Genomic DNA, 72,089 nt, shown 5'->3' on the forward strand with positions numbered 1-72,089 from the left:
GCGTGTGTGATATGTTAGAGATTGAGGCAATGATAACAGATTCTTTGTGTCTATGTGTGTGGAGGATAGAGAGAGACATGTACATGGGGATTTGTGTTGTGTAACGTGGAGACACATATACATAATTAGAGAGTGAGTGTGTGAGATACACATGCGGACATGAGGAGAGATGAGGATCCAGGTAAATGGGTGTTTGTGCGTGTCTGTGTGTGTTTGTGCACGTGTTTGTGTGTGAGAGGCAGAGAGTGTATGTGGAGTAGAGAGACGACTGATGATGTAAACCTAGTATAAGGGAAGGGGGGTGGTGTGACATGTGTAGTAGCAAGATAGCACGGGTGCGGGCGGGGGGAGCAGACTATTTGGAAGAGACATCGAGTGTGTGTGTGGGAGAGGGGTGTGAGAGCGAGAGAAAGAGAGAGCTAGCGACGGAGAGAGAGAGTGAGAGGAAGAGAGGGGGCGAGAGGGGTCGTTTGTGTCCATAAATGGCGTATAGATAGGGAGACAATGTTGATGTTGTCTAAAATTGGCCTATGAACGGAGACGCAAGGGAAGTAAGTAATCGTGTGTGTGTGTGTGATAGGGACTTCATGAGAGATCTAGAATAGATGGTGTAGAGAACAATGTGCAAAATTGAGAATGATTATACATTAGGGAGCTATGCAAAGAGTCACGACATATATGTATACGGGGAAAGAGCTGGGGCGAGTCCGCATGTGGGAGAGATAGAAAGAGGAGAGTGGTGCACAAGGAGACAAAGTGTGCTTGTTTGCAGTGGGGGTGGTGTGTGAGGTGAGTGCGCGAGAACCACATAACTAGGGAGATAGACGTTTGGGGGTGACATTTTGTGTGTATGGGAAATATACACTCTACATAGTGCGTGTGCTTGGGTAAGAGAGATAGCGGGAGACCTAGAGAGTGAGGGAAGAGATGTGTGCATGCCCGAGAGACAAAGTGATAGAGACCTATGTTGGGGTCCGGACTTTACAAGAGAGAGGGGTGTTAATGTGCTCGTGTGTTGGTGTTTGGGGGAGAGAACGACTTCTCTCTCTCTCTCTGTGTGTGTGTGTATGTGTGTGTGTGTGTCTGTGGTGGGGGGGTGACTTCAGATAAAGAGTAAGGTGTCTATATTTGAGGGACTTTAGCGTAATTGAGATATTGTGCACTCATGGTTGGTCAATTTGTTTCACAGTTTTTACTATGAGATAACGATACTTTTGAACATGCGTGATATACCTTGATGTACCAGAATTACAAACCTAAGATTGGAATTTTGGAATTCAACTCCATCATTAGCTTTTGTAATTCATTTAAACGGAGGTACATTTTTTAAACCGGGATTTCGTGATTTCAAATTCATATATCAAACCTAGAGATATACACATACGGGCATGTTTGAACTTTATAATCATCCACTTTATTCATACACATACACATTTTTGCTTTTGTCATCATATTTAGGATAAACACATTTGGAATTTCATTTGAATTGGACCGTATGATGGTATTTGCTTGTAGTAGCTCAATGATCCATATTTGAATTGAATGGACAATCTAAGTTTCGAGTTGGAGACATTGATTTTCAAAACTTGCACATTTTTTTGCGTGCAAAACAAACAAATTGTCGGCCATGATATCATAGTCGGCCGTACGAGAGCAGAATACTTATAATTTTAGGCGCCAAAAGCTTTCAAACTTCCTGCTCACATCGAAATATCACGCGCCCGAAAGTTTAGCCCTGTGATATTCCTGTTTTACCCCTGCCACATGAACGGAAAAAGGCTGCTTTGGTAACTCCATTGTTTTCCCCTCTTTGCCCCCAACATTCTTCCCCAGAGCCCCCCCCCCTCCCCCCCCCCCCCCCCCCCCCACCTTGGCAAGCCGCCGAATCTAGTCCTCCGCCGCAGCGGTGGACCTCACACCCCGCCGGATCTACCTTCTGCACCTTGGAACCCCCAACTGCCAACTCACCACTTCACAGGAGCCGCTTCAGCGACTGGCTTGTCCACCGCTCGAGATCTCCTTGACCGCCATCATGGTCCACCGCACCGGATCTGCTTAACCGGTGCCCTCGTCCACCACAGCGTAGGCCCTTCACTGACTCCCTCGTCCGCCCCTTCGCTGGCCCTTCATACAAGCCCTCGTCCGCCGCAACAGATTCGCCTCACCGAAAGCACTGTACAACGCGCCCGCCGAAGCCTTCGTCCACTGCACCGGACCCGCTCCACAGACGCCATATTCAACTCCACCGGCCCTGCTTTACCGACGCTGCAGCCTCATCATGTTATTTCGATTTGTACTCCTTTTGGTTTTTCTCTTTATCGTGCAACTGTTCACTTACCACAGATGAGATTTCTTGTATGTCGACAGGCGCCGCAACCGTAGCACCGGAGCCGCTTCAGCGACGGCGACAGCCGGCCCAAACTCAACCGCAACACGAGCACCATCGACGATCCTTAGCTATTAAGTATGACAACGATACCCATACGCCGCCGAGAATCAGGTACTATTATCCAATGGCCGGCGCCTACGTTCACTTTTCTAGCATAAGTAGCGCACCTTTGAATTTCTTTAGGGCATCATTTAGTTTTTCATGAGACGCGTTATTCTGCTTGCACCTGTAGGGCCATACTTCTGGCAGTGAACATGTTACATGTGCTAAATTACATACCAGTGCACATATAGTTAATATGCTTTAGTTTTGTTCTGATGCCACCTGTTGGTTGTATCAGACTGCTTAATGTTCTCTATGCTTAATTACACATCAGCAAACTAGCATGTGGTTCCACTGCTTTTTGTTTGTTTTACCCTACATTTTCTGATGCTAGCTATTACATCACTGCTCCGAGCCTCTGTTCATTACTTGTTTGTGTGTTCTTGATCTTCCCAAGTTGCATGACTAATTTGATGCTTCTATTAATTATGGAGCTGCCAACCCCATCAAGCAAAATATTTGTTCTTTTGGGGCTGGCACCTCGAACAAGTATAAAAATATAGGGAAGCAGATATACTCCCTCCGATTCTATTTACTCTGCGCATAACTCTTGACCCACATACCAAGGAGGGCACTGGTTTAATTTTTCTGGACTAATTTGCCAAGTAATTAGGGCAGAGGCGGATGGGGCGGGACACAAAAGGAAACCAACGCTAGGAATCGGCAATGCGCAGACTAATACGAGAAAACTGAGAAAAAGTTATACGCAAAGTAAAAAGAATCGGAGGGAGTACTGTCGTGTATGCACACACCCTTCTTTCATTAGTTTAGATGAACCATTGATGATCAATTCGAACCAGTGCATGCGATTAAAATTAATTTTACCTAAATAGATGGTGCAGAATAAACTACAACAACTAGATTTGCAACCACGGGATGCTGACGATATCTTCAAAGAACATTGCAACAGCAGCTAGGCTTCACAGCAACATATGGTAAGCCAGTGTGTTTTAGTACATGTGAAATGTAATGCGAGTGGGCTGCTTTCTTGGCTTGTGCCCTCAACGTGTAATCCTACCGAATTACAAATAGTTCAGTTGTCTGCTTTGCTGTATTGCTTGATTCGAATGCTTATTTCTTGTTACGCTATACCTGAGTTGGCCAATATGTCAGCAGTGCCTGTTGTACTATCGTAAAGAAATGCATGCCTATTTCATTTGAGTCCTTAACTTTTCCTCTCAACTTCATCACAAGACTGTCTTCGTAGTTTATATGAGGCCACACTGTTAAGTGCTTTCTCAGATTATTTCAACTGCTTAGATGCCTTGGCAACTTAAATATAGCGGATGTACACTCCCTTTCAACTAGGGATGTCAACTGGGACCGGTTTGATCCCGATTAAAGTCCACTAGTGGTATGATAGTTCAAAAGAGTTTTTGTTTTTTGAGGAAAATGAACTAGGGAGGTAGAAAAAACTAACTAGATGGGACTGGCGGATTTCATTTATTTGCCACTTACATCCCTAGTTTCATCTTACCGTTTTCTAATTTCTTTTCGGCTGATGCTGCTTCGAACCATTTAAATATAGTTTGCCATGCTCGGCAATAATTCGTCCGTCGTTTACCATGTAAGCTTACTGCCTGGATCATACGATAACTATCTCTTACTGATGTCCAGCGGAAACCTTTCAGGATGTCGTTCACACTAGGACACAATGTACAACCCCAGAATCTATTTGTGGAAGCAGTGCGCCATCCATGTTACTAGATGGTAGCAGTTCAGAGGCAACACCGCCGGAGAGCAGTCTGAGCACAGATATTATAGTGCTTGAGGCTCTACTAGAGGCAGAAAGAGATGGTGTGGCTGCCATGAATGAGGTAATCTTTATCTTGAGGCTGGAAATTACGGAATTAGCGGCACGCATTATGCAAGCAACCCAAGAATTGGAGGAAGTAAGAATGTTGCATTTGATGACGGAGGAGGTCCTGCTGTTTCTGCTATCTGAAGCCCAAGATAATACCGGTTCTTCTTTAGATACCAGTTGAAATTTTCATTAGATTATTGTACTTGCATGTTGTGTCATGTCTCTAAATGGATTATGTTGCAAGACCCCCTATGTTTTCCATGTGTTGTAATGATCCGAATTTTTTAGGCGAGGTAATCCTCAGTACTTGTATGATTGACATAAGGTGAACTATTTTTCGTGTGAGCATATTGTATTGGATGAAATAACTGTTTGACTCGGAGTGTATCCAACCTACTGAATTCGAAGATCACGACATTTCTAAATCATAATCATATATAAAGGTGGAATAAATCTTTGTTGTGGTTTTGAAGAAATAAATAACAAAACGTATAATTATCTATGGATATTCGTAATCGAATACAAATTGGATTTGAATTTAGTTTGCCAGGTCCCAGGGCAAACGTGAATGCTAATTCTCCCAAGTTTTGAACGAAGCTGCTAAACACCCACTATAATTTGTGGGCTGCCCGAAGCAAGTGTTTGCGAGATGGAAATTACTGTCTACCCCTGACACTTGACATCCTTATCGACAGGATTTACACTGCTGTCGATAGGGGTAGACTAGTAACTTCAATCAGACGTGACACGACGGCCTCTGAGCCCATTCAGACACGGTGGGTGCCAAACGTGGGCGGCAAAACACATTTGATTCAAGCTCGTCCGAAAGACATGTGTCTCTTCCTCCATTTCCTCATTCATACACGGTGGACGGCAAAAAAAACTCTCCTCGTCCGAAATCGATGTAGGCTTATATTTTAAATAGGGGCAGATGTGTAACTTCCATCAGATGTGACACAACCGCCCTACCTGTCAGCCCCGTTCATACACCGTGGGAGCCAACCGTGTGCAGCAAAACACCCTCTCCTCGCCTGAAATAGTTACCGGCAAATATTTGGGAGATGCGAGATTATCGTCCTATCCCCAACCGACGCGATGTCCGAAATTTTAAACGGTGGATAAGTTCGTAACTTTCCCCCATTTCAGAGAAGCGCGTCCCAAAGTTTGAGATCCCCCCTCCCCTCCATTTCCCCATTCATACACCGTCGGCGGCACGACAACCTCCGCACTGCGGCCAGCCTCCTCCGTCCGCCACCCCATCCTCCACCTTGCCGGAGCCGCTACCCCTACCCCGTCGTCCACTGCAAGAGATGGACGTCTCTCATCCACGGCGCTGGACCAGGATCCTTTCATCGCCTCATCTCGCTTCATCAGCGCTGTCGTCCACCTTGCCGTTGCCGCTCCTACGGCCGCCTCATCCACGGCAACAGGATATATCCCCCGACCCGGCCGTCTGCCGTCTAAAGTCTTCTTCCCCGCCGCCGACAGCCATCGCACCCGCAGCACCCTCAACGTATCAGCATAGGCCTACACGGCGTCGCAAGAGAGCTGGTACTCTTCCATATGTGGTTAAGTTATTGATCTCACCCGGAAAATAGATCGTAATTTGTTTACTGTACTTTTCTTGTCCGTACCAAATCTAGTGGCTAGTTGAAAGCAAACATTGGTTGCGAAGTAGCTTTGTCCGGTTTGCACCTTCAGATCCGCCATGGCACAGGCACTATACTCGTAAAGCTTATGGTTTCCCCCCTTCATATTCACTACCATCATCGTAGGTGCTTCATGTCGTGCTAGCACTGCTCCTCAAGACCTCAACCCAAAGCTTACGTGTTGAAATACGAATCTGATATGATGCTAATATCACTAAAACAGAGAATGTTTAATTGATCACCTAATGTTCCTATATTCATTTCGAAAAGCATGTGCGCCACCCACTGGTCCAGCTAGTTCCACTTTCCTGATTTTTCTCTTGATGCTTAGGGTTTTCCCCTTTTATATACTCTACTATGATCTGCGTAGGTGCTTTCTGTCGTACTAGCATTACTCCACCCTTAAAGCTAAACAACACAACACTCAGAATTTGAAAGCTTAGTTGTTCAAATATGATTGTGATATGATACTGATATTAGTTAACCGACACATTTAATTGGTTAGCTAAAGGTCCCACTTGAGTTTCCAAATGCATGTCGTGACATATAGAGAGATAGCATAATTGCATTTCTTTGTCACTTGTTGACCGTACTTTCTTGTCCATACCAAATCTTAGTTGTTATTTCAAAGCAAACATCGGTTGCTAACTACCCTTTGCGCAGTTTGCAGCTTCAGATCTGCCATCCCACTGCCACGGTCAACACTGTACTCATCATGCTTATATTTTCCCCATTTTATGATGACCACAATCAGCCTACGTGGTTCGTGTTGTAATAGCACTGCTTCACCCATCGAGCTAAACAATCTTAGTTGTACAAATTCATATCTAATATTATTGCTGATATTAGTAAAACTGAGAGATGTTTAATTGGTTAGCTAAATGTTCCTACTTTAGTTTTGAAATGCATGTGAGCCACATATGGAGAGACCTGAAAGAATAGTATTTCTCTGCACGCTCTGGTTCATCATGGGTGGCCAACCGACATTGTATTAAAAGACTTGTAATATCTTCAATCTGCTTTCTCTTCTGCTCTTCTTTAAGATGATACTCTTCTCTTGCGGTCGACTGGTCAGGTCGAGTTGCTCTCCCTTAGTATATTTTAAATCTGTCAGGTCAGGTCGACTTGTTCTTCTTTACTATATGTTGAAGCTATCATCTACGAAGTGTCATCACTTCTGGAGCTCTCATATTTTGAGTAGTAGGCCACATTATATTAATGCACACAACAAATTACAGCATGCATGGCATCTTTTAAAAGAATTGCAGAGATAGCACAAAGGGTTTTACAGGGAGGCAGTATTGGATTAGAATCACTTCTGCATTACAAAGAAAATCTCACTTGTTTTTATGTTTTCATGCATGTCAGATATTGAACATTATCAAAATGAATATGAGAATGGGCGCACGAGAGGAATATTGCGGAACGATCCACTGGCTATCAAACTTGGCATGGTGGAGGATGGCCTATCTTATTCACCCATCAAGGTGCTTGCTCTAACTTTGCAAAGTTGTATTGGTCGCACATATTTTGCATCTGACCTCTTGCATTACTTCTACTTTGTTACACCATCTGCTTAGTTTAAGCATCATATATGAGTATATGCCATACCTATCCATTTTCTGTACCTATTCCATGTGTTGTCACACTATGTTTTTCTAGTCAGATGTTGTTCTTTCGTAATAGGTGTCCAAAAGGAAGAGGGTGAGTGCAGGTTGTCAAGGAGTACAAACTAGGTATTTGGAAAAGGTAGTGATACCTGTTAAATCAGATAGATCAGCAGCCACAGAAAACACAGGCCCAACTGTACCACACTTTACCCCTACTCCAGTGGCCAAACCCCTATTAGAACTGCTGGGAGCCCAGCGTCAGGTACTGTCTATGATATCAATTCAAAATTTAAACTCCTAAATTTCTGCTTGTGCCTTTCCTTCTCTCTTGTATGAAAACTAATTTCAGATGAATCTCCTTGCTCAAAGGATCATACGATCTCAAAACAATAATGGGCTCTGCATTGCTCTTGTCAGTACCTCTCTCCCTTTTGCCTTGTGACGTTGTACTTAATTAATTGCTATTTGATTATGTATCATCAGTCTGCACCTGAGCTTCATTATCCTCTGTTTCTTCCAATATTATTTGATCTATATTTACTCTTTGCAAAATGTAGAATAATGGCAACGCTTATAAAGAATTTTCTTTGCGGAATTTATTGAATTATCCTTCCATCAACATGAAGAAGGGCTTTGTCCAGCCCGTGTTAACATGTAATGTAAGTTCATCCTTCTCAAGCCTTTAAACTTTGTTCTAGTATAGATTAGGATAGGCATCATTTCCTCCACTGCTGTTTGCTTTGCTGTTTACATCTGATTGGATGTTTGCAATAACTACCAGTTTCAAATTGTAGTTGTAAAAACATGTTACTTATGCAGAACAGATCCATTTATTTGCTTATATAATTGTGAAACCTGTTACGTGTCTCCTTGTTTCTCTTTCAGACTCGTATCTCTTACGCCAGGCAGAACTTTAGGGAAGATAGTGAGCCAAACCATTTTGAGGACAGTAAGATGACCCCAAGGTCCTGTCTTGATGAAGACAGTGAGTTGAAGCTACTCACCAGCAGGTGTGAGACAACCTCTGTGCAGTCGCTGCCTCAATCAGTTCGACTTCTTCAGTCTCAACTTAAAGCGGAAAGGCTTGCTTCAGCTCAGCTCCGACTTGAAGTCAAAGATGCAATGAAGATGTCAGAGGACTGCCGTGTGCACCATCATGCCTTAAATCTAGTGTTGATGCATCTATCGTTGACACAACTGAGGTCTACTCAGCTTCTTCAGCTGTTTGGGGGGGGGGGGCGACCTGGCTAGGCCTAGTGCCTTCTGAAGTGCTCTCAGTTTTGTATATTCTTTTGTCGGCGCGTTTATTTGCACTGGTGGCAAACTTTAATGCCCAGTGGATGTAATATGTGTGTTAGCCGTGATAGCCTAGCGTAAGTTGCTTGCTTATTTATTTCCTTGTTGTTTTGTTTATTTGTTTGCTTCTAGTCATTGCAGTTCTTTTTCCGCGGTTTGCTAGTGGCTGCATTAACCTATTTTTTAAAACTAGGCCACAATAACCATGGGCTAATATTTACTGTAGTTGGGCCTCCTACGGGCCGTAGAAACAGTGAGCCTTCTACGGGCCGTAGAAACAATGGGCCTTCTACGGGCCCTATCATTAATGGGCCTTATACGGGCAGTATGATCGATGGCCAAACATGGGCCAATAACAGGCCGCATTATGGCCGTAAACGGGCTAGAGTTGGAATCATCCGTTCATGGGCCGACCATAACGGGCCATCGTTAATAGGCCGTATTTGATGACGCTATGAAAACGGCCCAACGTATTAACGGACCACAAACGGGCCGACTGTAACCACGGGCTGAATTTGACCCACAAGCAGAAAATGATAGTAATGGGCCGTAAGTAAACGAATGCTGGAAATGAGCCCAAGAATAAATGGGCTCTGAGAAGGCCGAAAGATAACATGGGCTGGAAACGGCCCAACGGAATAACGGGTCGTTAATGGGTATAAAGTGATACACTGTTCATCACGGGCCAGTTTCACCACGGGCTGTTAATGGGTGTAAAGTGATACATTGTTCATTACGGGCCAGTTTCACTATGGGCTGTTAGTAGGCCAAGAGTTACATAGGGCCTCATATGGGTCGAAAGACGTCATGGGCCATACATGGGCCAGAAGTGAAAACGGGCTGGAATCATATTGGATGGCCCAGATGACGCTACTAGGCCTAATTCGGATAGGGCGTAACGGGCCTTGGGTTAGCGGGCTGTAAATGGGCTATATTCGAACAGGCCATTAACAGGCTTTCCATGGGCCGGCCCGCCAGCTTTTGACCAAGTCAAACGGGCCGGCCTTTACACAGGAATGGGCCTCTGTTGGGTCGTGCCACGTGTCGACGTATCATAGGCGCCTATCTGACCCACTGACGAGCTGACACGTGTTTCGTCCGGCCAATAAGAATTTTACACGTGGAAATTTCCCATTGGTCGGGGCTGTTAACGGGTTATCGGATCCAAAACCCGACCCGATAGCTTAACGGCGTTCCGTTATGGTGGATGCCACGTGTCGGTCACCCTTGACGAAAGCACTTCTGTGACGCACGATTTATCATCATGGAAGTGGACACTTCCGTGATGATAATTTTGGTAATGTCATGGAACACTTCTACGACGGCACAAGTATGACTATCTTGATTCTATCATAAATTTTTCATGGATGTACATGCATGACAAAAAGGCGACCTACTGTGACAAACACGTATAATCACAGAAGTGTATTTTTTTGTAGTGCTAGGGCCCGCCCCCTCTCTCCCCCTCTTGGCCGCCCCCTCCATCCCATCTAGGGCTACCGCCCCCCTAGGGTGGGAACCCTAGAGAGGGCGCAGCCCCCTCCCCTCCTCCTATATATAGTGGGGGTTTTGGGGCTGCCATACACGAAAGTTTCTCTCTCTCGGCGCAGCCCTACCTCTCCACCTCCTCGTCTCTCGTAGTGCTTAGCGAAGCCCTGCTGGAGAACCACGCTGCTCCACCACCACCACGTCATCGTGTTGCTACTGGAGTTGTCTTCCCCAACCTCTCCCTCCTCCTTTCTGGATCAAGGCGCGGGAGACGTCACCGGGCTGCACGTGTGTTGAACGCGAAGGCGCCGTTGTTCGGCGCTTAGATCAGAATCGACCGCGATCTAAATTGCTGCGTGTACGACTCCACCAACCGCGTTCTTGTAACACTTCCGCTTAGCGACCTCAAGGGTATGAAGATTCACTCCCTCTCTATCGTTTCTAGTATCTCCTAGATTGATCTTGGTGACCCGTAGGAATTTTTTTTGAATGATTGCTACGTTCCCCAACACTGTCTGAATGGGCTTCTCGAAAAGAAGGAATTCCTTATTGATATGAGTAGTCTATCATCCCTATTAAGCTAGGCTATCACATACACCCCCACTTAGAGGAACTAACGTCCTTGTCGGGCCACAGGAACGTTCCCTCTTGGCACATACGTTTGTGCATCCAGTCCGGCACATGTGCCATGCCATGTGCCACGACGGGTCACAAACGTCATGCACAACATGACCACACACCTGTCCGCAAACATCCATGTAACCGCGAGAGTCGGCTCTGATACCAACTTATAACGCCCCGGACACGCCCGCCGATGGTCGTTACTCCTGGCGGGATCTAGACTGGCCCCATAGATCAATGCTAGTCTTTTCTGCATACTTTGTCCTCACTCATGCGCACCCGGGAGCAACTTCCCGGTCAGTCACCCATCCTAAAATTACTCCAAGCTGAGCACGCTTAACTTTGGAGTTTTGTTCGAATGGGCTTCCAGAAAAGAAGGAATTCCTTATTGATATGAGTAGTATATCATCCCTGTTGCGCCAGGCTATCACGGACCGACAATACCAACTCGATGAGACTGATGCACTAGGGTTAGGGCAAAACTTGATCTCGGTTTGACCGATTACTTCAACTTGGTGAGACCAATTTCAGTAATAAGCAAACAGAGAGTTGGTCAGGCAAACTCGATGGGACCGATCGCTCATTTCAGTGGGACCAAAACGTTACAAAAAGGAAACAGGGAGTTTGCATTGCCAACTCAGTGGGACCGATCGCTCATCTCGGTTACACTGAAACGTTACAAAGGGAAACAAAGAGTTTGCAATCCCATCTCAGTGAGACCGAGATCCCCATCGGTAAGACCGAACTGATTAGGGTTTCTGGCTATGGCTATGTCAAGTGAACTCGGTGGCGTCGGATAGATCAAATCGGTGGGGCCGAGTTTGACTTTAGGTTTAGGAAATATGTGGAAATGAGAAAATGGTTGAGGGCTTTGGAGCATATCACTAAGCATTTTGAGCAAGCAAGCCATTAAGCAACACCTCATCCCCTTTTAATAGTATTGGCTTTTCCTATGTACTCAATGTGATCTTGGATCACTAAAATGAAAATGTAGAGTCTTGAGCTTTTGTCAATATGTGTCCTTAGCATTTTGAGGGGTCCACATCTCTTAGTACATGCCATGCCAATCATTAAACTTTCTAGAATGATTATCTTGAGAGAATATTAGTTCAATGAGCTATATGTTGTTAAGAATTACCAAAACCACCCAAGAATTAGTTGCACTTTCAAATGTTGAAGGTCTAGTATCTTGACAAGGAAACAGAGTTGTGGTCGCATCTGTTTGCGGGGACGAAAATGGTGTTTACCCGGAATCCTTTGCTTTCGTCACCGGTGCTATTGAATCCTCATTTAGAAGAAAGAGCTCTGTGACTGAATTGCTTTGAGTGGGGCTTGCCCATTAATTAGATCACTTGAGTAAAATAGGTGAAAGTGCAACTATCCCTAGGTGGTTTTGGTAATTCATAACAACATATAGCTCATTGAGCTAATGCTATTCCAAGATGACTATTTCAGGAAAGCTCAATGATTGGCATGGCATGGATGTGAAAGTGGAACCCTCAAAATGCTAAGGACAAAGGATTGGCTCAAGCTCAAAAGCTCAAGACTCTTCATTTTATATTTTAGTGATCCAAGATCACATTGAGTCTTTAGGAAAAGCCAATACTATCAAGAGGGATGAGGTGTTGCTTAATGAGCCTCTTGCTTCATGTGCTTAGTGATATGCTCCAAAACCCTCAACTACTTTCCCATATCCACATATGACCTAAACCCTAAGCCAAACTCGGTCCTACCGATTCTTTCTATCCGGCGCCACCGAGTTTCACTTGTCATAAGCCACTGCCAAACCCTAGCAATTCGGTTCTACCGATAGGGATCTCGGTCTCACCGAGATGGGATTGCAAACTCTCTGTTTCCCTTTCGTAACTTTTCGGTCTCACCGAAAGAGCGAATCGGTCCCACCGAGATTGCAATGTAAACTCTGTGTTTCCCTTTTGTAACTTTCCGGTCTCACCGAAAGAGCAAATCGGTCCCACCGAGTTTGCCTGACCAACTCTCTGGTTAGCTTATTACCAAACTCGGTCTCACCGAGTTTGTGTAATCGGTCTCACCGAGATTACGTTATGCCCAAACCCTAACCATATCGGTCCTACCGAGTTGCATGTCAGTCCCACCGAAAATCTCTAACGGTCACTAGGTTTACCTTTTCGGTCCGACCGAGTTTGTTGATTCGGTCCCACCGAGATTGGAAAACTGTGTGTAACGGTTGGATTTTGTGTGGAGGCTATATATACCCCTCCACCTCCTCTTCATTCGTGGAGAGAGCCATCAGAACACATACACAATTCCAACTCATATGTTCTGAGAGAGAACCACCTACTCATGTGTTGAGACCAAGATATTCCATTCCTACCATATGAATCTTGATCTCTAGCCTTCCCCAAGTTGCTTTCCACTCAAATCTTCTTTCCACAAAATCCAAATCCTATGATAGAGAGTTGAGTGTTGGGGAGACTATCATTTGAAGCACAAGAGCAAGGAGTTCATCATCAACACACCATTTGTTACTTCTTGGAGAGTGGTGTCTCCTAGATTGGCTAGGTGTCACTTGGGAGCCTCCGACAAGATTGTGGAGTTGAACCAAGGAGTTTGTAAGGGCAAGGAGATCGCCTACTTCGTGAAGATCTACCGCTAGTGAGGCAAGTCCTTCATGGGCGATGGCCATGGTGGGATAGACAAGGTTGCTACTTCGTGGACCCTTCGTGGGTGGAGCCCTCCGTGGACTCGCGCGACCGTTACCCTTCGTGGGTTGAAGTCTCCATCAACGTGGATGTAGGATAGCACCACCTATCCGAATCACGGGAAAAACATCCGTGTCTCCAATTGCGTTTGAATTCTCCAAACCCTTCCCTTTACATTCTTGCAAGTTGCATGCTTTACTTTCCGCTGCCAATATACTCTTTGCATGCTTGCTTGAATTGTGTGATGATTGCTTGACTTGTCCTACAATAGATAAAATCTGCCAAGAACTAAAATTGGGAAAAGGTTAAGTTTTTATTTGGTCAAGTAGTCTAATCACCCCCCCTCTAGACATACTTTCAATCCTACAAGTGGTATCAGAGCTTTGGTCTCCATTTTCTTTGATCTCCATAGCTTTTGGTGGTCATAGCCTTGGTTTCACAACCTAGGAGAGTATGGCGTCTAGCGAGGAAAATTATCACCGTAGAGGTCCTTACTTTGATGGTACTAATTTTGCTAGTTGGAAGCATAAAATGAAAATGCATATTCTTGGACATAACCCCGCCGTTTGGGCTATTGTGTGTTTTGGTTTGCAAGGTGACTTCTTTGATGGGAAAGAACCAAACCGTGAAGCTACCGCGGATGAGTTGAAGATGTTGCAATACAATGCTCAAGCTTGTGATATTCTCTTCAACGGATTGTGCCCCGAAGAATTCAACAAAATCAGCCGTCTTGAGAATGCAAAGGAAATTTGGGACACTTTGATTGATATGCACGAAGGTACCGACTCCGTCAAGGAATCCAAGTTGGATGTGCTTCAAAGTCAACTTGACAAGTTCAAAATGAAGGATGGTGAAGGTATTGCTGAAATGTACTCTAGGCTTGCTCTCATCACAAATGAGATTGCCGGCTTAGGAAGTGAAGAGATGACCGATAGATTCATCATCAAGAAGATTCTAAGAGCCTTGGATGGAAAATATGATACCGTGTGCACATTGATCCAAATGATGGCCAATTACAAAGATCTCAAGCCAACGGAGGTGATCGGAAGAATTGTTGCTCATGAGATGTCACTTAAGGATAAAGAGGAACTTCACAAAAAATCAAGTGGTGCCTACAAAGCCTCATGTGAAGCCCCTACATCATCAAGTGAGAAACAAAACTTCAATGAAGAATTGAGCTTAATGGTGAAGAACTTCAACAAGTTCTACAAGAGTAGAAGCAAAGATAGAAGCTTCAAGTCAAGGTCCTACAATGACAAAAGATCTTCTAGTCGAGAGCGAAACTGCTACAGTTGTGCAAGACCCGGACACTATTACAATGAGTGTACGGCTCCCTACAAGAGAAGAGAAGATTCTCCAAAAAGAAGAAGCAAAGAATCACCACCAAGAGAGAGAAGGAGTAGAGATGATCGTTATGAACGAAGATACTCACGGAGAAGCAAGGATTCGGAAAGGAAGGAAAAATCATCAAGGAGCTACACAAAACGAAGACATCAAGCTCATGTTGGTGAATGGGTATCCGGCTCCGACTCCGTCAGCCACTCTGAGAGAAGTTATCACTCCGACTCCGAAGATACTCAAGATGAAGGTGTTGCCGGTCTAGCACTTGTGTCAACCAACTCCTACGACATATTTGACTCACCAAATGAAGGAATTGGAAGATGCTTCATGGCCAAAGGTCCTAAGGTAACACACCCCGAGTATGTTGATTTCAATAGTGATGAAGATGACTTGTTAGGTGATGATTTGCTTGTTGACAACTCTAGTGATGAATACTATGATGAAACGTCAATTAATCATGCTAGTCAAGATAAAACGAATGACAATGATAAGGAGAAGATTGAGGCTCTAACTAAAGAACTAAACACTCTTAAGTTAGCTCATGAAACTATCTTCGAAGATCATCGAGAACTTTTAAGAGCTCATGAGAAATTACGCTTTGAAAAGCTCAATCTTGAGCAAGAGCATGAGTTCTTAAAAGCAATCAATGATGATCTCCGCAAGAAAAGTTCTTCTTACATTGCCAAGCATTTACTCTTATCCACTTACATGCCTCAAGTCAAGTCTAGTAACAAGAACAAGAAAGATTCTTCCTCTAGCAGTAACAATGATCATGCTAAATCCAATATTGTTGCTTCTAGTAGTTCTCTTGATTCCACTAATGATTCTCTTAGCCAAGTTACACTTGAGCAAGAAAATAGCTTATTGAAGGGAATTATAGAGAAAGGAGTGTACAAAAGCCTTGCCGGGAGTAAGCAATTCGAGGAAATTGTGCGCAAGCAAGGAATGCACCGGAAGAATCAAGGTGTTGGTTTTGAACGAAAGTTCAATGCCAATGGAGTTGAGTGGGAAGAAGATCAATACCCCAAGACAAATTTGTTCCTCAACAAGAGAAGTATGATACTTCTTTCAAGGGGACACAAGCTCAAGATGATCTTCCACCACAAGACTACAAGCAAAAAGGCAAGGACAAGCTTCAAGAGGAAATTGATGCATTTGAAGAAGCTCCTAAGACCTTAGTCAAGTGGATTCCCAAGACTACTTCAAGTTCCACTTCATCAAGTACGACTACAACTCCAAGGATTCCCATCAAGATGGTGTGGATCCAAAAGAAGAAGAACTAGAGAGTTCTTGAGGGTGACTCCGCCAACATACTTCACTCTTATCATTTTGGCAAGAACAAGTGCAATCAACTTCCACATCTTGCACTAGTTCAAGGAGTCACAAACCCTCTTGTTGGTAAGACAAGGGACAAGGTAACCTAAAAGTTTTCATGGACATCATCTTGTGTGTGCATCACTCTATGTCTATGGATATCCTTGTTTGTTCCTTGTGGGACTAACCCATGTAGGTATTGAAAGTGCAATTCACTCAAATGGATAGCTCCAAGTGATCTACATCAACATTGAGCATCCACATCTTCAACATCTACATGAAGTCATCATCGACAAAACCCGAGGTTAGTTCATCCCTCTAAGGGGGGATATCACATCTAGGGGGAGCTTTACTCTAAGACTTGAGCTAAAGCAACTCTAAAGATGTGAACACAACAATGCTTTATGTAAAAGTGGTAACCCCACTTGAGCTTAAACGATGAGTATGACCTATGATCAAGTGTTCTCACTTGACTCCTAAGTCAATATACTCATATATAGATGACCTAGTCATCGCAAATTGCTTGATAGATGCTAGAATTGGTTGTGCATGCCTTGTCACATATTTCATTTGCCATCTTATTGTGTGAGCATGCTGGTTGCATATTTTACTCATTGAGGACATCCACTTGTTGTTTTGATTGTTGGTTTTATTTCCTTTTGCCAAGTGGATGGACAAGAATGCCTAAGAACCTCCTCTAGCTATCTATGCTTTTCTCGTCTCAAACTCTATTCATGCTACATCACAAAATTTGATCAAGTCAGATTCGAACCACTCTGTGTGAGGAGCGCTCGGAGTCCCCGATTCGTCATAGACTTAAACTTCCAAAACCTCTTTATGATTCTCGGTCTGACCGATACCCTACTTTCGGTCCTACCGAGATCATTAAGTTGATCTAGGTTTTCGATCTCGGTGCAACCGATTTGAACCATTCGGTCACACCGAGTTGCAACAACTGTATACAGTTTTGCATCTCGGTGCCACCGAGTTGTTCCACTCGGTCACACCGACAGGGTCGGGCTATATATAGTCACGGGCAAAAATTTGGAAATTTCTCCGAACCCCTTCGCCCGCGCGATAGCCTGCTCTGCCAACTTGGTCTCCGGATCGTCTCCTCGCCGCCAGCCGCCTCCAGTCGCTGGTCTCCGTCGCCGTCAACGGAAATTCAACCCCGCCGTTGCCGCCGTAGCGAGTCTCCGCCGAACTAGGGTATGGACTCGATCTTTGTGCTATTCCCCAATCCGATTCTTAGCACATTGTGATCATCATGATTCTTGCCACGTTTGTTAAACTTCTATCCAGTCAATGAACTCGTAGATTAGGTTTAATTCGAAAATTTTAGGGTTAGGTTTCCGCCGAAACCATCTCGGACCCACCGAGTTGAAAAACTCGGTCCCACCGATTTGGCTTATGCCATTGCACAAGTGAGACTCGGTCTGACCGAGAATTACTTATCGGTGTGACCGATTTTGGAACTCTGTGAAACCCTAGCAGTCTCGGTGCCACCGAACTGTGACTCGGTCTGACCGAGTTCACTAGTTTAGGTGCCAAAACTGCTTCGGTATCACCGAGTTTAGAAATCGGTAGATCCGAGATGCTTTCAGTGGGAAACTAAAACTAAGTTTTTGAATTATTCTTTTGCAAAAATCTCTGCATTTTGTGATGCTTATCCACTCTATCTCATCTATAACCTATTCACAGGGTCAGCAGTCAGAGTTTGCATCATGTCAGACCAAAGTGATAGCCAGAACTTGTCAGAGCAGCAAGTGCAGATGAGTGAGGGCACTAGTCCCTCAAGTTCCTCAGATGATGGCAGCAGGAGCACCCCTAGCAATCTGCCTAAAGCTGCCACAAGACAGAGAAAGAAGAGAACCTCAGACTCAGAAGATGAGGATTATGTGGCAGAAGAGGAAGCAACTTCCAAGAGAGTTGAGCCAGCACAGGGCATAAAACCAGGGATGAAGATCAAAAGGCCAGCAGGCAGGCAGCCTATGTCAAAGGCCAGAGCTTCAACTGAGAAGCCCACTCCCATTGAGCCAGTTGCTGCTGAAGGCAAGAAGAGGAAAGAAAGGGTGAAGAAAACTGTAGCCAGAGTGCTTGGCAAGGCTTCCATCATGGAAGATGAGGAGGAAGAAGAAGAGGTAGCTGCACCAGCACCTAAGGCACCCAAGCTGATGGGTGATGCCATAAGAACAGGGGCAGCTGCTTCCAAGGCCAAGCCAGCTCCAAAGCCAAAGCCAAAGAGGAACACAAGAAGCATCCCAGCTACTGAGAAGAACAAGGCCCCAGTGCCTGAAGCTGCAGAAGAAGAAGAGAATGTTCTTAGAAAGCTCAAGCCCAAGATCCCAGACCACAACGATGCTCATCCTGTGGCTGAGGATATGAAACTCAGGAGAGATTCAGGGCTCCGGAAGTGGAGAGAAGCAGACCCGTATGCTTCAAGGAGAAGGACTGCAGTTGACTACAGGTTTCACACCAAGGAGCAGCAAGACTTTTATGAGACAGTGCTGCTAGACAAGAAGCCAATTGTCTGTGATATGAGATGGGTTGATTGGCAATACATCAAGGACAACGAAGAGTACTACCCTGGAGTGCAGGACAGCTTCAAGGCATGTGGAGTAGAGGACTTTGTTGGGCAGAAGCTCACAAAGTGGAACGAGGAACTCATCATGCAGTTCTACTCCACAGCCCATTTCTATCCAGATGGCAGGATTGTATGGATGTCAGAGGGTACGAGGTACAGTCTACAGTTGCTGAATGGGCTCAGCTGATTAATGCCCCAGAAGAGCATGACGATGACTTGGACATTTATGCCAAGAAGAAGATGGACCACAACTCAATGTCAAACATGTACAAGGAGATTCCAAATGAAGCACTTGATACGTTCAAGTTTGGCTCAGTACACTATCTTCTGTCAGGGCTGCCAACCATCAACTGGATTCTTAGGCACACCCTATTGCCCAAGTCTGGAGATCACAAGATGATCAGGGGCCACGCGATCAACTTGCTTCATATCTTTGACGTGCCACAGAAATTCAAAGTCATGAGCCTTATGATTGAAACAATCAAGAGGACAGCAGCAGACCAGAAGAGGAGCTGTGGATATGCCCCACAGATTCAGGAGCTCATCAACTCTAAGATGGGCACGGGCATATACTTATTGGACAAGGAACACCTGCCCATCCGTCCAGATTTTGAAGATAATCAGGTTGTCATGCATGAGAATGAACCATCGTCCGTTCAAGAACAAGCCAAGAAGGAGAAGGCAAGGAAGGAGAAAGCTGCCAAGATGCCAACTCAAGAGGAGGCATCTGAATATTTCTTGAAAACCAAACAAGAGCAGCTTGGTTACCTGATTGCATCCACCCTGCGGATTGAGAAAGGACTAGCCACCCTAACTCAGAACCAGGCAAGCTTAGAGAGGATCATGGAACAAAAGTTCTATGACTTGGATGTCAAAGTGACAGAGATTCAGACTGCAGTGGAGCAGCTCCAGGATGACATGCAGGAGAGGAGAGGCAAGACTACAACTGATGCCTTTGCCAGAGTGCCACGAGGTCCGAGGTCGTCTGCAGTGCCAGTTGCTGACCCCAGAGCCACCACGTCTGCACCAGCTACAGCCTCAGTTCCACCAGCTCCAGCGTCCACTTCAGCCTCGACTCCGACCACGTCTACAGAAGGCTTCGTCCTTGGAGTGCTCCGGACTCCACCACCACCTGAAGATCAAGCCTGAGTGTCGACTTAGCACTATGCATTTTCTAGGAACTTTTTGGTAACTTGTTGCCAAAGGGGGAGAAAATGTATAGATCATAGGCTTCGAGAGAGAGTGTTGCTTTTATTCTCTCTTGTTTTATTTGGTGGTTTTTCGAACTTTGTTTGCTTTTGTGTGAGATACTATGTCATTGCTCGTGAGACATTGATGATCATGTGTTTGATCATAAGCTACACTTAATGTTTGCTTAATATTATCATCTTATCTATCTTATGTGATCATTCACTATTCTTGGTGATGAGTGCATGTATTTCGTTCTTATCATTTTAAGCGCTCCACCAAGATGTATGTGACATGGAAGAGTAACCCATGACTCTAACTCTTTGTGCATTTGCAGTCCAAAGCAAATTTTAAATATGCACAAATTTAGGGGGAGCTCTTACTTGTCACATACTTTTCAAAGTGACGATATATTTCATGCTTATTATCATTTGTCGAAGCTTTGATCTATATGTTGTCATCAATTACCAAAAAGGGGGAGATTGAAAGTGCAACTATCCCTAGGTGGTTTTGGTAATTCATAACAACATATAGCTCATTGAGCTAATGCTATTCCAAGATGACTATTTCAGAAAAGCTCAATGATTGGCATGGCATGGATGTGAAAGTGGAACCCTCAAAATGCTAAGGACAAAGGATTGGCTCAAGCTCAAAAGCTCAAGACTCTTCATTTTATATTTTAGTGATCCAAGATCACATTGAGTCTTCAGGAAAAGCCAATACTATCAAGGAGGGATGAGGTGTTGCTTAATGAGCCTTTTGCTTCATGTGCTTAGTGATATGCTCCAAAACCCTCAACTACTTTCCCATATCCACATATGACCTAAACCCTAAGCCAAACTCGGTCCTACGATTCTTTCTATCCGGCGCCACCGAGTTTCACTTGTCATAAGCCACTGCCAAACCCTAGCAATTCGGTTCTACCGATAGGGATCTTGGTCTCACCGAGATGGGATTGCAAACTCTCTGTTTCCCTTCGTAACTTTTCGGTCTCACCGAAAGAGCGAATCGGTCCCACCGAGATTGCAATGTAAACTCATGTGTTTCCCTTTTGTAACTTTTCGGTCTCACCGAAAGAGCAAATCGGTCCCACCGAGTTTGCCTGACCAACTCTCTGGTTAGCTTATTACCAAACTCGGTCTCACCGAGTTTGTGTAATCGGTCTCACCGAGATTACGTTATGCCCAAACCCTAACCATATCGGTCCTACCGAGTTGCATGTCAGTCCCACCGAAAATCTCTAACGGTCACTAGGTTTACCTTTTCGGTCCGACCGAGTTTGTTGATTCGGTCCCACCGAGATTGGAAAACTGTGTGTAACGGTTGGATTTTGTGTGGAGGCTATATATACCCCTCCACCTCCTCTTCATTCGTGGAGAGAGCCATCAGAACACATACACAATTCCAACTCATATGTTCTGAGAGAGAACCACCTACTCATGTGTTGAGACCAAGATATTCCATTCCTACCATATGAATCTTGATCTCTAGCCTTCCCCAAGTTGCTTTCCACTCAAATCTTCTTTCCACCAAATCCAAATCCTATGAGAGAGAGTTGAGTGTTGGGGAGACTATCATTTGAAGCACAAGAGCAAGGAGTTCATCATCAACACACCATTTGTTACTTCTTGGAGAGTGGTGTCTCCTAGATTGGCTAGGTGTCACTTGGGAGCCTCCGACAAGATTGTGGAGTTGAACCAAGGAGTTTGTAAGGGCAAGGAGATCGCCTACTTCGTGAAGATCTACCGCTAGTGAGGCAAGTCCTTCGTGGGCGATGGCCATGGTGGGATAGACAAGGTTGCTACTTCGTGGACCCTTCGTGGGTGGAGCCCTCCGTGGACTCGCGCGACCGTTACCCTTCGTGGGTTGAAGTCTCCATCAACGTGGATGTAGGATAGCACCACCTATCCGAACCACGGGAAAAACATCCGTGTCTCCAATTGCGTTTGAATTCTCCAAACCCTTCCCTTTACATTCTTGCAAGTTGCATGCTTTACTTTCCGCTGCCAATATACTCTTTGCATGCTTGCTTGAATTGTGTGATGATTGCTTGACTTGTCCTAAAATAGCTTAAAATCTGCCAAGAACTAAAATTGGGAAAAGGTTAAGTTTTTATTTGGTCAAGTAGTCTAATCACCCCCCCTCTAGACATACTTTCAATCCTACAATAGGGCGCTGGTGAAAAAAACAATCATTTGATTTAGTTTCTTGCTCTCCCTTAGCACCGGGAAAGGAGTCTATCTATCTGCCTAGCTTTGGTAGATTTCCCACAACGCAATTCAAAAACGGAAATTCCACAAATCCCTGGCTTCCCTGCCTAGAGAAGGAAATGTCGGGAGGAAATAGAGATGATAGGACCGCCTCAATGTTAGAGATGAGTGCTCGTCGTATTCCCTCGAGGAAAGCGGAGGCCCTCACGAAAAGATCAAAGAAAATGAAAAGCATGGCCGCCTCTACCTAGAGCAAAGAAGCTTTGCCAGTCTTATCACCGGATTCACCATAATCCAATTCTGAGTCTGAGCTCATCTGCACTCGGTCAAGAAACGATTCATAAAAATTCAAAAAAAAATCCAAAAATTTTATGGAAGGTAGATAGTTTGATGTGTGAGGTACGCTTTAAATTTTAGAGCATTTGGACATTTGAGTAGCTCTCAGCAAAAAAGACAAATTGGGTCAAGACAGTATATGAATAGTACACTACTTAACAGACCTCAAATTTGTCTTCTTTGCCGAGAACTACTCAGATGTCCAAATGAATTGAAATTTTGGGCGGACATCACACAGCAAATTATCTACCATCCCCCAAAAATTGGAATTTTTTGAATTTTGCTAGTATTTGTTTTGATTTTTTTACTCAGCGCAGGTGCAGATAATCCTGGGAGCCAAAACGCCTCACATGTACGTGCTCTAACTCTGGTCCCATCATGCATCTACATGTACGTGCTCTAACTCTGGTCCCACCATACATCTATCTCATGTACGTGGTCTAACTCTGGTCCCATAATGCATCTACATGTACGTGCTCTAACTCTGGTCCCACCATACATCTATCACATGTACGTGCTCTAACTGCAAACATCCGGTCGTACACTTCATTTACTACTCACGCGGTAACATTTCTTCCTCGACGCACTAAACTCAAGCCACAATCATTCATTAGCAGTTTAGTACTACATAGTTCTGTCACTAATAAACTAACACTGGATGCCCTATACACCCCATAAGAGATCAGAGTCATCTAAAAGAAGAACAATACTTGGATCAATATGCCTTAATAGATAACAGGGTTGAGAACTTACCGTGTTTGGTTTATCTGGAAGACAAATCCGCTCAAAGGAGCTTAACTCGTGTTTGTGTAAGCACCAGCTTCTCACTTAACGGGTTTTACTTTTAAAAGAAAATTATCTAACATAAATTATTCATCTCCATCTAACAACAATGTGGTATAAATTGCTATATTTATAACCGGCACCCGCACTTTTTTACATGCAAACGCTGGTGACATTTATTGAGAATATTGAATCTACATGTAGAGGACAGGAGTCACAGTGTATCATCGAGTATTTGATATGCATCTGTAACTAGTAAATTCATTGTGCCTTTAATGCAGCCATGCCATCGCAGGAACTCAATGACACAAATATTAGGGTGCAGCGTCGCCGAGAGCCATTTGTCCGCCGCCAGCTAAGTTCTCTTTATTATCTTTATTTAGATTAGATATTGGTAGACATGTTTGGCTTGTGGAGAAACAGTTTCTATGAACCTTCTTGAGCAATAAAAACTACTCCCTCCGTCCTACAATATAAAAACGTTTTTGACACTAGTACGTTGTTTCCTTAAAAAATTCTATTATAACTCTTTTATAAGATGGAAAAACGTTGTGGAAATTAAAATAAACTGAGGCCCACCTGCAGCCTCCAGAACCCGGGCAAACCAAAATGGCCACCTCTCCTCTTATCCTCCTCGGCGGTTCCCTCGCTCCCCGGAAATGAAGGCCACCACTATACTCACGCTCTCCTCGTCCCATGCCGCCGCGGCCCGCCGCTCGCCGGCGAGGGCGACCATCTCCGACCCCCACCTCCGGCAGTACCCCGTCCGCACTTCCCGCCTCCGCGTTGCCCAGAGCCTGGCCTCACGTCCCCTATCCTCGGTCCGCCCCGCTTTCTTGGTTCTTCTAACGGAATCGTAAATGGTCGCGTTATTGTTTGTTTCGCTCACCTTCTCTCTGTTGGGAATTCAGGGTTGGAGGCGGCGCCGGAGGGGGAGTGGGCTGGTGGTGCGGGCAGAGACGTTCGGGCAGCTCACCACCGGGCTCGATTCCGCGTGGAACAAGCTGCGTGGCGTCGGTGAGTGACCACTAGCTCTCTCCCAGCGTACTGCAGTGTACAGAAACAGATTTGATGGTTGCAATGCTCTTGTGATTTAAGATGTGCTGACGAAGGAAACCATTGCGGAGCCGATGCGGGACATCAGAAGAGCACTTCTGGAAGCAGATGTAGGTGTAGTTTTGCGTCAGTGTTCATTTCTGTCTTTGAACATGAGCACTTCGTGTAATGCTGTTACTTTTGCTCTCTGCACTCTGCAGGTTAGTTTGCCGGTCGTCAGACGGTTCGTGTCGTCTGTAAGCGAGAAGGCTTTAGGTTCAGATGTTATCCGAGGAATCCGACCAGAGCAGCAATTAGTCAAGGTATTTTGTGTGTTCGTCTGGCAAAGCATTATGTTGTCTACACTAGTAAACGCATGCTGGATACTTTGTAACTAAAAAACTGAAAAGGTATGTCACGCGATGCCGTTAAGGAATTAAATGAACCACCGGAGTTCGTTTGCAGTAATGATTTCATATATTTGACTTTGCTTCTATCTACAGTTAAGTAACTGCATAATTTCTCAACTGAAAGGTTCTTTCCTCTCCTGAGGGATAAAGGAACACACTAGCAAGTAAAATGCTGTAACACGCTTAAAGAATTTCACTATAATGAGAATGGGACGATAGTATCTTATGCTTCATTGATATGGTGAGTTCTTTTCAAACTAACTTATTAATCGGTTTGCTAGATTGTGCATGATGAACTTGTTCAACTGATGGGTGGAGAGGTATCAGACTTGGTGTTCGCAAAAACTGGCCCAACGGTCATCCTACTGGCAGGTCTGCAAGGTGTTGGGAAGACTACTGTTTGTGCAAAACTTGCATTCTATCTGAAGAAACTGGTGCTTTCCTTGGCCTTTATTTTTGACAATCTTAATAGGGCGTCAATACACGATAACCTGTAGATACTTATACCAGAGTTAGGTTACAGGGGAAGAGTTGTATGCTGGTCGCTGCAGATGTTTACAGGCCTGCTGCCATTGATCAACTCACTGTACTGGGTGAACAGGTACTTCTTTGATGAACTTACCTTTTATGTAAGATGTCTGTGTACAGCTGCAACACTTAACTGCTTATGAAATCAATGTACGTTTGGGTTGTTTCGAAACTGAAAGGTTAAAGCTACCAGGTTGCATTTGCTTTCTGAATGCAATACTACAGTTTGGGCCTGGCTAAAAAAGGGCATTCACAGGTGGGTGTGCCAGTTTACTCGGAAGGAACCACGGCCAAACCTGCAGAAATAACCAAGAATGCCGTGGAAGAGGCGAAAAGAAATAATATTGATGCGATCGTAGTGGATACTGCTGGCAGACTGCAGGTCAGACTTCTCTGTATTTCCTTTACATTTTCAGTTTACTTATCGTAAACTACTGCCTGATAGAACTGTCACCATTGGTGGTACCTGATCATCTTTCTGACATCAGATTGATAAAACAATGATGGTTGAATTGAAAGAAGTGAAGAAGGCAGTTAATCCTACAGAGATTTTGCTTGTTGTTGATGCCATGACTGGCCAGGAAGCTGCAGGTATCTGTCTGTTTCTTGTTGTTACTATTCCAGTGTCATTCATAAACATTTAGGAAATCAGCTACAGGTCTGAAATTTGACTATCTGACAAATTCTATAATACTGTTGTTGTTCCTAATGTGTTCATAGAGCCGGAAGTTTTCTGCTAATTCTATATAATTTTGGATGCTTTAAAGTGCACTTTCCTTCAAAGCATCTGGCTTTAAAGAGCACTTTCAACTCTAATGCTGCACAAAATAATGTTTTCATAGTTGTTACACTTTTTCCTTTTTTTTGTGCAGCATTAGAGTTGTAACAACTTACACTACTTCCTTTATTTTGTGCAGCATTGGTCACAACCTTTAATATTGAAATTGGTATATCCGGTGCTATATTGACTAAATTGGATGGTGATTCCAGGGGTGGAGCAGCACTTAGTGTTAAAGAGGTTATACTTGCCAGAAACTTTTCTCGCCATCATATACGCAAATGTTTAGGATCTCCCACATCATGCTTTTACTACAAGTTGATATTTGGAGCGGATCATTGTCTATATATATTGGCCCGAGCTGTGAATTCCTTTTGAAATAGACTTATTGGTTTAATGGATTTGCCTGCTCCTTTCACTAATTGTCCTAACTTTTGCTCTGTGTGCATTAGAGTTCCACTGTATATATTATGTTCTTCACTTGTATGTTGAGAAATATCTATATTTTATCACCAGACTGCCTATTTGCAAACATATTTCACCCAATCCGAAAACCTTAGTAATACCTGTGAGGTGCAAGTATGATAAAAAAAATTCCCCTTTCTTCTGCTGGTATATGTAACGCCATCACTACCTATCACTTAATCCTCTATGCAGGTGTCTGGAAAGCCCATCAAATTTGTAGGGCGAGGGGAGCGAATGGAGGACCTTGAGCTTTTCTATCCCGACCGCATGGCACAACGTGTTTTGGGAATGGGAGATGTCCTTTCATTTGTTGAAAAAGCACAAGAAGTCGTAAGTAGTTTCCTGTAAGACTGCTCTTCTGGTCTTGTCTGAAGCAATATTTTGATGGTTTCTATATGCTGCAAAATAGGTTCGCCAAGAGGATACCATGGAACTGCAGAAGAAGATCATGAGTGTGAAATTTGACTTCAATGACTTTTTAAAGCAGACACAAAATGTTGCCAAAATGGGATCCATGAGCCGTATAATCGGAATGATTCCAGGCATGAACAAGGTACATGAACCTGTGGGATTGATTCATTCCTTCAAACTGATGAAATAATTGCCAGAGCATGACAACACTTCTCGTTCTAAATAGGTTACTCCTGCACAAATCCGGGAAGCTGAGAAAAGACTTGCATTCGTAGAGTCGATGATCAATGCAATGACAGCCGGTACATTCCTCCTGAACTACCGCTAAACATATGAAGATTGTAGTAATGGTGATGGCTCCTTATGTCCTTGCATTTAACCCTTACACTTTGCAGAGGAAAGGGAAAAACCCGAGTTACTGGCCGAATCACGCGAGAGGAGGATTAGGGTAGCAGAGGAGTCTGATAAGACAGAACAAGAGGTTCGGTCCTACTGTTATCATCGTACCACAATGTTTCACTTATTCAGCATATTTGGCATTGCCCTACATGGAGCTAATCAGGCACTGCCATTTTCCACTATCAGGTGAGCCAACTGGTCGCGCAGCTCTTCCAAATGCGCGCGCAGATGAAGAAATTGATGGGTATGATGCAAGGGCAAGAAGCAATTGCAGGAATGGGAGATCTCATGGACTCGCTCAATGCTGACGAGAAGGTAAGGACGACACCTCTGGCAGTGTGAATGAGGTTTCCTCCTGTCAATTTTCTTCCCTGGAAAACTTACAGTTGCGTGGATTGTTATCGTTCAGGCACCTCCTGGCACCGCACGGCGGAGGAGACGGCGGAGCGAGCCGCCGCGGCAGAGGGAGCTGGATGCAGTGGGTGGCGCCAGTAGGCCTTGAGTTGATGTGCACTGGAGCTGGAATTTTTCACTGGAAGAGTTGTGGATTGGCATGTAGGTACGGGTCCTGCTGCATGGTGTAATATTTCCTGTACATTTTGGCATGCCGAGTTTAAGGTTAATGGGAAATGTGTTTAGTGGACGGAACATGCATTTTGAGAGTGGAGGGAATTAATTACATGTCTTAATATAAATACATGATTAGGTTTTAAAAACATATTCGAAATGAAAACATTAAGCCTGCCAAGACTTCTTTTTTGGAAAAGACACAACAGACGACGGCGACGATGACAACAACAATGACAAAGCTTTTAGAGTTGAAACTCGTAAGATGTCAAAACCAACTTACAGTTCTCAAAATCAACAAAGCCTTTAGACCTTCCATGTACCTTGAAAAGACGCAAACCTATTATAAAATTTCATCCAAAGTACAAAGCATTCCAAATACAATAATAATTACATTGAGATGCCCGAACCACCGAACAACCACTACCAGCAAAGACAATAAAAAAATGCATCGAGGTCCTCGGAACACCAAACAACCACTATCGGCAAACACAATAAAAATTACATCGATGTATCTGGACCACCGCACAATGACTACCACTGCCATAACGTCGTCGTCATTGAACTCTTGAATCAATTTGAAGTGCCTGACACCATATCTCGCCGTTGTGCACGTGCTGCGAGAAACTCTAACCTCGTAGCTCTAAGGAGACCACAGGAATCTACGCCGAGGCTCTGTCAACTCGGGAAAGAAGAAGAGAAAAATGTTCTACCGCCGCCCACGAAGATGTTGGCCACACAATAAAGGGTGTTTTTATTGACTCATAATATAGCATCAAGGGATAATTAGCAACACCCAGCCCCTGCATAGTCTGAATGCACACAGCCAACACAAGCATACACACACACACACATACAAACGGCCTCACCAGCAAAGAGCCAAGTCATACTAGACCAAAACTATGCCTAGGCGAAGAGAAAAAAAAAACACAGCGATTAAAGATGTACATCAACAACCATCAGCTCCAACTATCTCATGATAACACATGGATTATAAAAGCGGTTCTTCAAAAGGAACACCTCCAAGAAGGGACACACCAGTGGCATTGTCGCCGGATCCTACACCCAAAGGTCATACCATGGATTTTGACCCTGGAGATCAAGTCTAAGCAAACCCCGTTCAATGCCTTCACCAGGTAGGCCAGACCTAGGGTTTTCACCCAAAGCTCAAGACTGAGTACTCAAAATGCACCACCTGATCGAATTCATCTTGCATTATCTTGAAGAACTCTAGGTTTCATATAGCATCTCACAGGTGCCCAATTCCATGCATGCTATTGTTGTTTAATTAATTTCTGTATGCAAAAACCAGAACATGTCTTGTACTCTATCCATTACCACACGACAATGCGCAGATATTGTCTATTCCATCCGTTCCTAAATATAAATATAAGTCTTTTAGAGATTCCACTATAAAGACTATATTTGAATGTTTATAGACGTCTTTTAGAGTACAGATTCACTCATTTTGCTCCATATGTAGTCTATAGTGGAATCTCTAGAAAGACATATATTTAGAAACAGAGGGAGTAGTTACAAATCGTTTGGGCTACACAATAAAGCAACGACAGACAATACAGATGTGTAACAACAATGGACCTTCCGGTTAGCTATTCTGTTCTCAATGATAATCATCAAGACTGAAGGGGAAAAAAGCAAGCCATGCATTTTTTGAAGATCACAGAAATACTCACTCCCGGTTCATTGGAACTTACACAGCAAAGGCCGTATACACGTATGTTGTCACTATTTGCAAGCTGCGGCTAGAGATCTCAAATATGTCCGTACTGGGTTCAACTAGCAGTGACCCCCATGGCCAGCCATGTCTCACCGGCGGTAACCGCGCATCGAGTCTAGGTCCCGCTGCCTCAGGTTGCCGTACTTCCTCCTGCGCTTACCAGTAGCCATGGCAGCCTGAATGATCACAGTTGCGCAAAGTATTAAAACTCATATACAAGACACAATAACAACACATGTAATATGCCCCTGGTCTGTTGACCCGGGTGGTGCCTTGACCTGTTCTTCGGCTTTGATGGACTCCGCGAGATTTTCCATGTCGGGTGTATCTTTTCCTTGCATGCCAGCCATCATCTTCTGCATTCGAGTGCGCATTTGGAAAAGCTGCGATACTAGTTGGCTCACCTGATAGCAAGAAAATGTTCAGTTCAGCTCCATGAGGTTCCGTGGTTTATATGCTACTAGATCAAATGACGATGAAATGACAACGGAACCTGCTGTTCTGTCTTTCCAGCATCCTTGGCCACTCTTCTCCTCCTCTCGCGTGACTCAGCAAGTAACTCTGGTCTTTCCCTTTCATCTGAACATAGTCAGGATAATTAGTGCTGGGCAAATGTTCATGACAACACTCCGTCGAAATTATGCTACAAAAAATTAGGACTGGTACGTCTTTTGGTCGATGAACTTGGCACGCACAACTGGCATTGTCCCAGCTATGGAACTGCAAAATGTTTATTTTGATGGCGGCCCTCAATTCTGACCTCACCAAGTTATATGCCACATGAATGATTCCCTCGTCAGACTAGTTTTTTCTTTTGAAATGCATAGACATTTCATGAAATATTAAAAGAAGGAAAACCATGTTTGTTTTCTAAAGCAGGATAATTTCAAACTACAGCAACTTAAGATACTACCTGTGGACATCAGAACACCAACCAAACAAATAGTTGATTGCCAATGAGCTTCAGTCTGTCTATTCACATCATTTCATATTTTGTACAAAGGAAGTACGAACTACTGGCAAACTACTGAATTCACAGATCAATATCAGAATTGATCCCAACCTGTTATTAAATGCTTACACATTTTTTGCAAAAAGGAGGATTACCCCCGGCCTCTGCATCAAGCGATGCACACAACCAATTAAAGGCTTACACATAATATGTAAGAAAATACAAAGCACTTTCCCTAATATAGCAAGTGTTTGGAAAGAACATGCAAGGCCATATCTTCATGATGTGAACTGAGTGTAGATTATACATACCAGCAGTCATCACATTGATCATTGACTCCATAAACTTAACATTTTTCTCAGCTTCACGGATTTGTGCTGGAGTAACCTACTCAAAACGCGGCAAGAGTTGTGGTCTTAATAAGTAATAACATAAAATTTATATCTTGAACATAAGGGGCAAAAAGTCAATTCAGAAGACTGGTTCCAAGGAAATGTAATAAATTAGGTACAGAATTCATATCCGCACCTTGTTCATGCCTGGAATCATGCCAATTATACGACTGAACGAACCCATCTGCGCAATAGCTTTTGTTTGCTTCAAGAAATCATTGAAGTTAAACTTTGCGCTCATAATCTTCTTCTGTAATTCCTCAGCATCTTCTTGATTCATCTACTTGCAGCAGTATGTTACACCATATAAATATGACATTATTGTTTAATGAAAGACACAAGGAAAATTGCATTTCACAAAAAGATACTTACCACTTGCTGTGCTTGCTCAACAAATGAAAGTACATCTCCCATTCCCAAGATACGTTGCGCCATACGATCTGGATAGAAAGGCTCAAGATCCTCAACACGTTCTCCTCGGCCTATGAACTTGATGGGCTTTCCAGACACCTGCAGAGTTCTTCATTGTCATATTTTTCATATGCATGCTAACAAAAGGAACAAAGACAGAAAGCTTGCTAATATAGCCATAACACACGTAAACACTGAACATTTATTATTTAACCTTGCGCAATCGTGTACTTTTCTGTTATACTGTACAAAATTGACGATGAAAAACCTATACAGGAGGAAAAGGTAAATCCTGAGAATAAGTAAAATAAACTTATGTAACCCCTCCGTGACATACATTATTTCATTGAATTTATGGGCATATCAACTCTTGTGTCATAATGCCTTTTTGCCAGTTATTGAGAATTGAGAAGTCTAGAAAGATCAAATAAAACCAAAATGTATGGACACAAATAGTGCCTTCTATGCACTAGAAATCAGTAGTTCGTTTAGACAGAACTATGAATCTGGATGGTCACACCAAATGGACAAAGTTTTGCAAGTTGAGAGACCTCTTTGATACTTAGTGCTGCCCCACCTCTGGAGTCACCATCCAGTTTTGTCAGTATAGCACCAGTTATACCAATTTCAACATTGAAGGCGCCGACCAATGCTGATAAAAAAATCAGCAAGGGTAAGTAACAGTGCGACTCTAGCAGATGATGAAGAGTTTCAGAATAACAAGTCCTGCTACTACAGGGAGCGTGCTCCTGCTCCTTTGAAAAGAACACAATAAATTGTAAGGAAAACTGAACGAAGACAATTGGACCAAACATAGCTCTTATATACATGTAGATGAACATGACTAATATGGGACCCCCAAATCCAAATACACAGCATGTATACATTAATATGTGCTGCAATAGTCAAAGTTGAAAATGCAAATTTCCTTTTCTGCATGCCAAGCAGTGCATTAGGTAAGTTACTTACACCCGACCAAGTATAAAATGATGAGTCTAGAGCCCTAAACTACTCATAGAACAACAAGCAACAACAAACCTGCAGCTTCTTGGCCAGTCATAGCATCAACCACAAGAAGAATTTCTGTAGGCTTCACTGCCTTCTTTACTTCTTTCAACTCATTCATCATAGCTTTATCTACCTAATGATAGAAAGATTAGCTAGTATCGGTTGTGCTTGGTAAACACAGTTGGAAGTAACAGAAAGACACACTAGCTCCTCCATTTAAAGCTAAATAGAGTACCTATCAAAAAGTATCATATCTCATTTTTCACACCAACTCGTCTCATAACAGATTATCTTTACATTTAAGTTTAAATATACTATACTAGAATGAACATTTTTTGTTGAAGCACTAGACTGAGTTTAAAACAAACATATACATTTAATCCAAAATAAACATTTTAAACAGATTTTGACCTTTTACAGACTTAAAAATTACTAGTAAGAACTAGTGCAGTTTCATCATATATCTAAAATTCCATACTTTGGCATGATTATGATCTGGTGCCCAAGATCTGTGTACGATAGGGCCAGTTCTTTTGTGGCTTCTACCAGCTTATGGCAGAAATAAGCTAGAAGCCCAAAAGAACTCGTTTTGAGAAGCTGGCTCAACTTATTTCCACCGCTAGTTTCTTCACGATGGAAAAAAGCTGGGGGTAGAGTAGCTTCCCGCAGCTTATGACTTAAAACTGAAGGGGTATACCAAAATGGCACTGTTGTTCGCTCAAATTACAAAGGAAATACCCCTCCCAGGTCCCAGCCCGCGTCACCCGACCCGACCCCCCGCAGAAAGGAAACCCGTCGCCTCGCTCGATCCCCTCTCGCTCTCGCACGCCGCAAAGGCTAGGGTTCCTCGCCGCCGCCGCCGCCGCCGGTCCCTGGGCTCCTCATCGCGGCTAGCTCCGACCACATGGAAGGTGAGTAGGAGCCCATCTTCCGCCGCTTCTCTGTCCTCTGGCGCGGCTCCTCCCTCGCAACAGCTCCTGGTCGGTCCGGCCAGGGCACCACTCCGGCGGACGGCGCCCCACTCCGGAGCACCGAGGCGCGTCGCAGCTGGCCGGGAGCCCGAGCCAGAGCAGCCGTCGCCAAGGCCCTGGTTGTGCGCCCCCGCTGTTCCCCTTCCATACTATTCAAGGGTATTACAGACTATTCACCCGACAGATGAGGAAATAAGCTAAATGAAAGGAAGTGAAAAGAACTGGATAGCTTATTTTCATGGGCTTATTTCCACAACAGCTTATCTGTGACTTATTTCTAGAGTAGCTTATTTCCACAGCGGCACTCAAAAGAACTGGCCCTAAGTCAGCTGGTTAAAACTGGTACAGGACTGACGTACAGTTTTTTAGAACCATGATTGTAGCAAACCGAGGAACATAATTAGATGATAAGAGTTACCTGCAATCTTCCAGCAGTATCCACTATAACTACATCGGTCTTCTGGCTCTTTGCTTCTTTCAAACCGTTCTTGGCAATCTCTGAAGGTTTTGCTTCCGTTCCTTCTGAGTAAACTGGTACACCAACCTATCAACATTCAAAAGTAACAGTAGTTTTAATTTCAAAATTTGGAAAGACAGATATGCATTACTGGTAGCTCTACAGTCATTTGAATCGAAGGTAGCCACAGTTATTAGCAAGAAAACGTTTCCAACTCAATAGTGAAAAGATCAATTTCATTACGTGTACCTTTTTACCCAGAATAGTGAGTTGGTCAATAGCAGCAGGCCTGTAAACATCTGCAGCAACCAGCATACAACTCTTCCCCTGTAACCTGAGTCTGGTTTATAAGCACTGATGGCCTGGGCTCTTAGGAAAATGCTTAAAGAAGAAAGCTCAGGAATGCACCATCTTTTTCAGATAGAAGGCAAGCTTAGCACAGACGGTAGTTTTCCCAACACCTTGCAGACCTGCCAATAGGATAACCGTTGGGCCAGTTTTTGCGAATACTAAATCTGACACCTCTCCACCCATCAGTTGTACAAGTTCATCATTTACAACCTACATCATTTAACTCTTGTTAGTCCTCTAGAGCTAGAAGTACATATAGTATTACATTGGGAAGACCACATTCAGTTAGTCCAAAATAATCAATGAATTCCTCAATTAAGGTCACTTGTGTGCACAATATTATGCACCCGTCAATAATGGCTGTGCAAACTACACATAGAAAATTTGTCACATGCAATTTATAATTTTCTAGGATCCTCGGATCTGAGTATACCTTCACTAACTGCTGCTCAGGTTGGACACCCCGGATCACATCAGTGCCTATAGCCTTTTCAGTAACAGACTCGATAAAACTTCTTGCTACTGGCACACTCACCTGCAAAGTAGGGTGCGCATTAGATTGTGAAGACAAAAAAAATAGAAATATAGCTCCACAAGAAAGCCATGTACTGAAAGAGATGAGACATACATCTGCCTCCAAAAGTGCTCTTCTAATATCCCGCATCGGTTCAGCGATATTCTCCTTTGTCAGTCGATCTTGAACCACAAAAGGCATTTCCCTCATTATTTACAATCATGATTTATAGCAAAGCTACAGAGGGTGCAGTCAGTGTTGCTGATCAAGCATGAAAAATGCATACTGCATTGAATCGTTTGGACAAAACGATCCACACATTACAAAGTTACGCAAAAAAAAAAGTTATCACTTCATAGATAGCCAATCTAGAACTTCACAGTTGCATATAAGACTCTGTCAACCTGATACACGATTTGACAAATCACACATATTTTTGGGAGGAGAACTGAGTGTGACTCTGTTCAACACATTGCAACCAGAGCATTACGTATGACAGCAACAAAATCCACACATGAGGCGAGAAGCAAACGTGTAGTGTATGGGTAAACTATCAGAAGCGAACTCACCGACGCCTCGCAGCTTGTTCCACGCGGACTCCAGCCCGGTGGTGAGCTGCCCGAACATCTCCGCCCTCACAACCATCCCGCTTCTCCTCCTCCTGCTGCATCCCTGAGGGCGTCCCAAACCGTAACAAGGTAAGAAAACCGTCCGGTCAAAAAGAGATAAGGTCGAGATCGGTCTCGGAGGGAAGAAGCTAGGAAGTTGCAGATGCTCGGAGCGAACCGGGAACGGGGAAGAGAGGGCGCGGAAGGCAGTGGGACCTTGGGCCCCGCGGAGGTGGAATGAGAGAGTGGGCACGCGGCGGAGGTGAAGGGAGGCCACGGTGGGCCTGGCCGGTGAGCGGCGGGCGCCGGCGGGAGACGAAGAGAGCGTGAGTGTGACAGTGGCCTCCATTGGAGAGAGAGGGCGGAGCGTTCTGCGGAGGCGAGGCGAGCCAAGCAACGAGGAGGATAAGAGGAAGTTGCTCTAACTGGGCCTTTCTGGGAAAAAATGCTGACCATGATAGCCCATGAAACGGCCCCGTCATCAAGTCGAGGGCCGTAGCCGCCGATAGGGGGATTCTAAAAAAAAAGGTCGATAGGGATAATTCTCAAAAGAAAAAAAAACACAATAATGGTGGAGGGGAAATATCAAGTGCTCAGTGCTTCTGCTTCCCATGCTGCCCGATTTTAAAACTTTAATTTTAAATGTTTAAAATATTCTGTAAAAAATATGAATATTCACAAGGAACGTGACTACAACCCCTAAAAGATCCAGGTCAAAAATCAAAATGTACATCGAGAAACAAAAAAGACAAATTCAGATGTGAATAACGTCAAATGTTGTTTTTTGTCTTTTTATAACACTATTCATACTAGATTTCATATTTTTGTTTCTCAATGTTCATTTAGAGTTTGGACCTGGAATTTTAGGAGTTGTAGTCATATTCTTTGTGAATATTCATATTTTTTTGATTTTTTTGAAACATTCAAAATTGATTCTTTTAAGTTAGAGGATTGGGAGCACCCAAGGATGAGAGCACCTAATATTTCCCCGTGATGGACGTACAAATACAATCAATTATCCGTGAGATCAAACACTCAGGCAGCAACTTTGAAGCTCATAATTGAGCTAAATTTTCTTTATCTTTACATACTCATTGTCGCTTGTGGATGGGAGTGTGAGTGCCACATGATGTGATCATGTAAAGTACATGTGAACAGGCGAAATGACTTCCGTTATTTGCGCCGTGGGTCTGGAGGCGATACAGTGATGATCTCGTGATGTCTACTACACAACCTTTTTCTTGTAGATATTGTTGGGTCTTCAAGTGCAGAGATTTGTAGTACAGTAGCAAATTTCCCTCAAGTGAATGACCTAAGGTTTATCAATTCGTAGGAGGCGTAGGATGAAGATGGTCTCTCTCAAGCAACCCTGCAACCAAATAACAAAGAGTCTCTTGTGTCCCCAACACACCCAATACAATGGTAAATTGTATAGGTACACTAGTTCGGCGAAGAGATGATGATACAAGTGCAATATGGATGGTAGATAATAGTTTTTGTAATCTGAAATAATAAAAACAGCAAGGTAACAAGTGATAAAAGTGAGCGTAAACGGTATTGCAATGATGGTAAACAAGGCCTAGGGTTCATACTTTCGCTAGTGTAAGTTCCTTCAACAATACTAACATAATTGGATCATAAAACTATCCCTCAACATGCAATAAAGAGTCACTCCAATGTCACTAATAGCGGAGAACGAACGAAGAGATTATGGTAGGGTACGAAACCACCTCAAAGTTATTCTTTCCAATCAATCCGTTGGGCTATTCCTATAAGTGTCACAAACAGCCCTAGAGTTCGTACTAGAATAACACCTTAAGACACAAATCAACCAAAACCCTAATGTCACCTAGATACTCCAATGTCACCTCAAGTATCCGTGGGTATGATTATACGATATGCGTCACACAATCTCAGATTCATCTATTCAACCAACACAAAGGACCTCAAAGAGTGCCCCAAAGTTTCTACCGGAGAATCACGACGAAAACGTGTGCCAACCCCTATGCATAGGTTCCCGATGTCACGAAACTCGCAAGTTGGTCACCTTAACATACATGAAGTTGCACGTGGTATCCCATTGTCACCACAGATATCCACAGCAAGACATACATCAAGTGTTTTCAAGTCTTTAAAGACTCAATCCGATAAGATTACTTCAAGGGGAAAACTCAATTCATTACAAGAGAGTAGAGGGGGGAAGAAACATCATAAGATCCAAATATAATAGCAAAGGTCGCGATACATCAAGATCGTATCACCTCAAGAACACGAGAGAGAGAGAGAGAGATCAAATACATAGCTACTGGTACATACCCTTAGCCCCGAGGGAGAACTACTCCCTCCTTGTCATGGAGAGCACCGGGATGATGAAGATGGCCACCGGTGAGGGTTCCCCCCTCCGGTAGGGTGCCGGAACAGGGTCCCGATTGACTTTTGGTGGCTACGGAGGCTTCTGGCGGCGGAACTCCCGATCTATCTTGCGTTCTGGAAGTTTTAGGGTATATGGAGTTATATAGGCAGAAGAAGCACGTCAGGGGAGCCACGGGGGCCCCACGAGACAGGGGGCGCGCCCTAGGGGGGTGGGCGCGCCCCCACCCTCGTGGGCAGCTCCCGTATCTTCTGACGTGGGGTCCAAGTCCATCAGGTGTGTTTCCTTCCAAAAATAACTTCTCCAGTTGATTTCGTTTCGTTTCGACTCCGTCTGATATTCCTTTTCTTCAAAACACTAAAATAGGCATAAAACAGTAAATCTGGGCTGGGCCTCCGGTTAATAGGTTAGTCCCGAAAGTAATATAAAAGTGGATAATAAAGCCCAATAATGCCCAAAACAGTAGATAATATAGCATGGAGCAATCAAAAATTATAGATACGTTGGAGACGTATCAAGCATCCCCAAGCTTAAGTCCTGCTCATCCTCGAGTAGGTAAATGATAAAAAAGATAATTTTTGATGTGAAATGCTAGTTGGCATAATTTTAATGTAATTCTTCTTACTTGTGATATGAATATTCAGATCCAAAAGATTCAAGACAAAAGTTCATATTGACATAGAAGATAATAATACTTCAAGCATACTAACTAAGCAATTATGTCTTCTCAAAATAACATGGCTAAAGAAAGCTATCCCTACAAAATCATATAGTCTGGCTATGCTCCATCTTCATCACACAACATATTTAAATCATGCACAACCCCGATGACAAGCCAAGCAATTGTTTCATACTTTTGATGTTCTCAAACTTTTTCAATCTTCACGCAATACATGAGCGTGAGCCATGGATATAGCACTATAGGTGGAATAAAGTGGTGGTTGTGGAGAAGACAAAAAGGGAGAAGATAGTCTCACATCAACTAGGCGTATCAACGGGCTATGGAGATGCCCATCAATAGATATCAATGTGAGTGAGTAGGGATTGCCATGCAACGGATGCACTAGAGCTATAAGTATATGAAAGCTCAACAAAAGAAACTAGTGGGTGTGCATCCAACTCGCTTGCTTATGAAGACCTAAGGCAATTTGAGGAAGCCTATCATTGAAATATACAAGCCAAGTTCTATAATGAAAGATTCTCACTAGTATATGAAAATGACAACATATGAGACTCTATATGAAGAACATGGTGCTACTTTGAAGCACAAGTGTGGAAAAAGGATAATAGCATTGCCCCTTTTTATTTATTTTCTTTTTTTATTTGGCCTTTCCTTTTTTATTTGGCCTTTCTTTTTTTTATTTGGGACAATGCTCTATTAATGATGATCATCACACTTTTATTTTCTTACAACTCAATAATTACAACTCGATACTTAGGACAAGATATGACTCTATATGAATGCTTCTGGCGGGGTACCGGGATGTGCAATGATGCATGAGTGACATGTATGAAAAAATTATGAACGGTGGCTTTGCCACAAATACGATGTCAACTACATGATCATGCAAAGCAATATGACAATGATGAAGCGTATCATAAACGGAACGGTGGAAAGTTGCATGGCAATATATCTTGGAATGGCTATGGAAATGCCATAATAGGTAGGTATGGTGGCTGTTTTGAGGAAGGTATATGGTGAGTGTAAGGTATATGGTGAGTGTATGATACTGGCGAAAGGTGCGCGGTTTTAGAGAGGCTAGCAAAGATGGAAGGGTGAGAGTGCGTATAATCCATGGACTCAACATTAGTCATAAAGAACTCACATACTTATTGCAAAAATCTATTAGTTATCGAAACAAAGTACTACGTGCATGCTCCTAGGGGGATAGATTGGTAGGAAAAGACCATCGCTCGTCCCCGACCGCCACTCATAAGGAAGACAATCAATAAATAAATCATGCTCCGACTTTGTCACATAACGGTTCACCATACGTGCATGCTACGGGAATCACAAACTTCAACACAAGTATCTCTCAAATTCACAACTACTCAACTATCATGACTCTAATATCACCATCTCCATATCTGAAAACAATTATCAAGTATCAAACTTTTCTTAGTATTCAACACACTATAAGAGAATTTTATTATTCTTGAATACCTAGCATATTAGGATTTTAAGCAAATTACCATGCTATTTAAGACTCTCAAAATAATCTAAGTGAAGCATAAGAGTTCATCTATTTCTTCAAAATAAAACTACGACCATGCTCTAAAAGATATAAGTGAAGCACTAGAGCAAATGACAAACTACTCCGAAAGATTTAAGTGAAGATCAATGAGTAGTCGAATAATTATGCAACTATGTGAAGACCCTCTAACATTTAATAATTTCAGACCTTGATATTCTATTAAAACAGCAAGCAAAGCAAAATAAAATGACATTCTAAGAATGGCAAACATCATGTGAAGAAGCAAAAACTTAGGATCAACCGATACTAACCGATAATTGTTGAAGAAGAAAGGTGGGATGCCAACCGGGGCATCCCCAAGCTTAGATGCTTGAGACTTCTTGAAATATTATCTTGGGATGCCTTGGGCATTCCCAAGCTTGAGCTTTTTTGTCTCCTTAATTCCTCTCATATCATGGTCTCCCTAAATCTCAAAAGCTTCATCCACACAAAACTCAACAAGGACTCGTGAGAAAAGTTAGTATAAACCATTGCCAAAACCTTATCATACTCTACTGTAGCAAATCACTAAAATTATTATTCAACATTGCATACTAAATGCCTCTGCATATTTAATAGTCATATCCTCAAATAGAATCATTAAAGAAGCAAACATATGCAAACAATGCAAACATAACAGCAATCTGCCTAAACAGGACAGTCTGTAAAGAATGCAGCAACATCCATACTTCCCTAGCTTCAAAAATTATGAAAGAAAATTCCCACTGTAGTAAATTTATCAGAGCTTAATATTCAAAAGGTTTCAACATTTTATCACATTCTGACTTTTCTAGGGAATTATTGCAACAGCGTAAACTTTCTGTTTTCAAACAACAACATGTATACTTGTAACATAGGCATAGTAAAGACTATCAATGCCACTTTTATTGAAATAAAAGATACAAAACATTGTTCTAAATAACAGCAAGCAAAACTAAATAAAATAAAATTACGCTACAAGCAAAACACATATCATGTGGTGAATAAAAATATAGCTCCAAGTAAAGTTACTGATGAACGAAGACGAAAGAGGGGATGCCTTCCGGGGCATCCCCAAGCTTAGGCTCTTGGCTATCCTTGAATATTACCTTGGGGTGCCTTGGGCATCCCCGAGCTTAGGCTCTTGGCTATCCTTGAATATTACCTTGGGGTGCCTTGGGAATCCCCAAGCTTAGGCTCTTGCCACTCCTTATTCCATAGTCCATCGAATCCTTACCCAAAACTTGAAAACTTCACAACACAAAACTTAAAGTAGAAAACTCGTAAGCTCCGTTAGTATAAGAAAATAAATCACCACTTCAAGGTATTGTAATGAACTTATTCTTTATTTATATTGGTGTTAAAACTACTGTATTCCAACTTCTCTATGGTTTATAAACTATTTTACTAGCCATAGATTCATCAAAATAAGTAAACAACACACGAAAAACAGAATCTATCAAAAACAGAACAGTTCATAGTGATCTGAATCAAACGTATACTTCTGGAACTCATAAAATTCTCAAATAAATTGCTGGACCTGAGTAATTTATCTATTAATCATATGCAAAAAGAATTAACTAAATAGAACTCTCCAAATAAAAATGACAGCAGTTCTCGTGAGCGCTAAAGTTTCTGTTTTTTACAGCATGATCAACAAGACTTTCCTCAAGTCTTTCCAAAGGTTCTACTTGGCACAAACACTAATTAAAAGTATAAAACCACATCTAAACAGAGGCCAGATGGATTATTTATTACTAAACAGGAACAAAAAAGGAAGGAACAAAAATAAAATTGGGTTGCCTCCCAACAAGCGCTATCGTTTGACGCCCCTAGCTAGGCATGATGATTTCAATGATGCTCACATGAAGGATAAGAATTGTAACATAAAGGGAGCATCATGAAGAATATTACTAGCACATTTAAGTCTAGCCCACTTCCTATTCATAGGGATTTTGTGAGCAAACAACTTATGGGAACAAGAATCAACTTACATAGGAAGGTAAAACAAGCATAACTTCAAAACTTTAAGCACATAGAGAGGAAACTTGATATTATTGCAATTCCTACAAGCATATGTTCCTCCCTCATAATAATTTTCAGTAGCATAATGAATGAATTTAACAATATAACCAGCACCTAAAGCATTCTTTTCATGATCTACAAGCATAGAAATTTTACTACTTTCCACATAAGCAAAATTCTTCTCATGAATAATAATGGGAGCAAACTCAACAAAATAACTATCATGTGATTGAAAATTAAGATCAAGATGACAAGGTTCATTGTTATTATTATTCTTTAAAGCATACGTGTTATCACAATAATCATCATAGATAGGAGGCATGCTTTCATCATAATAAATTTGCTCATCAAAACTTGAGGGATAAAAATATCATCTTCATCAAACATAGCTTCCCCAAACTTGTGGCTTTGCATATCATTAGCATCATGGATATTCAAGGAATTCATACTAACAACATTGCAATCATGCTCATCATTCAAATATTTAGTGCCAATTTTTTTATAGATTTCTTCTTCTAGCACTTGAGCACAATTTTCCTTACCATCATACTTACGAAAGATATTAAAAAGGTGAAGCGTATGAGACAAACTCAATTCCATTTTTATAGTTTTCTTTTATAAACTAAACTAGTGATAAAACAAGAAACTAAAAGACTCGATTGCAAGATCTAAAGATATACCTTCAAGCACTCACCTCCCCGGCAACGGCGCCAGAAAAGAGCTTGATGTCTACTACACAACCTTCTTCTTGTAGACGTTGTTGGGCCTCCAAGTGCAGAGGTTTGTAGGACTGTAGCAAATTTCCCTCAAGTGGATGACCTAAGGTTTATCAATCCGTAGGAGGCGTAGGATAAAGATGGTCTCTCTCAAGCAACCCTGCAACCAAATAACAAAGAGTCTCTTGTGTCCCCAACACACACAATACAATGGTAAATTGTATAGGTGCACTAGTTCGGCGAAGAGATGGTGATACAAGTGCAATATGGATGGTAGATAATAGTTTTTGTAATCTGAAATAATAAAAACAGCAAGGTAACAAGTGATAAAAGTGAGCGTAAACGATATTGCAATGATGGTAAACAAGGCCTAGGGTTCATACTTTCGCTAGTGTAAGTTCCCTCAACAATACTAACATAATTGGATCATAAAACTATCCCTCAACATGCAACAAATAGTCACTCCAAAGTCACTAATAGCGGAGAACGAACGAAGAGATTATGGTAGGGTACGAAACCACCTCAAAGTTATTCTTTCCAATCAATCCGTTGGGCTATTTCTATAAGTGTCACAAACAGCCCTAGAGTTCGTACTAGAATAACACCTTAAGACACAAATCAACCAAAACCCTAATGTCACCTAGATACTCCAATGTCACCTCAAGTATCCGTGGGTATGATTATACGATATGCGTCACACAATCTCAGATTCATCTATTCAACCAACACAAAGGACCTCAAAGAGTGCCCCAAAGTTTCTACCGGAGAATCACGGCGAAAACGTGTGCCAACCCCTATGCATAGGTTCCCAATATCACGAAACCCGCAAGTTGGTCACCTTAACATACATGAAGTGGCACGTGGTATCCCATTGTCACCACAGATATCCACGGCAAGACATACATCAAGTGTTCTCAAGTCTTTAAAGACTCAATCCGATAAGATTACTTCAAGGGGAAAACTCAATTCATTACAAGAGAGTAGAGGGGGGAAGAAACATCATAGGATCCAAATATAATAGAAAAGCTCGCGATACATCAAGATCGTATCACCTTAAGAACACGAGAGAGAGAGAGAGAGATCAAACACATAGCTACTGGTACATACTGTTGGGGAACGTAGTAATTTCAAAAAATTTCCTACGCACACGCAAGATCATGGTGATGCATAGCAACGAGAGGGGAGAGTGAGATCTACGTACCCTTGTAGACCGACAGCGGAAGCGTTAGCACAACGCGGTTGATGTAGTCGTACGTCATCACGACCCGACCGATCAACCATCGAAACTACGGCACCTCCGAGTTTTAGCACACGTTCAGATCGATGACGATCCCCGGACTCCGATCCAGCAAAGTGTCGGGGAAGAGTTCCATCAACACGACGGCGTGGTGACGATCTTGATGTACTACGGTCACAGGGCTTCGCCTAAGCACCGCTACAATATTATCGAGGACTATGGTGGAAGGGGGCACCGCACACGGTTAAGAATATGATCACGTGGATCAACTTGTGTGTCTAGGGGTGCCCCCTGCCCCCGTATATAAAGGATCAAAAGGGGGGGTGCGGCCGGCCAGGAGGAGGGCGCGCCAGGAGGAGTCCTACTCCCACCGGGAGTAGGATTCCCCCTTTCCTAGTTGGAATAGGATTCGAGGGGGGGAGAGGAGAGAGAGAAGGAAGGGGGGGCGCCGCCCCCTCTCCTTATCCTATTCGGACTAGGGGGGAGGGGCGCGCGGCCCAGCCCTGGCCACCTCTCCTCTCTTCCACTAAAGCCCACTAAGGCCCATATACCTCCCGGGGGGTTCCGGTAACCTCCCGGTACTCCGGTAAAATCCCGATTTCACCCGGAACACTTCCGATATCCAAATATAGGCTTCCAATATATCAATCTTTATGTCTCGACCATTTCGAGACTCCTCGTCATGTCCGTGATCACATCCGGGACTCCAAACAAACTTCGGTACATCAAAATGCATAAACTCATAATATAACTGTCATCGAAACCTTAAGCGTGCGGACCCTACGGGTTCGAGAACAATGTAGACATGACCGAGACACGTCTCCGGTCAATAACCAATAGCGGAACCTGGATGCTCATATTGGCTCCTACATATTCTATGAAGATCTTTTATCGGTCAGACCGCATAACAACATACGTTGTTCCCTTTGTCATCGGTATGTTACTTGCCCGAGATTCGATCGTCGGTATCTCAATACCTAGTTCAATCTCGTTACTGGCAAGTCTCTTTACTCGTTCCGTAATACATCATCTCACAACTAACTCATTAGTTGCAATGCTTGCAAGGCTTATGTGATGTGCATTACCGAGAGGGCCCAGAGATACCTCTCCGACAATCGGAGTGACAAATCCTAATCTCGAAATACGCCAACCCAACATGTACCTTTGGAGACACCTGTAGAGCACCTTTATAATCACCCAGTTACGTTCTGACGTTTGGTAGCACACAAAGTGTTCCTCCGGCAAACGGGAGTTGCATAATCTCATAGTCATAGGAACATGTATAAGTCATGAAGAAAGCAATAGCAACATACTAAACGATCGGGTGCTAAGCTAATGGAATGGGTCATGTCAATCAGATCAATGATGTGATCCCGTTAATCAAATAACAACTCTTTGTCCATGGTTAGGAAACATAACCATCTTTGATTAACGAGCTAGTCAAGTAGAGGCATACTAGTGACACTCTGTTTGTCTATGTATTCTCACATGTATTATGTTTCCGGTTAATACAATTCTAGCATGAATAATAAACATTTATCATGATATAAGGAAATAAATAATAACTTTATTATTGCCTCTAGGGCATATTTCCTTCAGTCTCCCACTTGCACTAGAGTCAATAATCTAGATTACACAGTAATGATTCTAACACCCATGGAGCCTTGGTGCTGATCACGTTTTTCTCATGGAAGAGGCTTAGTCAACGGGTCTGCTACATTCAGATCCGTATGTATCTTGCAAATCTCTATGTCTCCCACCTGGACTAGATCCCAGATGGAATTGAAGCGTCTCTTGATGTGCTTGGTTCTCTTGTGAAATCTGGATTCCTTTGCCAAGGCAATTGCACCAGTATTGTCACAAAAGATTTTCATTGGACCCGATGAACTAGGTATGACACCTAGATCGGATATGAACTCCTTCATCCAGACTCCTTCATTTGCTGCTTCCGAAGCAGCTATGTATTCCGCTTCACACGTAGATCCCGCCACGACGCTTTGTTTAGAACTGCACCAACTGACAGCTCCACCGTTTAATGTAAACACGTATCCGGTTTGTGATTTAGAATCGTCTGGATCAGTGTCAAAGCTCGCATCAACGTAACCATTTACGATGAGCTCTTTGTCACCTCCATAAACGAGAAACATATCCTTAGTCCTTTTCAGGTATTTCAGGATGTTCTTGACCGCTGTCCAGTGATCCACTCCTGGATTACTTTGGTACCTCCCTGCTAGACTTATAGCAAGGCACACATCAGGTCTGGTACACAGCATTGCATACATGATAGAGCCTATGGCTGAAGCATAGGGAACATCTTTCATTTTCTCTCTATCTTCTGCAGTGGTCGGGCATTGAGTCTTACTCAACTTCACACCTTGTAACACAGGCAAGAACCCTTTCTTTGCTTGATCCATTTTGAACTTCTTCAAAACTTTGTCAAGGTATGTGCTTTGTGAAAGTCCAATTAAGCGTCTTGATCTATCTCTATAGATCTTAATGCCTAATATGTAAGCAGCTTCACCGAGGTCTTTCATTGAAAAACTCTTATTCAAGTATCCCTTTATGCTATCCAGAAATTCTATATCATTTCCAATTAGTAATATGTCATCCACATATAATATCAGAAATGCTATAGAGCTCCCACTCACTTTCTTGTAAATACAAGCTTCTCCAAAAGTCTGTATAAAACCAAATGCTTTGATCACACTATCAAAGCGTTTATTCCAACTCCGAGAGGCTTGCACCAGTCCATAAATGGATCGCTGGAGCTTGCACACTTTGTTAGCTCCCTTTGGATTGACAAAACCTTCTGGTTGCATCATATACAACTCTTCTTCCAGAAATCCATTCAGGAATGCAGTTTTGACATCCATCTGCCAAATTTCATAATCATAAAATGCGGCAATTGCTAACATGATTCGGACAGACTTAAGCATCGCTACGGGTGAGAAGGTCTCATCGTAGTCAATCCCTTGAACTTGCCGAAAACCTTTTGCGACAAGTCGAGCTTTGTAGACAGTAATATTACCGTCAGCGTCAGTCTTCTTCTTGAAGATCCATTTATTCTCAATTGCTTGCCGATCATTGGGCAAGTCAACCAAAGTCCATACTTTGTTCTCATACATGGATCCCATCTTAGATTTCATGGCTTCAAGCCATTTTGCGGAATCTGGGCTCACCATCGCTTCTTCATAGTTCGTAGGTTCATCATGATCTAGTAGCATGACTTCCAGAACAGGATTACCGTACCACTCTGGCGCGGATCTCACTCTGGTTGATCTATGAGGTTCAGTAGTATCTTGTTCTGAAGTTTCATGATCATTATCATTAGCTTCCTCACTAATTGGTGTAGGTGTCGCAGAAACAGGTTTCTGTGATGTACTACTTTCCAATAAGGGAGTAGGTACAGTTACCTCGTCAAGTTCTACTTTCCTCCCACTCACTTCTTTCGAGAGAAACTCCTTCTCCAGAAAGTTTCCGAATTTAGCAACAAAAGTCTTGCCTTCGGATCTGTGATAGAAGGTGTATCCAATAGTTTCCTTTGGATATCCTATGAAGACACATTTCTCCGATTTGGGTTCGAGCTTATCAGGTTGAAGCTTTTTCACATAAGCATCGCAGCCCCAAACTTTCAGAAACGACAACTTTGGTTTCTTGCCAAACCACAGTTCATAAGGCGTCGTCTCAACGGATTTTGATGGTGCCCTATTTAACGTGAATGCGGCCGTCTCTAGAGCGTATCCCCAAAACGATAGCGGTAAATCAGTAAGAGACATCATAGATCGCACCATATCTAGTAAAGTACGATTACGACGTTCGGACACACCATTACGCTGTGGTGTTCCGGGTGGCGTGAGTTGCAAAACTATTCCACATTGTTTCAAATGTACACCAAACTCGTAACTCAAATATTCTCCTCCACGATCAGATCGTAGGAATTTTATTTTCTTGTTACGATGATTTTCAACTTCACTCTGAAATTCTTTGAACTTTTCAAACGTTTTAGACTTGTGTTTCATTAAGTAGATATACCCATATCTGCTTAAGTCATCTGTGAAGGTGAGAAAATAACGATATTCGCCACGAGCCTCAACATTCATCGGACCACATACATCTGTATGTATGATTTCCAACAAATCTGTTGCTCTCTCCATAGTACCGGAGAACGGTGTTTTTGTCATCTTACCCATAAGGCACGGTTCGCAAGTACCAAGTGATTCATAATCAAGTGGTTCCAAAAGCCCATCAGTATGGAGTTTCTTCATGCGCTTTATACCGATATGACCCAAACGGCAGTGCCACAAATAAGTTGCACTATCATTATCAACTCTGCATCTTTTGGCTTCAACACTATGAATATGTGTGTCACTACTATCGAGATTTAATAAGAATAGACCACTCTTTAAGGGTGCATGACCATAAAAGATATTACTCATGTAAATAGAACAACCATTATTCTCTGATTTAAATGAATAACCGTCTCCCATCAAACAAGATCCAGATATAATGTTCATGCTTAACGCTGGCACCAAATAACAATTATTTAGGTCTAATACTAATCCGAAGGTAGATGTAGAGGTAGCGTGCCGACCGCGATCACATCGACTTTGGAACCATTTCCCACGAGCATCATCACCTCGTCCTTAGCCAATCTTCGCTTAATCCGTAGTCCCTATTTCGAGTTGCAAATGTTAGCAACAGAACCAGTATCAAATACCCAGGTGCTACTGCGAGCATTAGTAAGGTACACATCAATAACATGTATATCACATATACCTTTGTTCACCTTGCTATCCTTCTTATCCGCCAAATACTTGGGGCAGTTCCGCTTCCAGTGACCAGTCTGCTTGTAGTAGAAGCACTCAGTTTCAGGCTTAGGTCCAGGTTTGGGTTTCTTCTCTTGAGTAGCAACTTGCTTGCTGTTCTTTTTGAAGTTCCCCTTCTTATTCCCTTTGCCCTTTTTCTTGAAACTAGTAGTCTTATTGACCATCAACACTTGATGCTCCTTCTTGATTTCTACCTCCGCAGCTTTCAGCATTGCGAAGAGCTCGGGAATAGTCTTATTCATCCCTTGCATATTATAGTTCATCACGAAGCTCTTGTAGCTTGGTGGCAGTGATTGGAGAATTTTGTCAATGACGCAATCATCTGGAAGATTAACTCCTGTCAATGACACTATCAACAGGAAGATTAACTCCCAGTGAATCAAGTGATTATATCCAAACATTTTGAGTATATGCTCACTGACAGAACTGTTCTCCTCCATCTTGCAGCTATAGAACTTATTGGAGAACTTCATATCTCTCAATTCGGGCATTTGCTTGAAATATTAACTTCAACTCCTGGAACATCTCATATGCTCCATGACGTTCAAAACGTCGTTGAAGACCCGTTCTAAGCCGTAAAGCATGGCAACACTGAACTATTCGAGTAGTCATCAGCTTTAGCTCTGCCAGACATAACATCTGGTGTTGCTCTGCAGCAGGCCTGGCACCCAGCGGTGCTTCCAGGACGTAATTCTTCTGTGCAGCAATGAGGATATCCTCAAGTTACGACCCAGTCCGTGTAATTGCTACCATCATCTTTCAACTTTGCTTTCTCAAGGAACGCATTAAAATTCAACAGAACAACAGCACGAGCCATCTATCTACAAACAACATAGACAAGCAAAGACTATCTGGTACTAAGTTCATGATAAATTTAAGTTCAATTAATCATATTACTTAAGAACTCCCACTTAGATAGACATCCCTCTAATCCTCTAAGTGATTACAGTGATCCAAATCAACTAAACCATGTCCGATCATCACGTGAGATGGAGTAGTTTCATGGTGAACATCACTATGTTGATCATATCTACTATATGATTCACGCTCGACCTTTCGGTCTCGGTGTTCCGAGGCCATATCTGCATATGATGCTCGTCAAGTATAACCTGAGTATTCCGCGTGTGCAACTGTTTTGCACCCGTTGTATTTGAACGTAGAGCCTATCACACCCGATCATCACGTGGTGTCTCAGCACGAAGAACTTTCGCAAGGTGCATACTCAGGGAGAACACATCTTGATAATTAGTGAGAGATCATCTTATAATGCTACCGTCAATCAAAGCAAGATAAGATGCATAAAAGATAAACATCACATGCAATCAATATAAGTGATATGATATGGCCATCATCATCTTGTGCCTGTGATCTCCATCTCCGAAGCACCGTCATGATCACCATCGTCACCGGCGCGACACCTTGATCTCCATCGTAGCATCGTTGTCGTCTCGCCAATCTTATGCTTCCACGACTATCGCTACCACTTAGTGATAAAGTAAAGCATTACAGCGCGCATTGCATACAATAAAGCGACAACCATATGGCTCCTGCCAGTTGCCGATAACTTGGTTACAAAAACATGATCATCTCATACAATAAAATTTAGCATCCATTCTTGACATATCACATCACAACATGCCCTGCAAAAAACAAGTTAGACGTCCTCTACTTGTTGTTTGCAAGTTTTACGTGGCTGCTACGGGCCTTAAGCAAGAACCAATCTTACCTATGCATTCAAAACCACAACGATAGTTTGTCAAGTTGGTGTTGTTTTAACCTTCACAAGGACCGGGCGTAGCCACACTCGGTTCAACTAAAGTTGGAGAAACTGTCACCCGCTAGCCACCTTTGTGCAAAGCACGTCGGGAGAACCGGTCTCGCGTAAGCGTACGCGTAATGTCGGTCCGGGCCGCTTCGTCCAACAATACCGCCGAACCAAGTATGACATGCTGGTAAGCAGTATGACTTATATCGCCCACAACTCACTTGTGTTTACTCATGCATATAACATCAACACATAAAACCTAGGGCTCGGATGCCACTGTTGGGAACGTAGTAATTTCAAAAATTTCCTACGCACACGCAAGATCATGGTGATGCATAGCAACGAGGGAGAGTGTGATCTACGTACCCTTGTAGATCGACAACGGAAGCGTTGGTTGATGTAGTCGTACGTTCCACGGCCCGACCGATCAAGCACCGAAACTACGGCACCTCCGAGTTCTAGCACACGTTCAGCTCGATGACGATCCCCGGACTCCGATCCAGCAAAGTGTCGGGGAAGAGTTCCGTCAGCACGACGGCGTGATGACGATCTTGATGTACTAATGTCGCAGGGCTTCGCCTAAGAACTGCTACAATATTATCGAGGACTATGGTGGAAGGGGGCACCGCACACGGCTAAGAATATGATCACGTGGATCAACTTGTGTCTCTAGGGGTTGCCCCTGCCTCCGTATATAAAGGCTCAAAGGGGGGGGGGCCAAGAGGAGGCGCGCCAGGAGGAGTCCTACACCCTCCGGGAGTAGGACTCCCCCCCTTTTCCTAGTTGGAATAGGATTCGTGGAGGGGGGAGAGAGGAGGAAGGGGGGCTGGCCCCCTCTCTCCTTGTCCTATTCGGACTAGGGGGGAGGGGCGCGCGGCCCAGCCCTGGCCACCTCTCCTCTCTTCCACTAAGCCCACTAAGGCCCATATACCTCCCGGGGTTCCGGTAACCTCCCGGTACTCCGGTAAAATCCCGATTTCACCCGGAACACTTCCGATATCCAAATATAGGCTTCCAATATATCAATCTTTATGTCTCGACCATTTCGAGACTCCTCGTCATGTCTGTGATCACATCCGGGACTCCGAACAACTTCGGTACATCAAAATGCATAAACTCATAATATAACTGTCATCAAAACCTTAAGCGTGCGGACCCTACGGGTTCGAGAACAATGTAGACATGACCGAGACATGTCTCCGGTCAATAACCAATAGCGGGACCTGGATGCCCATATTGGCTCCTACATATTCTACGAAGATCTTTATCGGTCAGACCGCATAACAACATACGTTGTTCCCTTTGTCATCGGTATGTTACTTGCCCGAGATTCGATCGTCGGTATCCAATACCTAGTTCAATCTCGTTACCGGCAAGTCTCTTTACTCGTTCCCTAATACATCATCCCGCAACTAACTCATTAGTTGCAATGCTTGCAAGGCTTAAGTGATGTGCATTACCGAGAGGGCCCAGAGATACCTCTCCGACAATCGGAGTGACAAATCCTAATCTCGAAATACGCCAACCCAACATGTACCTTTGGAGACACCTGTAGAGCTCCTTTATAATCACCCAGTTACGTTGTGACGTTTGGTAGCACACAAAGTGTTCCTCCGGCACGGGAGTTGCATAATCTCATAGTCATAGGAACATGTATAAGTCATGAAGAAAGCAATAGCAACATACTAAACGATCGGGTGCTAAGCTAATGGAATGGGTCATGTCAATCAGATCATTCAACCTAATGATGTGATCCCGTTAATCAAATAAAAACTCTTTGTCCATGTAGGAAACATAACCATCTTTGATTAACGGGCTAGTCAAGTAGAGGCATACTAGTGACACTGCGTTTGTCTATGTATTCACACATGTATTATGTTTCCGGTTAATACAATTCTAGCATGAATAATAAACTTTTATCATGATATAAGGAAATAAATAATAACTTTATTATTGCCTCTAGGGCATATTTCCTTCATTATATAAGGAAATAAATAATAACTTTATTATTGCCTCTAGGGCATATTTCCTTCACATACCCTCAACCCCGAGGGAGAACTACTCCCTCCTCGTCATGGAGAGCACCGGGATGATGAAGATGGCCACCGGTGAGGGTTCCCCTGTCGGTGGGAATGACACCTATGGGATCACAAGAATCCCTACTATGGTTAGCGGGGCGCGGGGTCGTGAGAAGAGCGGATCTAACAGGTAGCACATGGTTCGTTTATCCAGGTTCGGGCCGCAAGGATGCGTAAAACCCTACTCCTGCTTTGGTGGATTGTATATCTGTGTTCTTGAGCTAGCTATGGGGCGTGAGGAGCTCCAAAAAGTCAAATCCTTCTCCTGGTCGCCTCGGGCCTCCTTTTATAGAAAAAGGGGTTGCCACAGTGGCACACAGGAGGTGGAAAGGGTACAGTGATGCGAGGTTATCCCTCACATTACATGACAAGGCGCATTTAATGCGTCTTGCTTAGGTGTCCTTGCTTTATCGGGGACGGGGGAGAGACCAGTCTCATCCGTCGCCGCTCCTTCTTGTGTCGACACACGCCCTGGCCAGCGACGCCTGCGATGCCAAATAGGTAGGCAGGCAGCTGAGGTGGCACAGTGGTGGGTCTTCACGAAGATCTACATGCCGCCACGCAGGTGCCTGCCCATCTGGTTGGGTCAGCAGCTGCATGCGTGTGGTGGTGGAGGTTTAGTCAGCGTGGGCCTGATGGTGGCCCCGCGGGTGTCCTCGGGAAGGGCCTTGCCGGGGCCCCGATAAGGGTCTTACCGAGGCGCCTGCTGTCATCCCCGGCAAGGCGCTTGCCGGGGGCCTTGTGGTCTTCCTCGGCTGGGATCCCGCCAAGGGTTGTTGTCTCCTTAGTGTGTATCTGATCTTGAATGTCTTCACAAAGATCTGCATGCCGCCACGGGGATGTCTCCCGAATCCTTGCCCTTTGGGGGCAGTGGACTCAAGGGTGATTTGCTCCGTAGGCGCGGGACGAGTCGCCGCGGCAAGGGTCTTGCCGGGGCTGCTAGAACTGTCTCCCGACAAGGATCTTGCCGGGGGAGTCCGCTTCGTCCCCTTTGCTCTTCGTGGTCTTGGCCTTGGCGTCGTTCTAGTTCTCTTGAGCTTCGGTCTTACCCTGGCTCACCTCCCTTGCCTTGCTTGGTGTGGTGGTGCCCGTGGCTCAGACTGCCCGTGCACGGTTATAGGGGTACAAAAAGTGTACCCCTCTTTTTGTACACCGACAGGAGCCCCCGGGCCTGGGCCACACATAAGTGCAACGCGTTGTTGGGCTAGGCCCAAAAACGGTGCGTGGGCAGGCAGGGCGGTTTTTACCGCGGTAAGATTCTTCGCGCGCTGCGCTTCCCACGATTCCCGCGCGTGGCGCGGCATGGGGAGGTGCGTGTGACGTGGGTAGCATGCGTGGGGTTGGTTCCCGCAGGCATGCGTCACATCGTAGTAAAGGGGCGGTTCGCGCCTTCCCCATAAACAGAGGGAGGCGTGGAGGCGCGGCCCATTTACTGAATGGGGCTGAGGCGCGGTCTTCAAGGCGTCCACTCCCCATGATCACAGGGTGGGGAGTGGTCGTCTCACCCGTCCCCTCGGTTCTGCACGTCCGCCATGTGTCTCCCATGCGCCTAGGGCGGCAAACGGTGGAGGCGGGAAACCGGGCCGTCGCTGGTTGGGGCGGCGGGTCGGTCCTGGCTCCCTGCTCCTTCCGTATCTTGATTGGCCGAGCGGGGCGGCCGAGCCCCAACCCTGATCCTTTATAAAGAGCGGGGGGGGGGATGGCGTCCCACATTCTTTCATCTTCTTCTTCCTTCAGCTTCTGCTCCTTCCTTCCATCCGTCATGGAGATAGGGAATCCTGGTCCTTCAACAGTGGCGGCGAGGGTCACCGCTCGACAACGCGTCCCTCCTTCTCCTGCGCCTGCGGTGGCAGAGCCAGCCGCGAGGGGAAGGGGGAGGGGGCGAGGCCGTGAGTGAGGATGGGGCGCTCGGGGAAGAGGAGGATGGGGTGGCGCGCCGGTCTCGCCTCCGCCAGCAGCTCCTCCTCCAATGGAGGGCCATGTTGGGGATGACCCTTGTGAGTTCTTCGTCAGGCTGCGCCGGCCGCCGCGCCGTCGTCTCGTCTCCCGACTCCATTTGCGCGGGAGATGGAGCTGGATCCGCCGGAATCGTTGCGGCTGCACATGAGGGGCTACGGGATCAGTGGCACGCGGGTCCGCGTCGACTTCTCCGCCCCTCACGTGATGTATCTTTGTAGGGGATGGAAGACGTTTGCTCATATCCACCGCTTGACGAAGGGGCTCACTCTCCATTTTAAGCTGATGGAGGGTGGCCTTCTCTTCGTCAAGGTCTTCGGGTGCTTTGGGACCCGTGCAAGGTGCTGCGTGGAGAGCTCTTCTGATAGTGAAGACTCCTCCTCGGGCGGGAGTGACGAGGAGGATAGCGGCATCGACGATGAGGGTAGTAGGCGGCAGGATGACGGGTCTGATTAGGTGTCGGGTGCCGCTCCGTGCGGCACAGGTGACCCCATCATCCGCGTCGCCGGCTCCCTGAGCTTCTCGGGGCCGTCTCCTTGGGCGGCTGGCGTTGGGAGGCTGCGGAAGAGGAAGAGGGCGGGCGGCAAGGCCGTCAAGTCGGAGTACGCGGGCACCGACGCCTTCGACGCGTGCTGACGTCCTGCCGCCTCGTCTTCGAGCTCTGCTTCCGGCGCCGCCATCACCATCCAGCCTTTGGACGGCCACCAAGATGTTCTCTTGGTGTCTTCTGCCACCCGTAGCTCGCCTAGGCGCTCCTTTTGTCCCTTTTGCCTCCTTGACCTGCCTCCTGAGGAGAGGGACAAGAAAGGGATTATGGGCACCTTATCTCTTTTTAGTTTGTAAGCCTTCGGGCCTTTGTTGAACCTAAAACTTGTAATCCCATCATTCATGTTTTTCATTCCCGATGGACTGTACCTGAGTGGAATATTTTTAATGAAAAAAGGGATGCTTGCCGGGTCATTTGTTTGCGGGTGGAACCCATGACAAGGAGTAAATCCTTGATATCTTCAAGATAAACATTTCCTCGCCCGGCAACAGGCCTTGCCGTCTCCCCACTTCACTCGACCTTCCTCACGCCTTTGGTGGAGGCAGGGATGAGGCGGGTTCAGGCTCCTTGTTTCATCCTTTCGCTACCGCGACTATGACCAAACTTGGCCCCAGGAACGAGCCCTAGGGCCTAGAGTTATGGGAGCACGATAGCTTAGGGGAAAACGAGGTTTCACATACCTCAGTCCATAATGGAATGCATGATAAGGGATGAAGAACTTATCTGAAGCTGCAGTCCCCGGCAACCCTGGTTCGCCGTGGGTGAATCTTTGCTCTTGCAGCCCCCGGCAATACTGGCTTGCCGGGGGCTAGATGCTGGTCGGTTCCTCTTTTTTTCCTCCCCAAGTGGTTCGGCACAGATATCCGTGTGTCCTGTGAACCAAAGAAGACAAAAGAAAGACAAAGAGACGCACACTCGACCTCCAAGCTAGGGGTTAGTCGCCGCTAAGCACTATCAACCCTAACCAAGGACGAGACTCGACCTAGCATGCATGCTATAACTCAGGGCGCCAGCGCTTCATTTACTTATGCTCAGGGTCTGCGCCTGGCTTTGTACAAAGGGTTACATGCGTCATCGGCAATGATCGTACAAAAGGTGGCTTGTCGGGGGGCCCGGCAAGCCGCGCCTCACGGGTAAAACTTGCGAAGATGCTCAATGTTCCAGGAGTTACTCACCGGAACGGCATCTTCGGTCTCCAGGCAGACTGCGCCGGGCCTGGTGACTCGTATTACCCGATAAGGTCCTTCCCACTTTGGCGTCAACTTGTTGGAATTCTTGGCCGATTGAACGCGCCGAAGAACAAGGTCCCCTTCCTCAAAGCTTTGGGCATGAACCTTGCGGCTATGGTAGCGGCGCAAGGCTTGTTGGTAGCGCGCTGCTCTCACAGCCGCCCGAAGACGATCTTCCTCAAGGAGCGTTGCGTCATCTTGCCGCAATTGCTCTTGCTCAAGCTCATCATAAGCGAGTACTCGAGGTGACCCGTATATGAGTTCCGTGGGGAGAACTGCTTCTGCCCCGTATACCAGGGCAAAGGGTGTCTGGCCGGTGGCTTGATTTGGTGTCGTTCTGATTGACCAAATAACTGCCAGCAATTCATCAATCCAGCGCCTTCCACTCTTGTGCAGTCTGTCAAAGGTCTTTGTCCTCAGGCCACGCAGTACTTCAGCATTTGCCCTCTCAGCTTGACCATTGCTTTGTGGGTGAGCAACGGAAGCGAAACAGACCTTGCTGCCGAGGTCTTGAATATATTGCATGAAGGTGTGGCTTGTGAACTGCGTGCCGTTTTCGGTGATAACCCTATTGGGTACACCAAAACGGCACACCAGTCCTTTGAAGAACTTGATGGCCGACTGTGCTGTGACCTTCCTCACTGCTTCCACTTCTGGCCACTTTGTGAACTTATCGATTGCAACGTACAAGTACTCAAAGCCCCCAACAGCACGGGGGAAAGGGCCCAGTATGTCGAGCCCCCAGACCGAGAAAGGCTAGGAGAGAGGAATGGTTTGAAGGGCTTGAGCTGGCTGATGAAGCTTCTTTGAATGGAACTGACACGCTTCACACCTGGTGACTAGTGTCTTCGCATCCTGGAGGGCGGTGGGCCAGAAGAAGCCTTGCCGAAATGCTTTGCCGGCAAGGGCCCTTGACCCGATGTGGGATCCACATATGCCTCCATGTACCTCCGCCAATAGCCCCAGTCCTTCCTCTCGAGGGATACACTTCAATTTCACGCCGTTCAGCCTCTTTTTGTACAGGATGTCATCGACGAACTGGTACATAGTAGAGCAACGGGCTACTTTTTCCGCTTCTTCCTGCTCCTCAGGAAGTTCCCCTGTTTGGAGGAATCGGACGGTATGCTGTGCCCACACTGGAGCCTGGGGCTCGACGGCGAGGACTAAAGGCATTTCCTCCGCTATAGGAGCGGCTGTCTCGACGGCAAGAGCTTGATGCTCCGCCAGAGCTAGCCGTCCCGTGGCGGGCTCAGTATCTCCGGCAACATCCTTGCCGGCGGCTCCGGGGAGCTCGGTGGGAAAGTACTTGCCGGGCCCTAATTTCCTCCTCTTGTTTTGCCCTGTTGATGGATCAACGGATGGCTGAGTTAGCTGAAGCACAAAGGTACCTGGTTCCACAGGTAGCTTGAGGGCAGCGCGTTTTGACAGGTAATCGGCGATATCATTCTCCGCATGGGGAACGTATTCTGCCTGTATACCGTCAAAACGCTCCTCCAGCTTTCTCACTTCATCGACGTAGGCCTTCATCAATGGGCTCTGGTAATCCTTGTTGACTTGCTTGACGACAAGTTGCGAGTCGCCTCTAACGACGAGTTTCTTGATTCCGAGGTCCGCCACGATCCTAAGACCGGCAAGCAGCCCTTCGTACTCAGCCGTATTGTTTGTTGACACCTCCCTGGGGAAGTGCATCTGGATCACGTACTTGAGGTGCTCTCCGGTGGGCGCGACAAGCAGTACGCCAGCCCCGGCGCCCTGTAAGGAGAAAGCTCCATCAAAGTACATGATCTAGTCACAACTTGCCTCTTTGCCGGGGAGAGTAGTCTCTTGGGTTTCTTCGTCAGGCTTCGCGGTCCATTCTGCAACGAACTCTGCCAGGACTCGGCTTTGAATCGTTGAGGTACTCTCAAACTTGAGGCCAAAGCTGGATAGTTCCAGTGCCCACTCTATGATCCTTCCCGTTGCGTCTGGATTGTGCAATATCCGTTGCAGAGGGAGGCGAGTGACGACAGTGATTTCGTGCGCCTGGAAGTAGTGACGCAGCTTCCTCAAGGCCATAAGAAGGCCGAAGAGAAGTTTCTGCACACCGGAGTACCTCGATCTAGCCCCCTGCAGGAGGGAACTAACAAAGTAGACCGGGTGCTGCATCATTTTCTTCTTCGGCGGCACTTCAATTGGCAGCGTCGTCTCAGCATCGGTGGCATTGGGCTCCGTCGCTGCTATTACCTCATCATCAATTTCTCTCTGCGCCACTAGTGCGGCGCTGACCACCTGGTTCATTGCCGCCAGGTACAGCAGCAACAGTTCCTGTGGCCTAGGCGCAACCAGTATTGGCGTAGAGGAGAGGTACCTCTTCAAATCTTGCAATGCTGCTTCGGCTTCTGGCGTCCACTCCATCGGGCCCGCCTTTTTCAAAATCTTGAAAAAGGAAGGGCGCGCTCGGCGGACTTGGAAATGAACCTGCTCATGGCGGCAACGCAACCAGCAAGCCGACACACATCCTTGACTCGCTTGGGCGCTTCAATCTGCTCTATAGCTTTGATCTTGTCCGGATTGGCCTCTATCCCACGCTGTGACACAAAGAACCCGAGAAGCTTGCCAGACGGGACGCCGAAGACGCACTTCTCAGGGTTCAGCTTGAGATTGATCTTGAGTAGGTTTGCAAACGTTTCTTGTAAATCTGATATGAGGGTTGCCCTGTCCTTGGTTTTGACCACTATATCATCCATATAAGCTTCCATATTTCTATGGAGCTGGGGTTCAAAACCAATCTGGACCGCCCTTGCAAACGTTGAACCAGCACTCTTCAACCCGAAAGGCATCCGTACAAAGCAATACGTACCATATGGGGTGATGAATGCCGTTTTCTCTTCATCTTCCCTTGTCATGAAGATCTGGTGGTAGCCGGAGTAGGCATCGAGGAATGACAACAGATCACACCCAGCTGTGGAGTCAACAATCTGGTCAATGCGTGGCAATGGGAAGGGGTCTTTGGGACAAGCCTTATTAATATTTGTGTAATCAATACACAGCCTCCACTTCCCATTTGCCTTGCGCACTACCACCGGATTGGCCAACCACGTTGGATGGAGCACTCCTCTTACCAAACCCGCTGCGTCCAGTTTCCGGATCTCCTCTGTGATGAACTCTTGTCGTTCCAAAGATTGCTTTCCGACCTTCTGCTTGACGGGCCGCACATGAGGACAGACATCAAGGTGGTGCTCAATCACCTTCCTGGGAACGGCGGGGATGTCGGATGCTTGCCATGCAAACACATCAACATTCGCCCGCAGGAAGGTGACGAGCGCGTCTTCCTATTTGTCGTCAAGGGTGGAGCTTATGGTAAAAGCTCCTCCCGTGCCGTCCTCCTTGACAGAAACCTTCTTGGTTCCCGGTGGTGTGGCCCTGGACTTCTTGTTTCTGTCGGCGGAGCTCTCTGGCATGTCCTCGACGGGAGCGCTACACTCCGAAGAGGTGCGCTTGCCGGAGTGGGTGCCTGAGGTCTCACCGGTCTTCTTCTTTTGCCTTCCCGGGGCTCCAGCGGCAGGAGCAAGCGCCTAAGCAGTGGCGGCTGCTGCAACTGCTTGTTGGTAGAGTTGGTCAGCGCAAATTAGCGCATCCTTCTTGTCTAATGGGACGGTGATGATCGTCACAGGCCCCGGCATCTTCAGGGTGTTGTAGGCGTAATGTGCCGCCGCCATGAACTTGGCCAGCGCTGGGCGTCCAAGGATCCCGTTGTAAGGCAAGGGGATCTTGGCAACGTCGAACACAATCCTTTCTGTCCTGTAGTTCAGATCACTCCCAAAAGTCACGGGCAACGTGACCTTTCCCTTAGGTTTACTTCTTCCCGGGTTGACCCCCTGAAACGTGCCCGTCTCTTCGAGGTCTTCATCAGGAATATGCAATTTCTCGATCACGGCAGGCGAGATTAAGTTCAGACCGGCCCCGCCATCGACTAGCATCTTTGTCACCTTGAGGTTGCGTATTGTTGGTGAAACCAACAATGGCAAGCACCCGACTGCAGTAGTGCGATCAGGGTGATCCTCAGTGTCAAAAATGATAGGTGTGCTGGACCACTTCAGTGGCCTTTGGGCATCAAACGACGGTTCCGCCGCTGTGATCTCACGCGCCCACTGTTTAAGCTGGCGGTGAGAGGTATGCAGTGAGGCACCGCCATTGACGCACATGGCCTCTGTAGCTTTCTGAAATCCTTGGTCACCAGACTCATCATCCTCTTCGTGATCATAGTCTTCTGGCTTTTTTTCACGGCCCCGGGCGGGCCTCTCCCGCTGTTTATCTTTGCCACGACGGCCCGCCTGGCCATCACGCTTCTTGCCGGACCCCTCAGCACCGTCCTGGCCTTTCTCCTTGTCCCGCCTCTCATATTCAGCCCTCTGCTTCTCAGCAAGGAGCTCAACCTGTCGGCAGTTTTGGAGATCATGGCCTTTGGTGCGATGGATCTTGCAGTATTGCTTGTCGGAGTTTCCTGGCTTCTCGGCAGCCGCCAAGGCTCGGCAGGCGACACATCCGGCAATTTCCTTGCCGGGGTCATCTGCCTTGGTTTTCTTGGCGGAGCCAGAGTCGCCAGATCCCTCGACGGCAAGCACAGCTTTACCTTTGCGCTTCTTGTTGCGGCGCCGGCCTTTCTTCGCCGGGGCGGTAGTATCCTCATCTGAGGAGTCGGTTTCCACGCCGGCATCTTCACCGGGGTACTTCCTTCCCTCTTTAGCTCGGGTACATCTGTCAGCGAGAACATAGAGTTCTGCCACATCTTTCACCTTGTTCATTGCCAGTTCTTCGCGCATCTTGCGGTTACGCACATTCTGATGGAACGCGCTGATGATGGTGGCAGGGTGAACATCAGGGATATTGTACTATACCCGGCTAAACCTCTGTATATACTTGCGCAGACTCTCGCCTTCCTTCTGGGGAATGACATGCAGGTCACTTGCTTGGCCATGGGCTTGGTGACCTCCAGTAAAGGCGCCCACAAACTCATGGCACAAATCCGACCAGGAGGAAATAGAGTCTACCGGCAAGTGCATCAACCACGACATGGCGTTGGGTTTAAGAGCCAACGGAAAGTAATTTGCAAGCACCTTATCGTCGCGGGCTCCGACGGCTTGCATCGCGATGGTGTAGATGCTGAGGAACTCAGACGGGTGAGTCTTGCCGCTGTACTTTTTGCCAACGTCAGGTTTGAAGGTGCGGTGAGTGGGCCACTGGAACTGCCGCAGCTCACGGGTAAAAGTCGGACAGCCTACCTCGTAAGGTAGGCCTCCAGGGCTCTCCGGGGCCAGGTGGTTCACAGCAGGCCCTGCTCGCCTGTCTGACTGGTGGCGCGCTCCGCGCCGGCGCTCGATAGTGGTTCGAGCGTCTTCATGGGCTCGTTCCCGAAGAACTTGGCGCTGGCCACAGTGGGTCCGTGGGTCATACAATGCTATGGAGATGGCGTTGCCCGCGACGAGCCGACGTCCATGGTACCGGATGGGGAAGAGGTGAATGCACCATGGTCGCGGCGCCACCGGCTTTTCCACCACTGGTCCGCGGGACTCCATCGGAACGTTGACCCGGGAGCCCCACCGGACTTGGTTCGTCTTTGTTGGCCACCGCAACAAGGCTTCGGATAGTGGCTCTCCATTCGTCGAGTTTCCCCGTAGTGGGAGGAAAGTCGAGGAGCAACTGCGCGCGCGCCAGGGCCTCTGCTGGCGTCGGTGGCGGCGAAACCTGCATGGATCGCGACGCGCTTCGACTTCTGACCATGTCAGAAGGAGCTCTATCACGACCCCACGGTCGCATGCCTTTTTCACCAGCGCCTCGGCGAGTGGGCAGGTCTTCTACGTCCCGGGAGTGGCGCTCGGGGCTCTTCCCGCAGCGACGCCCGGGATCTTCGGCGTGATTACGCCATTCGTCGCACGCTGCCTGGGAGGAGCGCGTTGTTGACGCCGGCGTGGGAGTATTGGAAGCCCTTGCATCGCCTTCGGGCGGGGCGGCGATGACCTTGGAAGGCCCCGCTCCACCCGCGAAGGACTTGGCTCCGCCTTTGGATTTGGCGAGGTGTGGCCCGTTACCAGGTGCACAAACATCGCCGCCTCCCAAACTCCGGCTGCTGGGATGGTGCTGGTGTTCGCGAGCAGCGCCCCGGGTCCTTTCTACGACCGGTCCGCTGCTCGCCCGCGTCGGGATGGGCTGTCCGGCTTCCGACTGGCCAACCGCCACCGTCGTCTTCTTCTTGGGCGCCATGATGATAAAGAAACGCCGAACTAACTGCTAAAGCCGATTCTCACAACTGCGCCTCCTACCTGGCGCACCAAAGATGTCGGTGGGAACGACACCTATGGGATCACAAGAATCCCTACTATGGTTAGCGGGGCGCGGGGTCGTGAGAAGAGCGGATCTAACAGGTAGCACACGGTTCGTTTATCCAGGTTCGGGCCGCGAGGATGCATAAAACCCTACTCCTGCTTTGGTGGATTGTATATCTGTGTTCTTGAGCTAGCTATGGGGCATGAGGAGCTCCAAAAAGCCGAATCCTTCTCCTGGTCGCCTCGGGCCTCCTTTTATAGAAAAAGGGGTTGCCACAGTGGCACACATGAGGTGGAAAGGGTACAGTGATGTGAGGTTATCCCTCGCATTACATGACAAGGCACATTTAATGCGTCTTGCTTAGGTGTCCTTGCTTTATCGGGGACGGGGGAGAGACCAGTCTCGTCCGTCGCCGCTCCTTCTTGTGTCGACACGCGCCCTGGCCAGCGACGCCTGCGATGCCACGTAGGTAGGCAGGCAGCTGAGGTGGCACAGTGGTGGGTCTTCACGAAGATCTGCATGCCGCCACGCAGGTGCCTGCCCAGCTGGTTGGGTCGGCAGCTCCATGCATGCGGCTCGGTGTGGGCCTGATGGTGGCCCCGGCAAGGGTCTTGCCGAGGTGCCTGCTATCATCCCCGGCAAGGCGCTTGCCAGGGGCCTTGTGGTCTTCCTCGGCTGGGATCCCGCCAAGGGTTGTTGTCTCCTTAGTGCGTATCTGATCTTGAATGTCTTCACAAAGATCTGCATGCCGCCACGGGGATGTCTCCCGAATCCTTGCCCTTTGGGGGCAGTGGACTCAAGGGTGATTTGCTCCATAGGTGCGGGACGAGTCGCCGCGGCAAGGGTCTTGCCGGGGCTGCTAGAACTGTCTCCCGGCAAGGATCTTGCCAGGGGAGCCCGCTTTGTCCCCTTTGCTCTTCGTGGTCTTGGCCTTGGCGTCGTTCTAGTTCTCTTGAGCTTCGGTCTTACCCTGGCTCACCTCCCTTGCCTTGCTTGGTGTGGTGGTGCCCGTGGCTCAGACTGCCCGTGCACGGTTATAGGGGTACAAAAGGTGTACCCCTCTTTTTGTACACCGACATCCCCCCTCCGGCAGGGTGCCGGAACAGGGTCCCGATTGACTTTTGGTGGCTACGGAGGCTTCTGGCGGCGGAACTCCCGATCTGTCTTGCGTTCTGGAAGTTTTAGGGTATATGGAGTTATATAGGCAGAAGAAGCACGTCAGGGGAGCCACGGGGGCCCCACGAGGTAGGGGCGTGCCCTAGAGGGGTGGGCGCGCCCCCCACCCTCGTGGGTAGCTCCCGTATCTTCTGACGTGGGGTCCAAGTCCATCAGGTGTGTTTCCTTCCAAAAATAACTTCTCCAGTTGATTTCGTTCCATTTCGACTCCGTCTGATATTCCTTTTCTTCAAAACACTGAAATAGGCATAAAACAGCAAATCTGGGCTGGGCCTCCTGTTAATAGGTTAGTCCCAAAAGTAATATAAAAGTGGATAATAAAGCCCAATAATGCCCAAAATAGTAGATAATATAGCATGGAGCAATCAAAAATTATAGATACGTTGGAGACGTATCATCTCGCAGAGGAGCAAATCCCACCACATCGATGATCGAACGAGGGAGAGATCTGTGCATATCAGAGAGAATGAGGGGGGTGTGAAGACCCCCTGGGAATAAGGGATTCAAGGATCAAGACAAGGTGAATACGTAGAGTCAAATTCAAAAAGGGGAACATAATGGATCAGAAGGCAACCATTGATGCAAGTTTGGATAGAATCAAGGGACAATAGCAGATGAGGATCCAAATCATATGTTTGTAGAAAGAGATCAGTCATAAAGAGGGGGGGGGGGTTTCACAAAATATCACATACTCGAGATCCTCCAGACCCTAGCAAAGGAGAGGAATCGGGTATAGCTGATATGACATCATTACACTGGTACACCGAGGTGCTATACAAACGGTTTTTAACCCCTTTCCACGACGGCATTTGGAACCATTGCCAAGTGAGTGACTGTGATAGGGAGGTCCTTCCCACACGACCCAAAAACCGTCGGGGATAGGGAGCCATGATGCATACAACTGTCCATATAAAACTATTTCTGATATCTTGAACATCCCAAACGCTCCATCCTTGCAACTCGTTTGTGCTCGCATTGCCACCGCAGTCGGTATTCTGTGGTGCTACGTTTAAGATGCGCGGCCCATCACAAATGGTTCATGATTATAGAACATGTATGATAAGCAGACAATCACACACATTCACTTTTTCCGAACCGTATGCAATAACTAATTAAGAAGATTAGTTAATTTTCGTACAAGTGTCGGATAGGATTACTAAATGTCAGACTGTCGTAACATCGTCGTACATGACAACTATCGCACACGCTATTCTGTGGTGCAACGTTTACGATGCGTACCACATCAGAAACAGTTCATGGTTGCAAATCGTGCACGATAAGGAAACCGAAGGAAATATGCCCTAGAGGCAATAATAAAGTTGTTATTTATATTTCCTTATATCATGATAAATGTTTATTATCATGCTAGAATTTTATTAACCGGAAACTTAATGCATGTGTGAATACATAGACAAACTGAGTGTCCCTAGTATGCCTCTACTTTACTAGCTCGTTAATCAAAGATGGTTAAGTTTCCTGACCATAGACATGTGTTGTCATTTGATGAACGGGATCACATCATTAGAGAATGATGTGATGGACAAGACCCATCCGTTAGCTTAGCATAATGATCATTTAGTTTTATTGCTATTGCTTTCTTCATGACTTATACATATTCCTCTGACTATGAGATTATGCAACTCCCGAATACCGGAGGAACACCTTGTGTGCTATCAAACGTCACAACGTAACTGGGTGATTATAAAGATGCTCTACAGGTGTCTCCGAAGGTGTTTGTTGAGTTGGCATAGATCAAGATTAGGATTTGTCACTCCGTGTATCGGAGAGGTATCTCCGGGCCCTCTCGGTAATGCACATCACTATAAGCCTCGCAAGCAATGTGATTAATGAGTTAGTTGCGGGATGATGCATTACGGAACGAGTAAAGAGACTTGCGGGCAACGAGATTGAACTAGGTATGATGATACCAACGATCGAATCTCGGGCAAGTAACATACCGATGACACAGGGAATAACGTATGTTGTTATGCGGTTTGACCGATAAAGATCTTCGTAGAATATGTAGGAGCCAATATGAGCATCCAGGTTCCTTTATTGGTTATTGACCGGAGATGTGTCTCGGTCATGTCTACGTAGTTATCGAACCCGTAGGGTCCGCACGCTTAACGTTCAATGACGATTTGTATTATGAGTTATGCGTTTTGGTGACCGAAGATTGTTCGGAGTCCCGGATGAGATCACGGACATGACGAGGAGTCTTGAAATGGTCGAGAGGTAAATATTGATATATTGGAAGGTTATATACGGACACCGGAATGGTTCCGATAAGGTTCGGGGATTTTTTGGAGTACCGGGAGGCTACCAGAACCCCCCGGGAAAGTTAATGGGCCTAATGGGTCATAGTGGAGGAGAGGAGGCAGGCCACGGGAGGTGGTGCGTGCCCTCCCTTTCCCAATCCGAATTGGACAAGGGGAGGGGGTGCGGCCCCCCTCTTTCCTTCTCCTTCTCCCTCCTTTCCCCATTCCCCTCTTCGTTGGAAGGAAGGGGGCGAATCCTACTTGGACTGGGAGTCCAAGTAGGACTCCCCTCCTTGGCGCGCCCCCTCGGGCCGGCCACCTCCTCCCCCCCTTATATACGGGGGCTGGGGGCACCCCAAAGGCACACCAAGATTTCTCTTAGCCGTGTGCGGTGCCCCCCTCCACAGTTTACTCATTCCGTCATATTGTTGTAGTGCTTAGGCGAAGCCCTGCGCGGATCACATCACCATCACCGTGTAATGCCCTCGATGCGGCTATATCTCCCACGTGTCGAAGCACGACTTTGAGGCATAACCGCATTGAAAGCAATGTCGCAAGTGAGGTAATCTTCGCAAACAACCCATATAATACAATAGGGGAAAAGATACATAGTTGGCTTACAATCGCCACTTCACACAATACATGAGTAAAGCATTACATCATCCAAATACAATCAAGGCCTGACTACGGAGCCAAAATAAAAGAAGAACCCCAAATGCGACAAAGGTCCCCGATCGACCCCAACTGGGCTCCACTACTGACCAACTAGAACGAAACAACACAAAGGACAAGATCTCCGTCGAGCTCCTCCTGAGCTTGGTTGCGTCAACTGCGCGGTCTCATCGGCACCTGCAAACTGGTTTTGGAAGTATCTGTGAGCCACGGGGACTCAGCAATCTCGCACCCTCGCGATCAAGACTATTTAAGCTTATGGGTAAGGTAACAGGTATGAGGTGGAGCTGCAGCAAGCGACTAGCATATATGGTGGCTAACATATTCGCAAAAGAGAGCGAGAAGAGAAGGCAAAGCATGAACGAAGAACTATGATCAAGAAGTGATCCTAAAACAACCTACGGCAAACATAACTCCAACACCGTGTTCACTTCCCGGACACCGCCGGAAAGAGACCATCACGGTTACACACGCAGTTGACCCATTTTAATTAAGTTAAGGTTCAAGTTATCTACAACCGGACATTAACAAATTCCCATCTGCCCATAACCGCGGGCACGGCTTTCGAAAGTTCAAATCCCTGCAGGGGTGTCCCAACTTAGCCCATGACAAGCTCTCACGGTCAACGAAGGAATAGACCTCCTCCCGAGACGTTCCGATCAGACTCGGTATCCCGATACAACAAGACATTTCGATAGGGTAAAACTAAACCAGCAACACCGCCCGAATGTGCCGACAAATCCCGATAGGAGCTGCACATATCTTGTTCTCAGGGCACACTCAGATGAGACTAGCTACGAGTAAAACCAACCCTCAAGTTTCCCCGAGGTGGCCCCGCAGGCAGCTCAGTTCGGACCAACACTCAGAGGAGCACTGGCCCGGGGGGGGGGGTTAAAATAAAGATGACCCTTGAGTCCGCGAAACCCAAGGGAAAAAGAGGCTAGGTGGCGAATGGTAAAACCAATGTTGGGCATTGCTAGAAGAGCTTTACTTAAGGCGAACTGTCAAGGGGTTCCCATAATAGCCCAACCGCGTAAGGGACGCAAAATCCGGGAACATAACACCGATATGACAGAAACTAGGGCGACAAGAGTGGAACAAAACACCAGGCATAAGGCCGAGCCTTCCACCCTTTACCAAATATATAGATGCATTAATTAAATAAGATATAATGTGATATCCCGACAAGTAAACATGTTCCAACAAGGAACAACATCTCCATGTTCCAATGAGGAACAAACTTCAATCTTCACCTTCAACTAACAACGCTATAAGAGGGGCTGAGCAAAGCGGTAACATAGCCAAACAACGGTTTGCTAGGACAAGGTGGGTTAGAAGCTTGGTTCAACAATATAGGAGGCATGATAAGCAAATGGTAGGTATCGCAGCATAGGCATAGCAAAAGAGCGAGCATCTAGCAAGCAAAGATAGAAGTGATTTCGAGGGTATGATCATCTTGCCTGAGATCCCGCAAAGAAGAAGAACCAGGCCATGAAGAAGACAAACGGACGTAGTCGAACGAATCCTCACAACACGACGTTATCGGAACCAACCCGAAGAAGCAACACCGGAAAGAAGCAAACAATCATGGTGAACAAACATCACATAAGCATGGCACGATGCGCAAACAAGTATGATGCATGTCCGGTTTAAAGAGGCATGGCATGGTAAAGTGCACAAGCAACCCTACAAATTAAGTGGAGCTCAATATGCAACGAGTTGCATATTGACGAAACACCACGTCGATTATTTAGTTCTCTCCCGTTTAGGTACTCAACAATATTAAATGTTGGTTAACATGGCAAGAGGTGAAGCATAACAAAACTATACCAACTAAACAATTTAAATGGGGCCGGATATAACAAACAACAAATCCGGTAAATCCCCATATGCAATTATCAATTTGGTGCAACAACAATTTTAACATTTAAATGTTATTATCATGATGCGAATGACATGTGCAAGTTTTATGCAATTTTAAGAAAAGGTAAGCATTTGTCATCGTGGCGGAAACGAAAGGGGTGCCACGACAATGACAACGGAAATGGTACCACGACAACATTCCGGTTCCGATAGCTCATGGAGATACCGATGCAAAAGGAAAAGTGACGGGAGCGTGACATGCGATAGAAGGTGGGGTGATCCCGGTAACCGGGTTCCCACGAGATGACGGCATGGCAATGGGGAACATGCAAGAAACACGTCGGACACGGTGCAACCGCGAGCATTTCATACAACATATGCATTCGTCCACGGGCAGTCGTTTCGGGGTTATACCTTCGAAGCGTGCGTTATCGGAGCGGTTCAGGTCAAGCGGTGTAGTCGTTCACGATCGTAGATGTTCGGGGTCGTCGGTAGATGTACTTGTCGCATCGCCGGGCGTAATCGTGCATGTGGTTCTTGTCGAGTCCGTTGGGGGGTACTTTGCATTTTGAGGGGCGACGGTAGTGGAACTTGGCGAAAATCCAAGACGGTCTTGACGAACCGTAGTGTTACTGGGCGAGATCGCAGCCACGGTAGTCTTCGGACTTGGTTCTCCCGCACATGCTCCACGGGTCCTGGGGGAACTTGGCGATGGCCATGGCAAGGAGGCGGCTGCAGCAGCAAGGCAAGGAACGGGATGGCAGGCACGAGAAGCGGCGGGTCGGCGAGGCAACCGGCGACGGGGAGAGCTCGGCCGGATCCGAACAAGGAGGCAGGCCGGTGGCAGGGCAAATGACGGCGGCTTGGTGAGGGACTTGGCATTGGAGCTTCAGACGAAGCAGGGCGCGACAGCAACATCACAAGGGCTCGAAACAGAGGCAACGATGGCGGCTTGCTGCTGGCGATGCAGGGCGATGCGGGGCGTCGGCCGTGGTCAACGCGAGACACGGGCGAGCGGGCGCCTCGTCGTCTGCTCGTCAAGAAGCAGAGCAGCGGCGGCGTCTTGGCGTGGCCCCACGCCGGCAGAGGCGTAGGAGAGGAAACAGGAGCAGAGGGGCGGCGGAGCTCCTGGTGGTGGTGGTCGACGCCGGCGGGCGCGCTTGCTGGAAGGAGGGGCGCTCGGGAGGAGGCAGAGGGGAACGGGACGAGGGCGCGGCGCGGGTTGTGGTCACCGGCGGCGACCTGACGCGGCGACGGGATGGCGAGGTGGAGGCCGAGGGGATCGGGCGCAGAAGGTCTCGGGCGCGGGCGCTCCTCTCCTGTGAGATGTGTGTGTGGCGGCGGGGGGAGGACGAGAGGGAGAGGGAGTGGATCGGGGAATCGTGCTAGGGTTTAGGAGGGGCGCTGGTAGGGCTTAGGTGGGCCGCGGGGATGGGCCGGCTTGGAGGCTGACTGGGCTGGCTCCTCTCTCCTCCCTTCTCTTATTTTCTTTAGCAGAAAACAAATAAAGAGAAAGAAAAAGAAAGAGGGGGTTAGGGGAAGAAGTTGGACACGCGGATAATTTTCCCAGACTCACAAAAATGTGCTTATTCCAAGAAAATAGAAAAAGCCATGATTGAAAGATTTAAATTCAAACTCATTTGATTTAAAATCAAATGATTTGAATAAGAAGTGAGGGTAGGGAAGGCATGAAATTAAAATATAAGTGTGTAATGGTGCATTCCCATTAATGGAATATTTTATTATAGCTCCTTAATAATATTGGAGACTTTGAATATGTTGTAAAGAGAAATCACCATTGTGAATATCCCTCGATTTAAATGGATGAAAGATCCACACAATTTATTTACTTGAGATGCAAAAAGACTTATGACATGATGATATGATGACATGATGCAATGCACATGATGCAACGAACCAGAACGAATCACCCGACAACACTCGGAAACATGGAAGGCATCTAAAGCTCCGGTCTTGGGGCGTCACAACACTCCACCACTACGAGAGGATCTCGTCCCGAGATCTAGAATGGCACCAGAGGGAAAAACGGAAGAGAAGAGAAGAGGTAAAACTAAGTTGCTCCTTTGACAAATGAGTGAAACCAAAGAACCTTGAGAGGTTGAACAAATTTAAGAAAAGAATACAACGAAGGTAAACAAAGTTGAAAGCACTCCGGTAGGGAAGAGGAACAAGGAAGAACAAATTCGTATGACACTCCGGTTAAAACAAGATAGAGGGGAAAAGAATGGTATAATTTGGGCAGCACTTCGAGTGAAAATGGAAGGAACTGAACATGATCTTGACAACCAAGATGATGGGTTGAACAAAACAACACGCAATGCCTCCGGAACAAAACTAAGAATGGAATGGGATGAACGAAGGGCAACAAGATCTTGAGGTAGCATGCTTACAACAAAAGCTAGAATGGTGTTGTTGGAAAACCAACAACAAAAGGAATAAGCTTGATATGGTTTTATGGAATACATCTCAAATTAAGAGGTGACAACCTGCCACTCGCGGGAAAAGAATTGGATTGGTATGAACAAATTGGCGAGAAAGATATTTCCACCGGGAGGATAAAGAAGATCTTGGATCATTTATAAGCACCATAAATAGCAACAATCCTCAGGGAAGGCTTTAGGTGAAATATAACCCAAGATAATTCCAACGAAGAGATTGATGGATTTAAAATATCTCATACATGGCAACATGTGAATCATGAAAACTTGAACTCAAATTATCAAGAATGACATAATACCACCTCCAATGATACGGAAGAAAGATTGAACTCCGGATTGCAAGATGAACAAAACTTGAGCTCCTCTGAAAAGAAAGTTGATGAACGTTTCGAGAAGGAATATTAATCCTCTATGAACCAACAAGTAGAACCTCCATGAAGAACTCCGGTAACCAAAGGATAACGAGAAGAAAGGGAAGTTGAAAACACAAGGTAAAACCTTGTAATGATTTAGATCGATCTCCGTGATGATATAATTGAGAGAACTTGGAACTCCGGGAAATAAAAGATGAACAAAAGAAAATCAAGAATTTGATCAGCCTCCGGAATAAAGAATTAAATTCACTTGATGAAACAAGAATAAGAATTACATTATGCTTATCCTTCACCAATTAAATTGATGCCAAGCAACGGATTTGGCATACTACTTATTCTCGTCGAAAGGATTAAGATAGATATAGCGCAAACTTGGGAAGGTCTTCAATGCACCAACGGTAGAATTTGAAAAGCACGAATGCATAGATATGATACATGAAGGGATATGATACACGAAGGAAGAAAACTCTTGAACGAACCACCATAAGAATTGAAAAAGAACGAATAAAACATAAAGAAACACCGGGAAGAAATATAAAATGAACGAAGATGCTTGCGAGGATTTAGATACATGAGAACGAAGAGATCACGAGCCGATTAGAGGATATTTGATTAATGCACCGGTAAGAT

At 45.8% G+C, this 72,089-nt stretch overlaps 2 protein-coding genes across 2 annotated transcripts; one reads left to right on the top strand and one right to left on the bottom strand.

Moving 5' to 3' along the window:
* Positions 1 to 24,013: 24,013 nt before the first annotated feature.
* Positions 24,014 to 28,065, top strand: LOC125551072 (signal recognition particle 54 kDa protein, chloroplastic-like). Its single transcript, XM_048714221.1, has 15 exons — positions 24,014 to 24,217; positions 24,308 to 24,413; positions 24,495 to 24,562; positions 24,653 to 24,754; positions 25,123 to 25,275; positions 25,365 to 25,442; positions 25,626 to 25,751; positions 25,858 to 25,960; positions 26,287 to 26,387; positions 26,805 to 26,942; positions 27,022 to 27,165; positions 27,250 to 27,325; positions 27,419 to 27,504; positions 27,609 to 27,737; positions 27,832 to 28,065. Exons 1-15 carry the CDS (start codon positions 24,056 to 24,058, stop codon positions 27,922 to 27,924), a joined length of 1,665 nt encoding a protein of 554 aa, XP_048570178.1. The 5' UTR covers positions 24,014 to 24,055; the 3' UTR covers positions 27,925 to 28,065.
* A 1,481-nt stretch (positions 28,066 to 29,546) lies between these two features.
* LOC125551073 (signal recognition particle 54 kDa protein, chloroplastic-like) lies at positions 29,547 to 35,839 on the bottom strand. The gene is made up of 15 exons (XM_048714222.1): positions 35,570 to 35,839; positions 35,353 to 35,455; positions 34,898 to 34,965; positions 34,703 to 34,804; positions 34,327 to 34,479; positions 34,168 to 34,245; positions 33,880 to 34,005; positions 32,521 to 32,623; positions 32,034 to 32,134; positions 31,444 to 31,581; positions 31,208 to 31,351; positions 30,991 to 31,066; positions 30,221 to 30,306; positions 30,006 to 30,131; positions 29,547 to 29,903 (listed from the first exon to the last, which is right to left on the bottom strand). The coding sequence occupies exons 1-15, from the start codon at positions 35,738 to 35,740 to the stop codon at positions 29,817 to 29,819; spliced, it is 1,662 nt and encodes a 553-aa protein (XP_048570179.1). The 5' UTR covers positions 35,741 to 35,839; the 3' UTR covers positions 29,547 to 29,816.
* Positions 35,840 to 72,089: the final 36,250 nt, after the last annotated feature.

Source organism: Triticum urartu, chromosome 4 (assembly GCF_003073215.2).
Source record: "Triticum urartu cultivar G1812 chromosome 4, Tu2.1, whole genome shotgun sequence".
NCBI lineage: Eukaryota > Viridiplantae > Streptophyta > Magnoliopsida > Poales > Poaceae > Triticum > Triticum urartu.

Bases quoted from the DNA above. Each gene is read 5' to 3' on its own strand.
- LOC125551072 (XM_048714221.1), top strand. From the start codon at position 24,056: ATGAAGGCCACCACTATACTCACGCTCTCCTCGTCCCATGCCGCCGCG. The intron at 25,443-25,625 runs GTACTTCTTTGA...GGGCATTCACAG, and splicing joins TCACTGTACTGGGTGAACAG to GTGGGTGTGCCAGTTTACTC. The intron at 25,752-25,857 runs GTCAGACTTCTC...TTCTGACATCAG, and splicing joins ATACTGCTGGCAGACTGCAG to ATTGATAAAACAATGATGGT.
- LOC125551073 (XM_048714222.1), bottom strand. From the start codon at position 35,740: ATGGAGGCCACTGTCACACTCACGCTCTCTTCGTCTCCCGCCGGCGCC. The intron at 34,006-34,167 runs GTACACGTAATG...GAATGTTGATAG, and splicing joins TCACTATTCTGGGTAAAAAG to GTTGGTGTACCAGTTTACTC. The intron at 31,582-32,033 runs GTCTCTCAACTT...AGAACTCTGCAG, and splicing joins CAGCACTAAGTATCAAAGAG to GTGTCTGGAAAGCCCATCAA.